Source organism: Vipera ursinii (genome assembly GCF_947247035.1).
Source record: "Vipera ursinii genome assembly, chromosome: 4".
Lineage (NCBI taxonomy): Eukaryota > Metazoa > Chordata > Lepidosauria > Squamata > Viperidae > Vipera > Vipera ursinii.
In genome coordinates this window covers 45,223,651-45,295,739 of record NC_139514.1, presented here as the reverse complement: position 1 = coordinate 45,295,739, position 72,089 = coordinate 45,223,651, and the positions used below count along the sequence as shown (strand labels likewise).

Sequence of the window (72,089 nt, the reverse complement as noted above, 5' to 3'; positions counted from 1 at the left end):
AATGACTTGCCTCCAGAAATGGTAGCTTTTAAGAAGAGGTTTTGTCTGAAATGTTATAGGGTTTCCTGCTTGAGCAGGGGGTCGTAGCAGAAGACCTCCAGGGTCCCATCCAACTCTGTTATTCAGAAGCAAATAATGTCTGCTGAAGATCTTTTCTTGCCATGTGTTATTTATTTACTTCATACACAAGATACTGAGTAGCTAAAAACAAAAACAAAATAAAAGCAGTTAAAAACACAACCAGTAATTAAAAACATAAATAACATAACACAGAATCAAATAGCAGCTAAGAACAAATGCAACACTTCACAGTACAACCAAAAAGCAGACTTTCTCACATTATGAGGGCCCCATACTTAAGAGTAAAGGCAGGTTTTTTACTGTCTTGAGAAAAGGTAGCAGGGTTGGGACAAGTCTCATCTGGTGTGCGTGTATGTATGTGTTTGTGTGTGTGTGAGAGAGAGAGAGGAAGCGAGAGAGAGAGAGAGAGAGAGGAGGAGGAGGAGGATGACGATGATGATGAGTGACAGGGCAGAAAAACAACCTTCCTTATGGGTCCTGATACTCTCTCACCAGAAACAATGGAACAGTTAAAAACCATTGGGAAGTGACATTCTCATAAGTAACCCAATCTCAAGCCATGATGGTCTTTGAAGGCAACGGGTAGCACCTTGAATTGTACCTGGAACTGTACTAGCAGCTACACAGATTATAGTGCAGAGATGTCACATGTGCCAAACAACCAGCAACCATAACTTACCATGCTACTACATTTTGCACCAGCTGAAGCTTCTGAATACTCTTCAAAGGCAGCCCCCAAAAGCACATTGCAGTAATCCAATTAGGAAGTGATTAAGGCAGGATTGACTATGAGCAGGGCTTCCTGGTTCAGGAATGGGTGCAATTTGCATACAACATGAAGCTTGCTCAAAGACCCTTCTCATTGAGCAGGAGTTATGAGTGCAGCTGAGGCCCCAAACTGAGCATAGGATCTTCCTGAGACAATGCAACCCCATCCAGAACAAGAGATGGAAGGTCCTAAAGACTAAAGAGAGTCCTAAAACTCAAAGCCACTTTGTCTTACTAGGGTTTAGTTGAAGCATGTTGTTTCCATATAGAAATGTATAGACTCAAGAGATCGAAGCTGGACCTCTATGGCTTCACTCAGACAGCCTGACATGGAGATGTGTAACTGGATATCATCTGCATCAACTCATCCCAAATGGGCAGATGATCTTACTCAGTGGCTTCATATTGATATTAAACAGGAGAAGAGAAAGCACCGAGCCCTCTGACATCCAAATAGCAGGGGCTGCAGGCTTGAGCTCTCATCTCCTATTAACTCCCACTGGCCCTGGAGGAAGGAAGAGAAGCAGCACAGTAAGTTCCACCCCGAACCCCCAAAGCCAGTCCAGAAGCATGCCATGATCAAAGGTATAAAAAATGGCTGAGAAGTAGAACAAGGACAAATGCAGCACTCAATTCCCATTTCACCAGAGATCATTAGTATCTACTAGTACCTTACTCGGACACCTGGACCTGAATCATTAGAGTCCAGATAATTTAGAATCCTTTGAAACTATTGCACAACCATTTTCTCCATAATCTTTCTCCAAAAAAGAAAAGTTGGAAACTGGACAAAAATTATCCAGTACCTTTTGGTCCCAAGATGACCTCCTAAGGAGGGGATGGATTACAGATTACCATCATCAAGACTCGACCACATGTCACCTCTGGGAAGCCTTAGTCAACCAGGAACAACATGGATATAACACCAAGGTAGTTGAGCTACATCTGTCAAAACCCTGTCTGTTTCAACACATTCAGTAGCAACAAACTCTGCCCAGATAACTAAGCCAGATAACTAACCCTTCCACAGGACCTACTACCAAGCCAGAGTCCAATATAATGTGATTCTGATGGACTTTATTAGGGATTCCTTGCAAATTCTTTACCTCAATCCTATAGGTGAAACACGAAACCATTCCCACCCAGGGTGGGGGGGGGCTGAGTTACCCTAAACTAGACTGCCAGGCAGAAAAATATTGACATTCAGTACCATTACCAGCATCACATAGGCCTTAATAGCCATCATGGTATGATGGAGGGAGATTGGTAGTAGTCATCTTGTTTCACACAACTTGTCCGTAAGGTTAGGGCAACTGTTTTCTCATGGTTTTTTTTAAAGGTGAATGAAGACTGGTTAGTTTGGAAGGCCTTTGGAAGTTGAATATGCCCCATGCTCAGTACCATAATGATTAGCTGTATTATTTAAATATTACTAACACTGGTCCTAGATGATGATCGTGATGGTGATCATGACATAATGATTCTCCCTTTTGTTATGTTTACATCCTGTACATTGCTTGGAAGGGGGCACAATGGCTCAGCAGTAAAAGACACTGAGCTTGTCAGCTGGAAGGCTGACAGCCCAGGTTCAAGACCTGAGTGCCACGTGACAGGGTGAGCTCCCATTACTTGCCAACCTACCTAGCAGCTTGAAAGCATGCAAATGCAAGCAGATAAATAGGTACCACTTCAGTGGGAAGGTAACAGCATTCCATGTGCCTTGATGTATAGTCATGCTGGCCACATGTCCATAGAAGTGTCTTCGGACAACACTGGCTTCTTTGGCTAAGAAATCGAGATCAGCACTGTCCCCTACAGTCCGACACGACTGGACAAGGGAAACCTTTACATGGACACCTTTTAAGATAAAGCAATTAAATACCTAAATAACTGTCCATATATTTTTACTTCCTAGCCCAAACAATAAGCATTATTTTTGCACTTCTGGTGCAATTTCTGGAATTCTCCATGAAGGATGTTTAAATTATGATGTTCAAAAACATTTTGTTTTTTGACAGCTTGCTTTTACAAACTGATAATTTTCTATTCCTTCCAAGCCATGTGGCTGAATTGTTCATAAATTTTAAAATACAGGTTCTGCTGAACACAGATATATTACCCATAGCAATCCATCATGAAAAGCCTATTGAACGCTGGATTTTGCAGTTCAGCAGGATTTGCATTCTTTCAGATTCTCCTAAATAGCTGACAGTGAGTGGATAGCATTCACTTTAAATGTCCTTTCTAATAGTATAGTTGTAAATTTTTCTGCACAAAATTGGCACATTTCATGACACAGTATTGTGTAAAAACTATAAAGTTATCATATCATACAACATTTGGTTCCTTTGTGCTGCAGCTAATTAGTCTGCTGGATAAACAGCAGCTTCCTTTATTTGCTAGGGAAGTATTTCATGGATAACAGAGTTCTGGAACTGCCCTAGCATAACCTAATTATGGGGAAGAACTCTCTAAAAAGCTACTGGGTCATGCTGAGCTATCATTCTGCATTCGCTACCAAGTTTTGCTCTATAAGAAATGATTTGCAAATTTGCAGAATTATTCATAACTAAGCTGCATCTGAATGCCATCAAACTGTTGTGAAGTTTCGGTTCTCAAAAGGCAAGTGTATATTAACATAATAGTAAAGGAACAGGTTACACTCAGTTAATTTGCTTCTGGGGAGAGTGTAGAGTTGTGCATATTAGTGTAATATCTTATAGTTTGGGTTTTAATTACCCATTTTATTGTGTGGGAGAAATAAATGCTCATATTGCATGACATCTATATACAGTATTTATTGCCCAAAAAAACCCATTTGATGAAAAAAGAAGTCACGAATGTGACCAAACATGAGTATGAATGTAGATTAAAGTCTAAATAATGGCTGTAAAGGTAGTAAAATGGTAATAATCTTCTGCACTCTTTGGATTTGCGGTATACTATCAAGTGGTGTTTTTTAAAATTACTTACTTAGTTTCTCTATTTTCCTTGCCCCCTTTTCCAAAATTCAGCTGATACAAGAATTAATGCTTGATATCATTGGACACTAGAATCTGATCATTAAAATCTAATAAACTCTAGTCTAGTTTATTCATAATAGAAGTAAAATAGTTGTCATAACAGTTCCCTTATCTGTGATTATATAGCTGATAGAGAAGTCTGACCTGCCAAGCACTCCAAAAGAACTCTGAAGGAAGCAGATTATGTGGGCTTCAGGGTTGCTTATAATGATGAGATGGTTTTAATTACATTTGTAGGTGACCTCTTGTGGGATCATTTCATTCTGGCATTCTTTGATCTCTCAAAGACTACCAATTATGGTATCAGTAAGGTATTTATTCTTCTGAGGACAGTTCTGCTTGGCATTGATAATGGGAGAAAGGTCCAGTCCTAAGCTTCTGCTTTTGAGAGGATGGAGGGCTCAACTCTTTCCCTGCCCTATTTAACTTCTACATGAAATCACTAGCCAGGATCATTTGTCAGCAGAAAGTCACCTATCATGTGATATCTGACGATCATACAAATGATGTTCCTAAGGTGCTATCTCAGTGTCAGGAAGCTGTGCAGATCTGAATGGATAGGAAGAAGTTTCAACTCAACCCTAATAAGACTGAGTGTGAGTTTTATGGTCATTTGAATCTAGTAAATTTCTATCGTTAATTCTGAGTTTGGTAACACTCCCCAACAGAATTGGTACACCATCCGGAAATCCTTCTGCACTTAAAGCTCCTAAAAAGGTAAAGGTAAAGGTTCCCCTGCACATGCGTGCTAGTCGTTTCCGACTCTAGGGGCCAGTGCTCATCTCCATTTCAAAGCCGAAGAGCCAGCACTTGTCTGAGGATGTCTCCGTGGTCATGTGACCGGCATGACTGGACGCCAAAGGCACACGGAATGCTGTTACCTTCCCACCGTAGTGGTCTCTATTTTTCTACTTGCATTTTTACATGCTTTCGAACTGCTAGGTTGGCAGAAGCTGGGACGAGTAACAGGCGCTCACTCTGTTATGCAGTACTCAGGATTCGACCCACCAAACTGCCAACCTTCTGATTGACAAGCTCAGCATCCTAACCCACTGAGCCACCGCGTCCCTTTAAAGCTCCTAGTTGAGAGAAAGTGGCAGCTATGGCTAGAAAAGTCTTCGCGCAAATATATCTTGTGCACCAATTGTGTCTGTTCCTAAATCAGGAGTCACTGTCATTATCATTCATACCCTAGTCACCTCTGATAGAGCTATTGCAAAACAGAACATTCAAAGCCGTTCAAGCCTCAATTGATCCCCGCTGCCTTACATACGGACTAGAACAACTTCACCCAATGTACATACTTGGAGGGGGAGAGCAAAAACAACTGACTGGCAAAACAACTGACTGTGTAGCCTTGCCTCCCCCCTCCGGAGCTCGGCGGCAACGGCAACAATGGCAGCAATTGACCGGGTCTAATACCTATTACCTAATCAATACCTAATTTTAATTAATATTGAGTCCCTTATTACTTTAACATCTTACTAACATCTTCCCCATTTGTAAATAATGGCTTACACGGACATGTCTATTAGCTACAAAGTCACTCTTTAATCAATGACTCGTCTCAAGTACTCCATCACTGCCTTATTCGCCCTTAGGGGTTCCCCCTCCTCCTGGATGTGACCCGCCTCACTTACCAATCTACCTCTTGATGAAGGGCCCAATTGTTGGGACCCAGAGAGATGGCTGGGCAGGGATAGGGGCCTCGGTTACAAACCTAATAAGAGGTCCCTGGTTAATTTTCTAGCTAAATTTTTTATGGGGTTAGGGAGAGGGGAGGGTTTAGAGTTTCGGTCAGATACCGGGAGGTGTCCACCAACCGCTACTCAGGCCAGGCCTGAGATTGATCACGCTGAGAGGGAGCTTAGACTAGCTACCCTCGGGGTCCCAAAGCGGAGTTTGGGATTACCTATTCCAACGACGGTAGGGAATGGCAGTAGGTGTCCGAACAGAGGACAGCATCAACATCCGGGAGTGCGTCCCCGCTATCTTCAAGCGGTAATGCACTCCGACCCTCTGGTTTCGGCCCGTGGTACCGGGAGCGAAGATAATCAACCACCTGAGCTCAGGCTTGTATATCTTAATGCCAGATCCATAGTCAATAAATCTCCTCTCATCTGAGATTTGGTTGAGAGTGAACATGCGGATCTGGCCTGCATTACGGAAACCTGGCTTAGGACCTGAGGGTGGTGTCCCTTTGGTAGATCTTTGCCCACCAGGATTCCGGGTGCTACACAGGCCTCGGGCTCAGAGAAGAGGCGGGGGAGTGGCAGTAGCGGTGAGGGAGAACCTGTATCCGCGAGAGGCCACTGTTGTCCAAATAGCCGGGTGTGAGTCTCTCCTCCTTAGATGTGGCCCTAAGGCTCAGTTGGGCTTGCTGCTAGTGTACCTTTCACCTAGTCGCGTAGCAGCAGCCCTGCCCGAGCTTCTTGTCATCCTCTCGGGACTGGTGGTTGAGTTCCCCAAAATTATGATCTTGGGTGACTTCAACTTACCATCCCTGGGGAGATCATCTGAGTTGGCTCGGGAGTTCATGGCTTCCATGACGGCCATGGACCTGACGCAGATAATCCAGGGCCCAACTCATGTAGGAGGACACATGCTCGATTTGATTTTCCTATCTGGACAGTGGTTAGATGATCTGGGGGGGGCTCTCCAATTGTTACGCCCCTGTCATGGACAGATCATCATCTCCTGCGGCTGACCTTCCGCTTTGCCACTCCCCATTGTGGGGTTACTGAACCAATGAAATGGTACCGCCCTAGGTGGCTTATGGACCCTGGGCGGTTCCAAACAGCGCTTGGCCCCCCACCTGCCTCCTTTGCTCATAGCTCGGCCAGTGCCATGGTGGAAGCCTGGGAAAAGGCAGCCACAGAAGCACTCGACCGAGTTGTACCCATGCGGCCCCTGACCCGTTGCAGATCCCAGTGGGCTCCATGGTTTTCTACGGAGCTCCGGGAGATGAAATGGCAGAGATGGGGCCTAGAGAGCTGTTGGAGATCCAGCCGATCCGAATCCGACCGATCGCGACTAAGGTCTTTTACGAGGTCTTATCTCGCGGCGCTAAGGAGGGCAAGGTCTAATTACTTTGCTGCCCTTATCGCATCCGCAGATAATCGCCCAACCACCCTGTTTAAGGTGACTGCTCCGTCCTTAATCTAGAGGTGAAGGAGGATCCCTTGCAGGGTCGTGCTAAGGAATTTAGCCAACATCTGCTGGACAAAATCGCTCGGATCCGGACCAGTCTGGATTCCAACTGGGCAGAGTCTGACGATGAGAACATGGACAGTCTTGTTGATGTTATCTGGGAAGAGTTCGATCCTGTGACTCTGGACAAGGTAGAAAGGATCATGAGGAAGCTAAGCTCCACTATATCCTTATTGGACCCGTGCCCTTCCTGGCTGGTTTATTCGGCTCGGGATGGGACACGAGGCTGGATCCATGCAGTGGTAACTGCTTCATTGAAAGAGGGCAGTTTCCCCGCAGCCTTGAAAGAAGCGGTGGTGAGACCCCTCCTCAAAAAGCCTTCCCTGGACCCAGCTGTTTTAAACAACTTTCGCCCGGTCTCCAACCTTCGCTTTCTTGCGAAGGTTGTTGAGAGCGTAGTGGCGCATCAGCTTCCTCTGTTCCTAGAAGATACTGATTATCTAGACCCATACCAATCGGGTTTCAGGCCCGGACACAGCACGGAGACGGCATTGGTCGCTCTGATGAATGATCTCTGGCGGGCTCGGGACAGGGGTCATTCCTCTGTCCTGGTCCTATTAGACCTCTCTGCGGCTTTTGATACCATCGACCATGGTATCTTACTTCGGCGTCTCAGGAGATTGGGAGTGGGAGGCACTGTTCTTCAGTGGTTCTCCTCCTACCTTCTGGAACGTTCACAGTGGGTGTTGGCGGGTGACCAGAGATCGACCCCGAGGCCTCTCATTTATGGAGTTCCTCAGGGGTCAGTCCTCTCACCTCTCCTGTTTAACATCTATATGAAGCCGCTAGGTGAGATCGTCCGTGGTTTTGGAGTGGGTTATCATCAGTATGCTGATGACACCCAGCTTTTCATCTCGACCCCAAACCACATCAGTGATGCCCTTGACGTGATGTCCCGTTGCCTGGAAGCGGTCCGGGAATGGATGGGGAGGAACAGGCTTCAACTCAACCCGGACAAGACTGAATGGCTGTACATACCGGCATGTGAGGATATTCAGAGTATTCCATCCCTTAATATTGGGGGCGAGTTACTGCCCCCCGTAGATAGGGCTCGCAACCTGGGTGTCCTCCTAGATTCACAGCTCTCCTTAGAAGATCACATAGGAGCTGTGACTAGGGGGGCTTTCACTCAGGTTCGTCTGGTGCGCCAGCTACGACCCTATCTGGACCTGGATGCCTTACGTACAGTCACCCATGCACTTGTGACCTCTCGTCTTGACTACTGCAACGCTCTTTACATGGGGCTGCCCTTGAGAATCACTCGGAAGCTTCAGCTGGTACAGAGTGCAGCTGCATGGACGCTTTTGGGGGCTCCCATATTACACCTCTGCTTCGTGAGCTGCACTGGCTTCCAGTTGCCTTCCGGGTGAAATTCAAGGTGCTAGTGATGACATACAAAGCCCTACATGGCATGGGTCCGGAATACCTACGGGAGCACCTACTGCCAGCATCAACACCCCTCCGTCCTGTGTGCTCCCACAGAGAGGGCCTCCTCAGGGTGCCACCGGTCAGAAAATGCCGGCTGGTGACCCCCAGGGGGAGAGCATTCTCGGTGGGTGCGCCAATCCTCTGGAACCGCTTACCAGCCGAAATCCGGATGGCCCCCGACCTTCGCACCTTTCGGCAAGATTTAAAAACCTATCTATTCCATCAAGCCGGCCTGGCCTGATAGATTTGGGGTTTTATTTGTAGATCTGGGGTTTTATTTGTTTTATTGTTGGTTTATTGTATACTTACTTTGCTCTGTACACCGCCCTGAGTCCTCCGGGAGAAGGGCGGTATATAAAATGAATAAATAAATAAATAAATAAATAAATAAATAAATAAATAAATAAAAACTTCAGCTGATCCAGAATGCAGTGGCATATGGAATATTGTGTAGCCCACAGTACGTTGATGTAAACACCACTGTTATGTGAGCTGCAGTGGTGCAATTCAAAGTGAGATTGATGAGATAGATGTAACAACACACCTGATATTTTTTGCTAATAAGCAAAATTGTTTAGGACAGGGTTGACAATTGAGGGTTATGGGTGCAGTTCTGCCTTCTAGTCTTCTGGATGGCTTCAGGAGACTGTGACAATGTCACAAAAGGGGAGGATTTCTCACAAGTTGGGAGATTTCAAGAGTTGAAAGAGGAATGTGAGGTGTCCACGAGGCAAAATACTTTCATTCCCATTCCTCAAATATAAAGAATAATCCAAATCATGATACTGATTTTCTGTCCAGAATAATATGTATGATAGCATGAAATGGCAATGGAAGCAGTTTGCCTCCTAGTGGCTAGGTCTCAATCTTCCTGTTCCATCCTTAATTCTGAAATAATAAATAGGTTTAAAACTGGATGTGTTGTCATGAAACTTCAATACACAGAATTTTGAGGCTGCACACCAATGCTGGTGGCCCCATTGAGGCCATGGATTGAGCAGCTTTTGCAGGATTTAAATCAGCCAATTCTATCAGTGCTTAGTAAAGGCATTATTTTAAGAAAAAAAAATCTGGATTATTTAAATCCCAACAGAATCAAGAACTTGCTTTAAAACATTATTAAAATCACACAGATGACAATCTCCAGAAATAGACTGAAGTATTTCTCATATTAAAAGTGTATTATACTCAAGGAACGTACACTACTGAGTGAAAGTAAAGGCAGAGGATAAAAGGAAATAAAGTTAAATATAGTATAGCATTTACTACACTTTTGTATTTCTTTTTATTTCATTTCATTCATTAATGTATGATTGTTGTATTTACTCCCCTCACATTCCAAGTCACAATTTTCCCTATGTTGTGCTCATGACTTTATTTTATTTATTTATTTATTTATTTTATTACATTTGTATACCGCCCTTTCCCTGAGGACTCAGGGCGGTTTACAGGGAATTAAAAATCAAAACATACAAAAGTTAAAAACCAGTTAAAAAAATATTAAATTCACCCTGTACACTTAAAACCCCAGTTAAAATTTTCTCCTCAGCTTGGGCCCGAGAGCTCAAAGAGCCAGGTTTTCAGGCCCAATTGACTTTAGTCAATTGACACTTTAATATGTTTTTAGTAAGACAGAGAAGGTGCAGATTAACCTACCAGCTCATAGCAACAGAACCTGCATCAATCCTTACTATGCTAAAGCACAGTTCCAGTCAGTTTGGATGCATTTTGGCCTGTAAAGTCAAGTTTAACCAAAGCATTTGGCTATTCTATGCAGTTTTCAAATCTAAAACTACCTTACACGTCAACATTCTATTGCCTCATCTCACCCACATAGCAGGTATGGGCAATTGATACCCTTAGAATATATTATCATCACAGTATTTTAAGTGTTGACAGCACATCACAAAAAAAATAAGCTATACTTGCAAAAATAGATTATATGAACGTAATGATTAAAGACGAAGCAGGAAATCAGACTAAAGCCGCTTAATAAAATCTTCTCCGTTACATCTTTTGTCTATTGTTTCAGTTTTTCTTTATTAAAAGTTTTATAAAAATGAATATTTAAATAGAAAAATGTAAAATATTTAATAGATAAGAATACATTTCTCACAATAACCTTTTTTTAATTTTCATCCCTCCTGGACAGAAAAACAGGAAGATTTTCTTATAGAAGAAAAGTCTTACCTACAACAAGAATCAAGGAAAGAAGAAACAGCATGCCATGTAAGTCCTTTGTCTCAATTAAGTTATATCAAATTAAGATATATATATTTTTTCTATCTTTGAGAAAATTGGAATACAGTTAATTTTCTGCAATTTGAAACAATATTGTATTCAATAAGGGGATTACTCTGACTGATGTGCAGTCAAGATTTGGATGTGAAATGAAACCCACAAATTTATGGCCTTTTTAAAATTACCCGTTCCAATTTTAAAAGAATATTTTCCCTCTTTGCTGGATATATGTCTTGCGGTATCTACAGCACCTCATCGGCAGAGGTGGTGATGATGCAGTCAGGATGTTGGGTCTGCCTGTCTCCTATTAGTTGCTTTAAACTGCTGCAGTCATGCCCCTGTTTTTGCAGTTCCTCGATATTGTTTCCTAGGGCCATTCTCTTTTTGGCAGTAGAATTATATGGTTCCTCCAAATAAGTTATTCCCTAGTGTACTTCATTAAAGCAGCCCAACTTTTTTTTCCAGATTTTTTTGTAAGCCTGAAAAAATGTCATTGCTTTAAGGAATGCATTTGCATAAAGTAAGGTTTTATGGGCTACCATGATGAACGGAAGGCTGCTGTGCAAACATGATTTCTGAAGCACCTTTTCTGAATTATTTTGAAAAGCTCCAGACTGCTAGCCATAAATCAAGATTATGGCAGATTTTCCTGATTACATTGAGTGCATATGTTGGTTTTTTAGTAAGATTTTGAAAATAAACTTAGAAACGAGTTTTTGGACAAAGCAGTCATCAATTTGCAGGCAGTAAGAAGTAAGGAGGCAGGACAACAAACAAGCCAGGAGGCATTAGAATCAACCTTCTTAATCACATTTGGCTACAGTGCTGCTTGCTTTCCTAATTGGAATCACAGGCTGCAAGGCAACATGCCAAGTGCAATTTGGAAGGTGATCAGACTGGAAATGGACTTCAGAATGAGGCGGGAAAGCAAATGGATCAGGTTAGGACAGCATTGGCTTGTGGATGGTGATTGCCAATATGTGGCAAGCCTTATTAAACTTATTTAGTGAGATCCTTTATTTTATATGGATTTCAGTTTTTTCAGCCTTTTAAAAATATGTAAATTGGGGTGCCATTAAATCAATATGTTGGATTTTCAGTCTGGCAAGCTCTGCGTTGGTGTATGTGTCCAAAATGTTTCTCAACACTTATAAACATATGCTGTGTCTCTAGGCACTCTACACTAATTAATCCACTAGCAGGAGAAATTAAAGAACCCTGACACTAGGTTCTCTGTGTAATAATATAGAAGTAATTAATGATTCATCAGTTTCAGAACATTAAGGAAAAAGGTGGCAAAGAATAAACAGGTACTGTTACTGATGACACTATTATTAATAATCCAGAAATACATGGAGGTAGCAAGGGACGCAGTGGCTCAGTGGGTTAGGATGCTGAGCTTGTCAATCAGAAGGTTGGCAGTTTGGCGGGTCGAATCCCGAGTGCCGTGTAACAGAGTGAGCACCTGTTACTCGTCCCAGCTTCTGCCAACCTAGCAGTTCGAAAGCATGTAAAAATGCAAGTAGAAAAATAGGGACCACTACGGTGGGAAGGTAACAGCGTTCCGTGCGCCTTTGGCGTCTAGTCATGCTGGCCACATGACCACGGAGGCATCCTCGGACAAGCGCTGGCTCTTCGGCTTTGAAACGGAGATGAGCACTAGCCCCTGGAGTTGGAAACGACTAGCACGCATGTGCGGGGAAACCTTTACCTTTATTTACATGGAGGTATGAGAAGAAGGTATTGGGGGATCATGTCTTTACCATTTTTTTCCTAACCCATTTGGTGAATTATTATATAGATGTTTACAATTACAGAAGTAACAATAATATATCTAGAGAAATCTAACACTGCCTGCTGTAGATTTGGAAGGCTTCTGATAATATCTTCAGTAACTTCCAATCTGGTAGAAGCCTACTGTAACTTTATATTATTACCATCATTCATTTTATTTATTTATTTTATTTTAATTCCATTTATATTCCGCCCCTCTCCGAAGACTCAGGGCGGCTTACAAGCTTAGCAGTAATTGATGGAAAAAGTTAAATATAAGTAAAACTAATTAATAAAAAATTGCTTCAGCAACAATTGTACATCTGTTCACATGATTTCTGCAAAATTATACAACCATGAAACCTATAATAGCTTTATATTATGATGATTATGACACAGCAAAATGTTTAATGGTTGGCTTAATTCATAATAACAGCCTTTTCCAATTATGGTTTCCTGGAACTGAAATAATTCCTTGTTTCCCAGTGTGGAAAAAATAGCAGAACATATCACAAATATCTTAACAGACCAGGAAGAAAATATTTCCAGAGAAATGGGAAATTACCACACATATCTTAAAAAACATTAATTTATCATTCTGAAAGTGCTGTTTACAGCAACATCTAAATGGTACGTAAGCTATTCACTTTCCAATTAAATGTGGCATATAAACTAGAACTGTAATATACTGTAAATATTACACTTTGGATATTACAGGACTAAGTACGTGGGTAAATAAGTAAGTAAATAAGTGGATAGCAAGATGGATGGCATATAAATTTAATAAATAAATACAAATGTTACACCTCTTTCTAAATTTAATAACTAAACAAACAAAATTATTAAATAATATCTACGGGGACTTCAGGTTTAAACTCCATGAGTGCCAGACTTATTTTATGTAATTGTGTTTTGAATTCCCATAATTCTTGCCTTGATTCTGGATGGCTGAACAAATTTTCCTTTGTTTTCTTTTCCTTTGCCTCCATTTTTGCATAACAGCTGTTTCTAAAAGGAATATTCTTCATCCATTAATATAATTATGAGTTAAAATGCAAGCCCAGACTTCTGGACTGCAAAATTACAGATGACCATTAGTTGGCAGCAAAATATATAGGATATTCTTGCTTGTAGTCTAATTGTCATCTCTACTTTTTCAAATGGATCTTTGTTTCTATTTTATTTTTCATTTTATATAGCAGCCCATTTACATAGTGACTTTGGGAAGTGTACAGTATAAAGCAAAATACATGCAAGCAAAATACATAGCAAGCCAATAAAACCACAATTTAAAATAAAAACAAAGACAAAGTAAAACATAAAACAGCTCCTCTGTTTTTTATGTGCAACAGCTTTAGCATTTAAGGAACAGAGGTTAGTTAATTGCTCTTCTATTAATACATAATCTTTAAAAGGGCTGTCCTGTAGGGACGCTGCCATGGTCTAATTCAGACTGGAAATATAGAAAAGGAAAATATTTTTCCCCACTCTGCTTTGTCCTGTTTTCCCCACTGGAAATGGCTGTTTGCAACACACAAGGAGGGGATACTTTCCTAAGAGTCCACAATTCAGGAATACCAATGTTAACTTGGATTGCCAACAAAGTCCTGTCTGTGACAAAAGAGAACACAAAATTGCTTTCTCCTTTCAGCCCAAGTCTCTATGGATCTAGGATTGAAGTAGAAGTGTGTGAATTGGGGTATCTCCAACCAAATTGCCTCTCCTTCCTTCCTTTTTCTTTCCCTCCTTCACTGTCTCCTTCCTTCCTTCCTTCCTTCCTTCCTTCCTTCCTTCCTTCCTTCCTTCCTTCCTTCCTTCCTTCCTTCCTTCCTCCCCTACTTCTCATTCCCATCTCTTTCCTTCCTCCACACTCAGGAAGGAACAACAGGAGGGGGAGAGATTGCCAGCGCTGCTGGTGGCCATGCTGCCACCAACCGTCGCTATCCCACATGGCCGGGGCCGGTCCCGGTGAAAAGGAAGCCTCATGGCTGCGAGGCTAGGTCAGCAAGCGGACCATGGAGGTGCTGGTTGGAGGGGGTGGCGGCACTGATCTACAACCTAGTTGCGTCCATCAAAGCCAGAATGCGCTCAACCTTAGATCCATGGGGCAGCCCTGGAGCCAGTGAGGCGCTGCCCTGATGCCTCTGCCCCACTCTCTATTAAGGTGGAACAATAGTTGCAAGCATTTTTGCTCAGTCTCATGCTATGTGCGCACAGGAGGTAGCGAGCGCTGGTGTCCTGGGTGAAGTCAGCCTCTGGGGCAAGACAGCCAGCAGGGGGACCAGACTCCACCTGCTCACTGCCTCCTGCACATGTGGCCAGAGGTTCGCTGGTTCCAGGGCTGCCCCGTGGATCCAAGGCTGAGCGCCTTCTGGCTTTGATGGCTGGCACCAGGTTGTAGATCAGTGCCTGGTTGGCCTGGGCCAGGCTGAGGTGCTGTGGGCTGGTCCTTCATTGTTTCCAGAGCAGCCCCGCAGGCCAAATGCAACCATATGGGAGCCTTGACATGTCTGACTTAAGGTTTCCAGATACTTTTCATGTAATCCCAAGTAGCCTGCATTACAGTAGTCAATCCGGAAGTGATAGGACATGAGTGACCAGAAGTAGAATTACCAATCTGTAAATGCTTTTAGTGGTCATTTCACAGCAGAACTTGCTCTGACATTTGGAAAATTAGAAAATTCATGGGACTCCATATTTTTTTACAAAGGTGTTTTTTGGATTGCCCTTTTACAGTTAGTTTCAGGCAATCCTGGGCTTCGTGCATAGTGAGTAAGCTGAATTAATTATATGTAGTGGCACCAATAACATCTGAATTAATTCAGAATCTATAAAGAAATTTTATATCTTTCCTTCTTAAAATCTTGAAAGAAAAAAATACTTGGAGCCATGGTGGCGCAGTGGTTAGAATGCAGTATTGCAGGCTAACTCACTGTTCACTCCAGGAGTTCAATTCTGAATGGCTCAAGGTTGACTCAGCCTTCCCTCCTTCCAAGGTCAGTAAAATGAGGACCCAGATTGTTTAGGGTAATGTGCTGACTCTGTAAACCGCTTAGAGAGGGCTGTAAAGCACTACGAAATGGTATATAAGTTTAAGTGCTACTGCTATTGCTAATCCTACTTAAATATGCATTTCTTACTTTAGGTTACAGATTCGGATGAAAATCAAGCTGAAACAATGGGAACCTTGAAACGGTTGCAGAAGTTAGTTCGAAATAAGAAAGACAGTATACATAGTTTGGATGACATCAAGCATATATTATCATCCAGTAAGTAAAATGATTTCATTTCAATCTATATGAAATTAAATGTATTCATAAAATCCATTTCAATATTCAACACAAATTTAGAATATAGAGAGCAACCCATGGACCCAGCTCAAATAAAATGTTAAGCAACCAATAAGATTTTTGCACTTTTGTTAAAAACAGAAAAATAAAGAAAATGCATCCAGAAGTCTTTCTCTCTGCAAATAGACATTTTTTTTAAAAAAAAAACTACCATCAACAACATGCAAGCATTCCCCATCCCAGATTTACAAACTAGGTATACTATGCAAATAAATTACAGCTGAGGAATAAATATATTATTTATTTTACAGGATTCATAGGTTGGTCCAGTCAAAACTGATTCTGAGCTGTATACCATTCCTTCTCCATAACCCTGATTAAAATACTGAATTTAATCAGAAAATCAAAACCATAGCATCACAACAAAAGATTCTGGAAGTAATCAACCACCAAACCTCAATTAAAACTTTAAAACACTATGTTGAGTAGCTACAAGTAAACTCAAAGTATCATGCATGCAGACAACAAGTTTTTCAACAGAACAATGTGTGACATTTATTGTAGAAAATACCTGCATTGATATTTTCAATTTATTTGGGGGGAACTGACATATCTTTTCACTTTCATGACTCTCAGTTATCCATGTAAAGATTTTTTATGTAAGCTAGATATGCTAGCTGAAATCATTTAGTTATTCTTCTGATTGAACCCTTTCAACTTGTCTGTTTGTATCTCTAATAGTTAATTATATTGATTTTTTTAAAAAAAATGTATAACTCATATTTATGTTTTTAATCTAACTTGTTACACATCATCTTGGTAACATTTGAGAATAGGCAAGATATAACTATTATCAATTAGTTTAGATGTGCTCTAGATTTTTATTATTTTATTCTTTGTGTGGGTTTTTTAGTTTATTACTTTTAAAATATACCTGTTCTTGCAGAAGATAAATATATTAAATAAATATGTAAAAATAAATAAATAAACCAAGCATTATTATTTTTTTAATGCATTCTTTTCAAGATATATCACCACAAGATCCTGGGTGCTCTGAAGCTGAAGATGAAGCTCCAGTTTCATGTATGAAATTAACAAAATACCAGGACAAAAAGATATTGAAAGAGAGTACAAGATTAAAGGCAGAAATTGAGCCTAGAACAGATCTTATCTCAGCATTGCTGGATACAACTTACCTTTCTGGAATTAACAGCCTAGGAAATAATGACACCTGTTCTGAAATGGAATTTCAGCTCTGGAGCGACTGGAAAATTTTCCCAGATGCTCAGCTGGGTCCCTGTGATTTCTTCACCACAAGGATGGAAGAGTGGGGGAAATGTACCTGTTGTTCACATCAGCCACAACTTACAAGCTCTGTCACAGAGGTGGATCTCCCAAGTCCATGGGTAAGTTTTCTTACAGAAAAGTAGATAGTTTTATGGTATTAATATTAACATTATCAGTTGTATTAATATTATATGTAATGATGCAATATTAATACAACTGATAATGTTAAAATTAATAATGTTAAGGATTACAGTTAAAATCTTCAGTCTTAGAAAATTGCTTGCTAGGATTCCCACACAACAATAGCAACATTCTCCCAATTACCTGCACTTTATGCTATTTGTTATATAAAACCTGTTTAGGACATGACTTAAATAGAGCGCTCAAAATAAGCACCTTCTCCTCCTTCAAATATTTTTCTTCCTCAAGCAATATTTGTCAGATATACCAAGACAGAGAGCATATTTTTGAATAGAAATAGATACCAAGAACTATCATGATCACATCGAAGGAATACCTATGGCTGGCTTTAGCGAGATAGAAGAAACAATTAAGAGAAGCAATAATAATAAATTGGGAGAGGGTATATAATATCAAAATTATCTCTCATTCTCCAGTTTCACTGAATTTTTTCCCTTGTTTACTTACTGTATATCATGCATATTGTAGACCAAGTAAAAAATGGCATGTTCCCTCTATTTCCATTAAGCAAAGCCATTACATATCTGGGGGATAATTTCTGCAGTATGAAAAGAGATGTTGTATTAAGCCAGTAAAGGAATAAACTGGTCACAAACAGAGAACTCATAATCACATTTTATATTATAGAACATAAAACTATTAAATAAGCAGGCAAATTAAATGTTTATTTATGAAAAAAATGACTGCAAAGATTTCCATAATTTATTCCCAGCCTTAAAAATAATTCAATGTTGAGGTGTCCTGAGGTTGGTTGTTTTGTTTTGTTTTTTGCTTTTAGTTCTAGCAACAGAATATCAACAATATTAAAATAACTTCAAATTCAAACCATTTTTAGACAATTACATCTGTTTTTGCTATGCATTTTGGCTTAATATTCACAGTATGAATATTTTTGTATTTCATACATTTGCCCTGTTCATCGCCCTGAGTCCTTCGGGAGAAGGGCGGTATATAATAATAATAATAATAATAATAATAATAATAATAATAATAATAATAATAATAATAATTATTATTATTATTATTATTATTATTATTATTATTATTATTATTATTATTATTATTATTATTATGTCAGAAATTAATTGAACTGATCCATCAGGAGTTAAATAAACAGTAAGCATTGTCAATGAACTGGTATCTAAAGGTACCTATAGTGTTGGTATTTTCCTATCACCATTAGTGAGATAGAAGGCATCGAAATTTAACACATAAATAAAAGTAATAAATATTTCCATGATTAAAATAGCCTTATGAAAGTAATTCAAACCTTTGAATTATTTATGTATTTATTTATATTAAATTTGCATGCTGTCCAATTCTCAATAACTTGAAGAAATAGCAATAAAACCAATAAGAAAGATGGGAAAAAAATGAGAAAACATAGTAAGAATGACAGACTGCGTATAAATAAACCATGGTGTTTCACTCAACATCACCAAAGCCTGGGTGGTGAGTCAGATCTTCATGGCCCTTCTAAGCAACAGTAGAGTAGAGGCCATCTGGATTTTGGAGAAGTCTAATTCCAAAGGACATTTGTTAATTTCATTTAGTTGTGAACAATACTTTGATGTCCCAAGGCCACCCATCATGCTATTTTTGGTGTACATAGGACAGATTTGGTAAACAGGGCCAGGATTTTATTGGGAGCTAGTTATGAGAGATATTCCTTTGTCTGATGTTAAAATGTGTTGTCTACTTTAGGGTACTACTTCATGATAAACTTGTTTCTGGCAACACTGGATTTCTTGTGGCTCTGAAGCATTAGTTACAGAGCATTTGGGATAGCTGTTGAGGAAGGCAGAAGGAAGAACAAACAAAGTTGTTTTATTAACACTAAAATGTAATATTCTCATATGTAATGTCTATATGAGACATTGTGAGAGAGATTTCAACTGAAACTCAGTTTATCACAAAGACGTATTAATGTTATAACAATTGAACACTATAATACTCTGATATTTTTAAAAAACTAATTCAATTTGAACTGTTTACTATAGAACAGGGGTGTTAAACTGCTAGCCCACAGGCCAGATGTGTCACATGGAAGCCGCTCCCACCCCATTGCCGCCAATGGCAAAACCGTCCCGATACATTGCATGACATCACGTGATGTTGCGAGTTTGACATGTCTGATATAAAAAGTGGTTCTGGGGAAAAAAGGAGATTGCTAACAACAGATTCAGTTTCTCTATTAATTAGAATATGTGTTTGTCTCAATTCTAGACTGAGATGGGTAATGTCACATTCATGCCTCTAATTCTTGACTATCAAACACTTTCTCAATTCAACAAAATTTATCATGTCTTACCCTATGAGTGCTTTACATAGTTCATTTATAATGTTGGAAGGACTCCATTTTCTTGGCTACTCTATGGAAAACTTCTGTTTTCAACCTTATGAGGTTTTTTTCATTATCTTATGTATAATTATAAGTCATGTAAATCATTCAATGTATGAATGTTGGTATAGTAACAACAACTTGCACCTGAACATCGGCAAGACAAAATAGATGGTGCTACACTTCCGGAGAAAAAAGGAGGAACCTGCCCCACTTTACATTGGGGAGGACTGTGTGGAGAGAGTTTTCTCCTTTAAATTTCTGGGAGTTTACCTCTGTGAAGATCTGACCTGGAAAGTTAATACAACCCAGGTGGCTAGAAAGGTCCAACAGAGGCTTCACTTTCTCAGGGTCTTGTGGAAGAACAGGGTAGAACAACGGCTAATGACCCTCTTTTACCGCTCTACTATAGAGAGCGTCCTCTTGTATGGTATTGTGGTTTGGTATGCTGGTCTGACAGCCGCGGATAGGAAAGTATTACAGAGATGGTGAGTACAGCACAAGACATTGTGGGCTGTCCCCTGACACCACTGGATGACATCGCAAGGGCTCGTTGCCTTGGAAGAGTGAGGAAAATTCTCAGGGATGACTCACAGCCTGGACGGTATCTCTTTACTCTCCTACCATTGGGTAGGAGATATAGGAGTTTAGCCAGCCGAACCAATAGGCTGAAAAACAGCTTTTATCCGTGCGCTGTTAGGCTTTTGAATGAGAAATAACTTTCGTGAATTTTATGCAGAATTGACTTGGGAGGCCGGTGTGTGGTATAGTTGGTTCACATGGTGTAGTAAGATGGAGGGTTTGTTGTCACTGTTTGTTGGGGGGGTGGGAGCACAAAGGGAGGCTCAGCTAATCTCAATGTACACATAGTTGTACTTTGACAATAAAGGTTCACTTCATTAAAAGTCAGTACTAGACAAAAATCAGATTGTTTATAAAATGATAAATTCATACTAGATGTACATATATTTTGCTAAGACTTATTATACGGCAGTGCTTTGATTTCCAAATGTACCATCAAATTTCAAATTGTGGGCAAGGTCTTCTCCAATACCTAAGAAGGACAGGCACCTCCTTCAGGACAAAACAGTCCTGGAAAAAAAATGCTCAACCAGCATCTTTAGTCCAATATTGTAAAAATCGGTAAGAAGCACAACAGTTCCTGACACTGCTATTATCTTCTTTACTTCCAGTATATCTGGGCTGACATCTGTTTTGGTCTGGGGCCCAGCAACAGGGAAGGTAAAGCACATTAAGTTGGTGAGAATAGCGTGCTGACTCAACAAGCATTTTATTTTACAAACGTGTTTAACAGTAAAGCTGAAAAATCATGAGAATTGAGTCCTTAAGTTGCTGAGTAATAGAAAACACATTTGTGTAATGTTCCAGGAGGTCTAGTGTGTATTTAATTTAGCTTTCTGTTTCTTTTCCTGAAAGTATTTAGCAAAGATCCTTTCTTGAAAGAGGGATAAACGTGAACTGTGGACCTGCTTATTTAGCTCCATACAGTTTTCATCAGTCACTGACCATGCTGAGGCTCAGTTTTGTTGCTGTGAAACAAATCAGCCATTTACTGCCAAATGTCACCAGCTAAACACTTATCATTCCCCCAAAAAACTGTGCCAATTGCCAGGGTATGCTGCAAATAATTCTGGCATGTGGATAATTGTAAGCAATCCTGGCAACCAAAACAGATTAAAAATTTGACTTGTCATGGGCTCATAGGTGATAAGGAATCAATTCTAGAGAAGCAGGAGAAGGAGGAGAAACATGAAAGGGCAAGGACTGATGTTGGGATACCTTTTCGGGAAGCTAAAGATTACACTTGTTTGATTTTTATCCCTGAAATTTTCACCATTACTACTGTTTTAAGCCAGTAGCAGAAACATTAGTTATTTACGACTGCTGGTAAGCAATTCTAGTTTGTTTATTTATAGTAGCTATAGATATTTAAAAGCTGCTGATATCACATCTGGAGGTAGCCTATAATGGTCTATGATATGTTTGTCACCCACAGTATGAATAGCCAAAAACCTTTAGTGGCAATTATCTTTTAATCTAACTTTCAGTGTTATCTACTTTGGTGCACTACAGAAAGTAGAAGGAAGTTGTGTTAATTTGAGTAGTCATACTGAACTAAAAAATTAACTTTTCTAACTTCAGTCACTGTATTTACCATTTGAATGTGATGGTATTGGAGGGGAATTTGCATATAGCCTTATTAGAGGTGTTAATGCTATTTGCATTACAGAAATGTAAGTTTTTTTAAAAAAAACAAAAACTATTAAAGCAGACAATTTTATACAAATACTGTGTGTATAAGAATAGGAAAAAGAATAAAAAAACTAATCTGTGTATATTACATTAACTTTCAACTCTCCTGCTCAACATTTCAATCAATATTTTGCATTCCATTCTTCTTTTTAAAAACCATTTTAAAATTAAAAATATAGTTTCAGAACTATCAGAAGTAAATTATTTTCTGAACTGTTACAATTCATCAAAATTCCTGTTTAAGCAAATTGTTGTACTTGTGATATTACCAGTTGCATTTTCTACAACTAGTGCAGAGGTCAATCTTTCAAGGACAAAGAGGGAATCAGCTCAGCCTTCAAACTGCTGTAATTTTTCTGATGCATGAAGAAATAGAATAGATATGGATGGGTACTATATCTCCTGAAATGGCCTCTTTCTTCCTATTTAACAATAAATAATCTGGTGAAAGGAGCTCATGTATAAGTCTACATATGAATGTCATTTTTGTTAATCATACAGATATTAATGGTGCACAGAAAAAAAAGTAATCTTTGAATGATCAGAGATTCTTTCCTGGTTACACTTTCCTGTTTAAATACTGGAACATGGAATGTACATTTAGATTTGGAGTTCTTAAAGTCTGTAAAACTCGGAATGTGCATTTTCAAATTGTACAATAAATGTGTACAAGTTGGATAGTCTTCTCTTTGCATTTATTCTGATTATTTTGTTGTCAGGTCTCTCCTTTCAGCTGACCTGTTCCTATGTAAGAGAATGAGTTATTTTGTCTTTTCTAAGAATTTCATTTGTGACTCATTTCAAAAATAGATTACCTTTAACTTAAATAAAAGTGAAACCATTTAAAACCTCAGGAAAAGTTTAGTAAAGCCTTTGATTGTGTGGATCACAACAAACTGTGGCAAGTTCTTAAAGAGATGGGAGTACCAGACCATCTTATCTGTCTCTTGAGAAACCTATATGCGGGTCAAGAAGCAATAGTGAGATCTGGACACGGAACCACTGATTGATTCAAAATTGGGAAAGGAGTCCGGCAAGGCTGTATATTCTCACCCTGCCTATTTAACTTATATGCAGAGCACATCATGAGAAAGGCAGGGCTAGATGAATCAAAAGTTGGAATTAAGATTGCCGGGAGAAATATCAACAACCTAAGATATGCAGATGACACCACTCTAATGGCAGAAAGTGAAGAAGAACTAAAGAGCCTCTTGTTGCGGGTGAAGAAGGAGAGTGAAAAAGTGGGCTTGAAACTTAACATTAAGAAAACCAAGATCATGGCATCCAGCCCTCTCAATTCCTGGCAAATAGATGGGGAAGAAATGGAGGTAGTGACAGATTTTATTTCCCTGGGCTCCAAGAGCAGATGGAGATGGGACTGCAGCCAAGAAATTAAAATATGCTTGCTCCTGGGGAGGAAAGCCATGGCAAATCTAGACAGCACACTAAAAAGCAGAGACGTCACCCTGTCAACAAAAGTGCATATAATCAAGGCTATGGTCTTCCCAGTTGCTGTGAAAGTTGGACCATAAGAAAGGCTGAGCGCCAAAGAATTGAGGCCTTTGAACTATGGTGCTGGAGAAGACTCCTGCGAGTCCCTTGGACTGCAAGGTGATCAAACCGGTCAGTCCTAGAGGAGATCAACCCTGACTGCTCTTTAGAAGGCCAGATCTTGAAGTTGAAACTCAAATACTTTGGCCACCTAATGAGAAGGAAGGACTCACTGGAGAAGAGCCTAATGCTGGGAAAGGTTGAGGGCAAAAGAAGAAGGGGACGACAGAGAATGAGGTGGCTGAATGGAGTCACTGAAGCAGTAGGCATGAGCTTAAATGGACTCCAGAAGCTGGTAGAGGACAGGAAGTCCTGGAGGAACGTTGTCCATGGGGTCGCGATGGGTGGGACATGACTTTGCAACTAACAACATCATTGATTTACAAATTTTAGCTTATAATTTCTGACTAGTTGTACATATAAGCTGTTTTAAAATGATGCAGAAGATGTTAATTAATAATTATGTGACAGATGTTTTGTTTAGATTTTCAGATATGTATAGGAAGAAAATGAAGTGGGAAAGAAATAAGGCAATTCTACAGCTATCCGAATAGAACTTAAACATTGTAGTTCAACTATGCAATTTTTTAAAAAAATTCCAAAGTCAGTATTAGCCTGAAAATATATATTGTAAATAAAGGTACCAATGAATTTTGTGTATTTAATGGGTGGAGACAAATTAGTGCAGGACACTATAAACAAATAATAGTAAAAATTGACTGAAATATAGAATGAGATATTCCAAAAAAAGTTTAACATTTTCTCATTGTTCTTCATGGTATTAAAATATTTGCTTATGAGTAATCTCCATTCAGAGAAAAATGAATAATTTTAAGTTTTTACATGGCCTATGAATACATTTGCAGATAGACACATTTCTGTGCAGGGCTTCAGCATGAAGATTTAAATAAATGTGGGGGTAAAAGCTAGATTCTGAATTCTCCATCATCCTATCTTCCACTGTGGCAAATTAAGGAAGTCAACCATGAAGCAAACATTCTCTTTTGTTCCTTCTTAATAACCGAGACTAAAATATAAATAAAAATGGAATTTAAATAGATTAGTTATAATCCTGAAAATAAAACTTGCTGATTGTAGATTGCTGCTCTACATGAATGATAAAGTTGTTAAAATGGACTTCTGATTCCTTAACTAATCTCATTTCCATTAAATGCTGCCTGTGCAGCTGCAGTCAACTATTGTTAAAGTTATCCTAAAACAAATGTTGCAGTGGAAATATTGAAGTTGAAAGGTTAGTGTTGATCAGTGTACCCTAAGCATCTATTTCTTCACCCATTTCTTTTTTTACTTCTCTTTTTATCTTCCTTCCTGTCTTAAATATATCAACTGAAGATCTGACAGAGCTGAGCCACATCCTAAATAGAATAAGGAAGCTTTACTTAGCTGATTGAGCTATGTGTATATCATTTAGTAGTGTTTTGGGTCTGAGAAAAAACAAGCAACACTTTCCTTGTAATATTTGAATAAACCTGAATTTTAAGATGTTGAAGAGAAAACCTTCCAATGTTTCAGATAAGGAGAAATCACAAAAAACAAAGGTAAGAAATGTTCACATTTGAAGGCTGAATTTCTGATTGGAAATCAGTCCTAAGATATTTGGATAGTGTAACCTATATAGTTTTACGATTACAGGCTTCAAAAGCTTTGCCCATTGTATTCATTCATTAAGACTGTAGATAGGTTCATTGTGTTGATTTTCATGGACAGCTGCTCAGATTAAATTGGGTGGCAAACATTGTGTGTTGATTTTAATGTCCTAAAATATGTTACTTCATTCTCAAATACCAAGAAAACAAAAAATGCTAGAATATTTTTTAACTTTTCTTGCTAAAATATCTATAAAGTCCAGAATATGTACCATTGTTTTAATTCAGAGAGATGTGTGTCTTTTGTTTACAAGTACTAATCTATCATTCAAATGAATATCTTTTTCAAAATCAGGTTTGTAAAGTTGAGAGTATGGTTTTCCTATAGTCTCTGGAATTACAAAATATTCATTCTCAGTTCAGTACAAAGATTAAAAAACAATCTTTACCAAAATCCATTCTTAGTTCAGAATTCATTTGATTTAAAACTATTACACATGAAATAAATACAGACCAAATGTACCATTGTTTTAATTCAGAGAGATGTGTGTCTTTTGTTTACAAGTACTAATCTATCATTCAAATGAATATCTTTTTCAAAATCAGGTTTGTAAAGTTGAGAGTATGGTTTTCCTATAGTCTCTGGAATTACAAAATATTCATTCTCAGTTCAGTACAAAGATTAAAAAACAATCTTTACCAAAATCCATTCTTAGTTCAGAATTCATTTGATTTAAAACTATTACACATGAAATAAATACAGACCAAAGCTCTCAATGTATTGCATATTATAAGCTGATTAATGTAAGAATCTTTGAGTCATACCAAGAACTTTTTGTTGTTAGCCATAATTTATACTGTAGGTCCATATTTTATAGATAATAACTTGTACCTCCCCTTACTCTCACCCATGGTCTATACACTTTTATAACCTAACCTTCTGTGATGCAAATTATTTTACGCAGCAATTTAAGAGCATCAGATTTTTTTGGTTTTTTTCCTATTTTTTAACTCTTACATAGTAGCTCTTTTTTGTTATTAAACATTATATTACAAAATAAAGAATAATTAAGTGTGAATTTCCAGCCCTATTACTGAAAAGTTTACTTTTTATATTATTTTCTATTATTATGCATTCCACTCCATTACTTCATTGAAAAACATAAATTTCCAGTCTTGTGTTCTATTCCCAGGAAGTAAATCGTACTTCACAGGGTGAATTAGAGGGACATTCTCTCTCTCTCTCTCTCTCTCTCTCTCTCTCTCTCTCTCTCTCTCTCTCTCTCTGAGTGTGTGTGTGTGTGTGTGTGATGTAGCTGTATAGAGATGATATATAGATTTATAAGGTTGGCAACTATTCAGAAATTATTGTGTTAGAAGATATGCAAATTATTAGTGGCATAAATAGGAACCCTACCATGAGCCCATAACTAAACCTGTGTTAGCTAATTTATGCAAACCAATAAATTTTGTTTGCTTTATTTAGTTTAATGTTGCTTAACGATAGAGAAGTAGAACTGTTAAATTCAGCAAATGAACAGTTATATGATGCTAAAATGATTTTGTTTTAAAATTTAAAATGTGTGGATAATAAGTTTTTAATTTACCACTACAGTGATAGTTAATTTTCTGGAACACTTCTAGCAGCCTGACTCTGCCTTAAAGAAATATCATTATTTTAATCATCATGAAATAAATTAAGAGAATTTAAGTTTGTTGATCTGAACAGTAGAATTATATATATCCTTAAAATTAGTACATTGTAATGTGATTATGGTATACTTGTGTTCCCAACTTTGAGCACTACTTAGGGAAGACAGAGAGCTTATGCTATTATATTATTTCTGATTCATCTATTCCACTGTTATGTCCCTTTTCCCCATTATTAAAAGAATAACTTTCTGTATTACGGAAATCTGCTTAATCTAATTTCTATAAACAATTTTCTTCCTTTTTTTAACAACCTCTGTTATAACATTACTACATTATATGTTTAAATTATATGTTTAAATATATATGTAATAAACTCCAAATTTTATTTATATTATTTCTTAATATTATAGATAATCTTATCTGTTCTGATACTGTCACTAAGTCCACTAGCAAAAGTATGAAATTAGGTGTTGTTGGAAATAATTAATTTAATGGCACAAGAAAGTTGAGACCTCAGATACTTTGCACTCACAAAACTCATAATGGATCTAGACTACTTGAGGTTTCAGTACATCTATTATATTTTTATGAGAAAATGTGTCCCATATCTCCAATACTACTGGATTATAATGTGTTCCATTTGCCATCGTCTTCTTCTTTTTCCTTTTTCCTTTGTCTGAGTTGTAGCTTTTTCTGGAAAGCTGGGTCTTTGCATAATCCTAAGTAGGATAATGATATATTGTTTTTTTCCCTTGACTCTCCACAATATTCTTGAGAGTCCAATACTAATATTTAAAGTTGTCAATATTCTTCCTATCCTGCTTCTCTAAATGTAAATGTTCATTTCCACAGAGTGTTACATTACTTGCACAATCTTTGACGTCTCTGTGTGTACTCTTTGTACAGATACAGCATAACATTTGCATATCTTTTCCAAGGCCTTCATCCTCCATTGAGGGCTAGTTTATTATATATTTCTTGCTTTTTTCTTTTACTACTGATGGCTAATCCTAAAAGGCAAAAGCTGCTGTATATTTGTTATGAAATATAGCAGATATACAGAAAATACAAATCTTAAATTGTATATAACATCTAACTTAGTTTCCTTAATCTATGTAAAAAGGTTTTAATCATATATGAATAATAATGAACACGTTCAAGTTCTAGGCTGTGTAGAATTCAAAAGGTTACTTCTTGACATATGGGGATGCAAATAAAAGACTTTTCTTTGAGTTAATAAAGAAGTAACCTTTGGAACTGTTGTGTGATTATTTTAATGATTAAAAAACTTCTACATCTGTGCTAGTAAATGCTATGAAGCAAGCCTTTCAAATTCTTTCATCATCGTCATTAGGTCCTCTGTAGAGCACATTGGGCAGCAGGTTTTCCAATGCTTTTGATCCTTTGCAGCATCTTCGGCGTTGTCCCAAGGAACATCAATGACCTTAAGTTTTTCCTTCAGTGTTTGGCGCCAAGTGTTCAGAGGCCACCCTTTTTTCCTCTTTCCTCCAGGAGGTATCCAATAGAGTGCAATTTTTGGATTCTGGTCTTTAGGAATATATAAGATACGGCCAACAAGCCATTTTTCAAACCCTTTGCATAGCCCTAATGAGGAATGATCACTATGTACAATGAAAATAAGTCAACAAATGTTTTCCTCTCCTTCAGCTCTGACTTTATTTTTGTTTTTACCCCCCTCAAATCTGATATCTTTTTTTTAAGTTATGGTATTCTAAAACACTACTCAAACATTTTATCTGTGCAGAGTATTTTGTTGTTGTTGTTGTTGGAAGAAGTTAAAATCTGTGGTAGAAGTCCATTCACCATAAGCACATGACCAGATTTTGAATTAACAAAGCCACCACAAGATAAATATTACTTTAGTAAACACAAGGCTGGCATTTCTCTTCCCCATTTTCTCTGCAAAATGTTACAGCTTAACATTCAAATAAATAGAAAGAGGATTTTATATACCCAGTATATATTTATTGCTTGTGTTATATTAAATATTTTTTAAAAAAAATCAAACAAAATTAATTTTTATAAAGTGGCCTTCATCATATTATTTGTTTCAGATCATTTTGTGCTGATTTTGCTCACTGTATATAAAATATTCCAGTAAATGGAGTACTGAACGTTTGAGTGGAAAATTCCTCTATTTGTCAAATTGGATTTTGCAATTTTTCTTCTCCTAGCAAACCATATAATTGGGAAATATTTAAGTACATGTCAATAGTCATAAAAAGAGTGGGAGAATTGTACAACTTCCTTCCTTCTGAAGCTTCCCAGTTAGTCAGGCTTTTGCACTGTAAACGTTTTGGTGCAACCAGCATTATGAAAAATGATTGTCTTTTTAAATATTGAAATATATAGTTACAATAACTGTTTACTTTTATTGTCCTTCTCTTAGTTCTCCCCAATGACTATTTATTTTTAACTTGCTTTTCTACCTAATCCTTTGAACGTTTTCTCAAAAAAAGCCCCTCTTCGTTCAGTGAAGATGTACTTCTCGTTAACTATGCATAGCGTGAGCCCTTAATGCTTTACTTTTGTATGTTAATTTAATGCACACAAAACAACAGAGCTTTAGATCAGAAAGTCAGTTCATAGGCTGACATTTTATACTACAACATGAATAAATATAATACATAAGCATATGCACATTAGAGTAAGCAAGCATGGGGAGAGTTGTGAAACAGTTGTATGAAACATTCAGTATTTATGCAAAGGGAAACACGGAATTTTGTACTATTTAATGACATTTAAAAGACTATTTTTCTTAGTATCAGTTGAAAAGAGAGGCACTTTTTTGTTCTGCATATACCAGGAGTACATATGATATATGATATGATATGATATGATATGATATGATATGATATGATATGATATGATATAATAAATATACTAGAGAAGCATTTATTAGAGACTAGTCTTTAATTAAAGAGAACCAAGGAGAAACTTCCTAACAATTAGAACAATTAACCAGTTAATTATCAATTAACCAATTAAACAGCTTGCTTTCAAAAGCTGTAGGTCAGTGGTGTCAAACTCAATTTCATTGAGGGCCACATCAGCATTGTGGTTGCCCTCAGGGGGTCAGGTGGGTATGGCCAGGGTGGGTGTGGCCTGCTGGGTGGGTGTGGCTAGAGTGTGTATGGTCTACTGGGTGGGCATGGCCAGCTCTACATCGTTCGCATCAAGGGTGCCTATGGGGGCCTGGGCAGAAGTGGGACAGACCTGAGGGTCTCTAGCAGGAGGAGGATCTCTGGGCCAGGGCCAAGGCAGCGGGGGCCGTTCTCTCACTGTTTCCAGGATGGCTTCATGGGCCGCATGAAACCACTTCGCGGGCTGGATCTGGCCCCCGGGCCTTGTGTTTGACGTGTCTGCTGTAGATGTTTCATCAGTGGAGGTTTTTAAGAAAAGACTGGACAGCCACCTGTCTGAAATGGCATAGGGTCTCTTGCTTGAGCGGGGAATTGGACTAGGATCTCCAAATTTCCTTCCAGCTCTATTCTGATTGATTGATTAATCTAGAGAACTCTACTGAGTTCAAGCTAGTCCCATCTTCAGCCACTAGGTAAATTTCTTCTTCATACATTTAGTTCTTGACCTATAATATCTCAGCATTGGCTTTTGATCTAACCTTTGCTTCTTGTGTATTATTGCACAACTCAACATTGCTTTTAGCTCTCTTCTGTATATGAATGCATGGCAGAGGTGTATTTTATTATTTATTTTAGTGTGTATGGATTCTAGGCTACAAGTTGAAAAGAGAATGAGATATAGTAATAATTAAACAAAATAAACAAAATAATTACAATGATCATTGTTTTTAAAAATATTATATAAAATGGTAGGTTTATAAGAGCAGTAGCATTATTAATTTCTATGCAGGTAGTCCTTCTCTTATGATCATAATGGAGCCAGCCCATTGCTGTTGCATATCGTGATGGCCATTAAGTTGAAGCATCTCACTTAATAACCCCTCCATCCCTGATCTCCTCAATGCAATCATTAAATGAATGTGCAAATTGTTAAGTGAAGCACGAGTGCCTCAGGGTGGATGAACCCTTGGAGTCTAGCCCAGGCCCAGGCCACCTACCCTGGGACTCCCATCCGCCCCAACCCTGAGGCTCCTGGTGGTCCACTTCCTGTCTCTCAAGATGCCCCCAGGCCTTCAACCATTCAACCACACAAGCGAACGTAGGCCAAGACCTACTTCCCATCAAGCCACCAGAGACTCTCAAGACTTGGCTTGCCCCTCACCCAGCCCCAGGGCCCAGCAGGATTCAACTTATCTTTTTGTTTTTTTGCAGAGGAGCCTGCCCATGTGATGTAATGCAAAGCTCGGTTTTTACGCATAGGTTGCCAGCCTCATGGAAACATTGTACTATTCTACTCGCAAACAGTACTTCTCACAAGACTGTAGGGGGCTCTGTTTTTAAGGACAAATTCCACAAATGGATCTTCCTAAAAAGCCTTGTAAATCATTCAGAATAGGAATATATGGTCACCTCTGCTTTTGAGCAATAGGTTAGCAATTATAACCCCAAAAGTAGTTCAAGATCTTTAAAATGTGTTTCATATGTGTGGCGTGTTAATTATGGTGCTGTTTAATTACAATTTTTCCCAATAGATGTAATTTTGCAGTAGAATTAATAAAGGATAGAATTAATTGAAAAGGATTGATTCCCCTGCTGGAAATCTTAAAATTCTCCCCATTTCAGATATAAAATCCAGTTTTTTAATTTGTATATTTAGCTCCTTTCACCTCATTTTTTTTAAAGGCAATCACTCTTTTCCCAGTATAGGTCCCTTTGCAATAAGCTCTAGAAAAATGCAAACTATGAAAGCAATAATAGGTATTAAAAAGTGAAGGAACAAGCAGCAGAAGAAAGAAAAGTGTATTTAAAGAAAAATACAGGAAATTCAGTACCCTGGTATATTTCTGTATATGAACACTTTTAGAACACAAGAAAGTATATTTCTTTGGTTTGCAGGTTGTCTTACAATCAGTTTGGAACGCCATAGTTGTTTCAGTATAGATAGTGCTGTCCCATTCAGCACACTGGAAGATTGAAGCACGTTTAACATTGCATGCAAGGTATTTTATACCAGTTGACTTAAGTCATTTTTTACTCTTAGCAATAGCACAGACAGATTTTCTCCATGATGATCTATCCCTAATCTGGTCTTTCAAGTGTTTCAATAGTGCACTCATCACCACTGTAACAAAGTCCATCCATCTGGCATAAGCTGTAAGGCTAAACTTAAATTGACTAAAGTGTATGAACTGGACAAATGTCCAGTTATGTGAACTGACTCAGTTTTTTTTAAGGCTACATTTTGTATTTAACATAAAAATGCAGTTCATCAACACTCCATTTTGTGGTTAAGGTAAAGGTAAAGGTTCCCCCGCACATGCGTGCTAGTCGTTTCTGACTCTAGGGGCCGGTGCTCATCCCCGTTTCAAAGCCGAAGAGCCAGCGCTTGTCCAAGGACGTCTCCGTGGTCATGTGGCCGGCATGACTAGACGCCAAAGGCGCATGGAACGCTGTTACCTTCCCACCATAGTGGTCCCTATTTTTCTACTTGCATTTTTATGTGCTTTCAAACTGCTAGGTTGGCAGAAGCTGGGACGAGTAACAGGCGCTCACTCTGTTATGCGGTACTCAGGATTTGACTCGCCAAACTGCCGACCTTCTGATCAACAAGCTCAGCGTCCTAACCCACTGAGCCACCGCGTCCCATTTTGTGGTTATGATACAATAAATATGTGCTTGTGATGAAGTACACTAAAAACTAGTAGTTCATGGCAAAAAAAGAAGATACAATGATTTGAATGAAGTTATTGGATCAATCAGATTTATTCTAATTTCCCCTAAATCCTTCCCTCGTATTATGCCAGATAATATAAAATAAATATTGCCACCATAAGAACCATATCAACTGCTTTATAGGTGGTTATAGGTTACAGATAAAGAAATGTCCTAAGGTTAAGTTTTCTAACCTTGCAAAAATACATCAGAAACTTAATTTTAACAAGAGGGGGAAAAAAGTAAAATCAGTCAGTTCTTGTTTGTTTTTATATTTTTAAGCAGTAATTATGTTTTTCTCACTTGCATTTTAATCTAATTATAATGAATAGTGAAATGTTGACGATAAACTACTGTAGGTTTTTCCAGGTGTGAACTATGTATATTCATGTTTGGTGGTAAAGACAGCAAGAATGTGTGTCATGAACGATCTTTAATAAAATCTTCCAAAAGCATTGCAACTTCTGCACAGCAACCTAAATCAGATAATATCTTACTGTGTAGGCTTGTATGAGAAATATTTATAACCTGTGGAAACAAGCCTTCAGATGCATGGCTATAAAAAGCCTGTTTCCTGTACAACCAAAAGGAGAGCAGGCACTAAAAAAGAAGGGGAAAAAGGGAGAAATCTCCCAAATATAAACAACATTTCATTTTTGCTTCAATCCAACATGTTATACAACCTAATACAGGACCCTGGATATAGGATTTTATCTGAAATGCATCGAAATACAGGAAATAAAAAATTGTGGGCATTTTTTCTTGGCATCTGGGATTTTTTTTCTTCTTCAATTTTTTTAATGTTTCTTATATACCATGTAAATTAAACTGGTGAGGACTAATCTTGTCTACAATCTATTATCCAAAGACACTGAAGGCATAAACCTTCCTCTAGTTTCATATCTTGGGCATAAATATTTAGGTACAACCACCTAGGAAGCACTGTATCCTCTCATTTATTTCAGTGAGTCTAGGAGCACAAAAGTTTACACTGGGTACTAAGGCTTTTCTGTTTTACTGATGAAAACATATTGATCCTTTTAATATTTATATTTTTCTCATAAGATTGCATGTTTCTCAGGCATTTAAATGTGTTCATTTATTATACTGGTGGTCCCTGGGTTATGACCACTCATTCAGTGACTGTTTCAAGTTTGTGACAGTGCTTAATCAAGAGGAGTGAATTAATAGCTATATCCAATGATTTGAAGGCATATCAGTTTTATCCATATTATGTAATTATTTTCATTGTGTTGTCTTCCAACATATAACCTCAAATAATTAAATTATGAATAGCAAGGTGGAGGGCTAATGCTAGAGCCTATATATATTGTTGTTGTTAGCTGCGAAGTCGTGTCCGACCCATCGTGACCTCATGGACAATGTTCTTCCAGGCTTTCCTGTCCTCTACCATCTTCTGGAGTCCATTTAAGCTCACACCTACTGCTTCAGTGACTCCATCCAGCCACCACATTCTCTGTCATCCTCTTCTTCTCTTGCCCTCAACCTTTCCCAACATTAGGTTCTTCTCCAGTGAGTCCTTCCTTCTCATTAGGTGGCCAAAGTATTTGAGTTTCAACTTCAAGATCTGTCCTTCTAAAGAGCAGTCAGGGTTGATCTCCTCTAGGACTGACCGGTTTGATTGCCTTGCAGTCCAAGGGACTCGCAGGAGTCTTCTCCAGCACCATAGTTCAAAGGCCTCAATTCTTTGAGCTCAGCCTTTCTTATGGTCCAACTTTCACTGCCATACATTGCAACTGGGAAGACCATAGCCTTGACTATACGCACTTTTGTTGACAGGGTGATGTCTCTACTTTTTAGTGTGCTGTCTAGATTTGCCATAGCTTTCCTTCCCAGGAGCAAGCGTCTTAATTTCTTGGCTACAGTCCCCATCTGTGGTGATCTTGGAGCCCAGGAAAATAAAATCTGTCACTACCTCCATTTCTTCCCCATCTATTTGCCAGGAATTGAGAGGGCTGGATGCCATGATCTTGGTTTTCTTAATGTTAAGTTTCAAGCCCACTTTTTCACTCTCCTTCTTCACCCGCAACAAGAGGCTCTTTAGTTCTTCTTCACTTTCTGCCATTAGAGTGGTATCATCTGCATATCTTAGGTTGTTGATATTTCTCCCGGCAATCTTAATTCCAACTTTTGATTCATCTAGCCCTGCCTTTCTCGTGATGTGCTCTGCATATAAGTTAAATAGGCAGGGCGACAGTATACAGCCTTGTTGGACTCCTTTCCCAATTTTGAACCAATCGGTGGTTCCGTGTCCAGTTCTCACTGTTGCTTCTTGACTCACATATAGGTTTCTCAATAAACAAATAAAGATGGTCTGGTATTCCCATCTCTTTAAGAACTTGCCACAATTTGTTGTGATCCACACAATCAAAGGCTTTAGCATAGTCAATGAAGCAGAAGTAGATGTTTTTCTGGAACTCCCTAGCTTTCTCCATGATCCAGCGTATGTTGGCAATTTGATCTCCATGATCCAGCGTATGTTGGCAGTTTGATTTCCTCTTCGAAATACTGCCTGGACTTCGGGTAGTTCTTGATCCACATACTGCTGGAGTCTAGCTTGTAGGATTTTAAGCATAACTTTACTAGCATGAGAAATGAGTGCAATGGTGTGATAGTTTGAACATTCTTTGGCACTGCCTTTCTTTGGAATTGGAATGTAAACTGATCTTTTCCAATCCTGTGGCCACTGTTGAGTTTTCCAAATTTGCTGGCAAATTGAGTGTAGCACTTTTACTGCATCATCTTTTAAGATTTTGAATAGCTCAGCTGGAATACTGTCACCTCCGCTAGCTTTGTTGTTGTTCAGTTTTTCTAAGGCCCACTTCACTTCACATTCTAGGATGTCTGCCTCGAGGTCAGTGACCACCTCATTGTGATTATCAGGGATGTTAAGCTCATTCTTGTATAGTTCTTCTGTGCAATTTTGCCACCTCTTCTTAATCTCTTCTGCCTCTGTTAGGTCCCTGCCATTTTGGTCCTTTATCATGCCCATTTTTGCATTAAACGTTCCCTTCATCTCTCCAATTTTCTTGAAAAGATCTCTGATCCTCCCTATTCTATTGTTTCCTTCTATTTCTTTGCACTGTACATTTAAGAAGGCATTCTTATCTCTTCTATCTATTCTCTGGAATTCTGCATTCAATTGGGCGTATCTTTCTTTTTCTCCCTTGCCTTTTGCTTCCCTCCTTTCCTCAGCTATTTGCAAAGCTTCCTCAGACAGCCATTTTGCTTTCTTGCATTTCTTTTTCTTTGGGATGGTTTTGGTTGCTACCTGTTGTACAATGTTGCGAACCTCTGTCCATAGTTCTTCAGGCACTCTGTCTATCAGATCTAATTCCTTAAATCTATTTGTCACCTCTACTGTATATTCAACAGGGATATAATTTAATTCATACCTGAGTGGCCTAGTGCTTTTCCCTACTTTCTTCAGTTTAAGCCTAAACTTTGCAATGAGAAGCTCATGGTCTGAGCCACAGTCAGCTCCTGGTCTTGTTTTTACTGACTGTATAGAGCTTCTCCATCTTTGGCTGCAGAGCACAAAGTCTGGTGACGTCCATGTGTAGAGCCGTCTCTTGGGTTGTTGGAAAAGAGTGTTTGCTATCACCATCATATTCTCTTGACAAAATTCTATCAGCCTGTGCCCTGCTTCATTTTGTACTCCAAGGTCAAACTTGCCGGTTATTCCAGTTATCTTTTGGCTTTCTACTTTAGCATTCCAATCCCCCATGATGATAAGAACATCATTTTTTGGTGTTAGTTCTATAAGGTGCTGTAGGGCTTTGTAGAACCGGTCAATTTCATCCTCTTCAGCACCGGTGGTTGGGGCATAGACTTGAACTACTGTGATATTGAATGGTTTGCCTTGGATTCGAACTGAGATCATTCTGTCATTTTGAGGATTGTATCGCAGTATTGCTTTTCCTGCTCTTTTATTGACTATGAAAGCTACTCCATTTCTTCTGAGGGATTCTTGCCCGCAGTAGTATACCTGATGGTCATCTGAATTAAATTCACCCATTCCTGTCCATTTTAGTTCGCTGATACTTAAGATGTCGATGTTCAGTCTTGTCATCTCTCGTTTGACCACATCCAGCTTTTCTTGATTCATGGATCTTACATTCCAGGTGCCTATGGAGAGAAAATCTTTACAGCATCGGACTTTCCTTTCACCACCAGACACATCCACGGCTGAGCATCCTTTCGGCTTTGGCCCAGTCGCTTCATTCTTTCTGGCGCTACTAGTACTAGCCCTCTGCTCTTCCCCAGTAGCATATTGGACGCCTTCTGACCTGAGGGGCTCATCTTCCAGCATCATATCATTTTGCCTTTTGGTACTGTCCATAGGGTTTTCATGGCAAAGGTAGTGGAGTGGGTTGCCATTTCCTTCTCCAGTGGATCACGTTTTGTCAGAACTCTCTGCTATGACCTTTCCATCTTGGGTGGCCCTGCATGGCATAGCTCATAGCTTCATTGAATTATGCAAGCCCCTTCACCATGAGAAGGCAGTAATCCATGAAGGGGAACTTGGTATATAGTAAGTTCTTAATTTAAGGCAGGGGTCTTCAAACTTGGCCCTTTTATGACTTGTGGACTTCAACTCCCAGAATTCCTCAGCCAGGCATGCTGGCTAAGGAATTCTGGGAGTGGAAGTGCACAAGTCATAAAAGGGCCAAGTTTGAAGACCCCTGATTTAAGGTATCAACAGCTCCTTTTTACATGGTAATTTAATAGTCTTATATTATTTTTTATCAACATTGATCTTCAGGAAATTAAAACATACCTATAACTACAATTTTTAAATCAGATATCCAGTCAATCAGCTAACTTTTTTTGTAATTCATATTTAACAAGGTATCATGTATACCTCTTCCTATGTTGGTGGCATGACCTTTGTTTCTTTAATTTCATTCATTGTGTTTATTAATGGTTCTAATAGTTCTTCCCCAAGTTCTCTATAATATTTAACTATTAGCCTATCTGCACCTGATGCTTTTCCATATTTAATTAGTTTTATTGCCTTTGCCATTCCTTGAACAGATGGGTGTGCTTAACGTTTTTCCATATTGCTTATTCACTAATAATTAACTGTTAGTTATATTTATTTATAACAGAAATAATTCATATCAATAAAATAGGCTACATTCTAAAGGGAGCATTAAGGATAAATAGTAGTTTATAATCACTATAACAGAACACATCAACAAAAAAGGTAAATGCTGCTCTAACTTTTTTGAATACAAAAAAGTCTTTGACAATTAGCAGATCTACTAATAAAATGAATCCTGGAGAAAAGCTTGGGTTAAAATAGCGAAGACTGTGGCCAATGGAACATTCTCAGTAGATTTTCAAATAAGTAGAGGCATATTGCAGTTTAAGGAGATACATACTTTTTTAAAAAAATCCCATTTATATCCCGCCCTTCTCCGAAGACTCAGGGCGGCTTGCACTCTAAGCACAAATCAATGTCTGCAAGATTAAAATTTGGCCAACATTGGAAAAGAGATATATTACCAATGATATCAGAATGGGAACTTAAATTTCAGAAATATGTAATTATTGTAAAATCCACAATAGAAGTTTACCAATTTAAACAAGAATGGTTTTCATTACTTTCATTACAAGAATGTTCATTACTTTAAAAATTATATTTAACATTCATCTAAACTTTTCCCTCAAATTTGAAATTTAATTTATATAAACTATCTGAGTATTAATCATTTCTATTGTATAAATACCACTGTATCCAGTTATTACCTATATTCTATAATGTATTATTTGTATTTTATAATGCAATAAAACAATTAACTGGGGGAAAAATCATATTTTCTGGTTTCTCAATAAAACTAAGTAGGCCTTTGGAACTAGAAAATTAAGTCACTTGGGTTTTAAATGTCATTATTTATAATGTAATATATTAGAGTAGAAGTATGTAAGAACAAGACTGTGGAAATAAAACATTAATAAAACAGAATGATTGTGCTTAGCTCAGAAAAGCTAGGATAAAGTCTTAGCTAAATTGAGAAATCTGTGTTTTTAGACCATTAAATCACTTTAGAAAAAAAGTGTAAGTTTTAAAAAGGAAATATTACCACTAGTTACATACTATATACCCGAGGTTGCTTCCTCTATATATTGGGATATTCATATTGTAAAGGTTCCCCTGCACATGTGTGCTAGTCGTTTCCGACTCTAGGGGCCGGTGCTCATCTCCATTTTAAAGCCGAAGAGCCAGTGCTTGTCCGAAGACGTCTCTGTGGTCATGTGGCCGGCATGACTAGATGCCAAAGGCGCACGGAACGCTGTTACCTTCCCACCGTAGTGGTCCCTATTTTTCTACTTGCATTTTTACGTGCTTTCAAACTGCTAGGTTGGCAGAAGCTGGGACGAGTAACAGACGCTCACTCTGTTACACGGCACTCGGGATTCAACCCGCCAAACTGCCGACCTTCTGATCGACAAGCTCAGCGTCCCAACCCACTGAGCCACCGCGTCCCTTTTTATTCATATTGTAGGTTATACCATACACCATGTGGCTTTTTCAAAGATGTTTTTACATTTCACTTCTACACTGCATTCTAATTTTACAGGTTAAGACTATGGAACCAAGATCACTCTACCTAGAAAGTTATGGACAACAGCATAAGCAATCGATAAGCAATTGTCTGCAGATCTTATAAATCTCAGTACAGTGTGTCTTTGCAACACCTTGATCAATGAAGTAACAAAAAGAGATAAAATACTTTTAACAATCTCGGAATGATTTCCTATGCAAAGGAATTAAGATCATGGTTGATCCAGTATTTGAAAAACAAATCTCAATTTGCACTTAACAGTGCACTTAGCTTATACTCTCTGGAATTATTCACACACTAAGTTCCCCTTTGTTCCTAGTAGTCTCCTACTCTACTTGCAACAACCTGATTTTACTCGTTAGTTTATCTTCCAAATATCCTAATTAAAAATGTCTTTATTCCTTTACTCATTGTTTGCTTATTGAAGATTATGTATATCACATCTTCACATAAAACCATAATGACTTTAAGGACAACAGAAAGTCTAGATTCCACCAGGATGGGGGCTGTGGGCTGCAGCTGTTATAAGCCCTGCTATATTCATGGCAGCACTCAACCTCAGGTGATATAAAGCATGCAAAAGAGATCTTTCTGTCAGTTTTATTATTTCTAAAAAGGTTCCCCTTGAAGGAGAAGAGTGACCTTGTTCTGCTGAGCTGACATGTGCCACTGAATTAATGGCTAAGCTTTGCTTTAGGGAAGCTTGCAGAAACATTACAATGCTTGCGGCTGAGTTTACTGTGCACATTAATCAGGTAAACCAAAATGATGCATCAAACATTCATTTAAAAGTAGTAAAATTCCTCTCCCCTATTCACATACCTTAAAAAAAATCTTCCTAAGAATTAGTGAATTGTTGGCCATCACTTACAGCCAAGGGCATTGTTGCATGGATGCGGTAAAACAAAAGTCAGAGTTGAACTTTTCTTATTTCAAGGTATTAAAAATGTGAAGAAAGTTATTGAAGGGGCAGGTTGGATTTTTTATCTAATGTAAACAATATCTTCTAGAACTTATGTCTTTACATTTCATGAACATAAAATTAACTGGCATTATGATTCATACTAATACCATATTAACATGGAAGAAGTTCCATCAGTTTAATGGAGACCATACAATGGATTTAAATTAGATTATCAGTTTGTTCTGTTAACAATATTTCTTTACCTACAGGTTTTTTTTATAAATTGGGCTACATAAACTTTAGACATGCATAATATCTGATAATATTTTTCCTGCCAGATCATTTTATGGCTCTCATTATCAAAACATGACATTCCTTAGATATGCCATTTATACTTTCAGTTCTCCATTCCCTGTAGTAGTCTTTTTCATAAAACAATTGAAAGTAGAATCTATACATACCATGCTATAACTCAGGCAGAATGGAGGAAAAAGCTTTAAATATGTTATTATCTATACACTATACTATCCTGAATTAACTGGAAATTGACTTATTCTAGAAAGAAAATTAGAATAGAATAGAATAGAATAGAATAGAATAGAATAGAATAGAATAGAATAGAATAGAATAGAATAGAATAATAACTTTATTGTCACTTTAAATGTACACTAATTGGCAAACATTAAAATGAAATTTCATTGCATTCAGCACTCAAAGTGTTCACCATCTCTGATATACACTACATAAATATTGCAAAAATGATTGAATGAATGAATGAATGAATGAATATAAATAAATAAATAAATAAATAAATAAATAAATAAATAAATAAATAAATAAATAAATAAATACAGAATTATGCATATACCCACATATGACACAGAGAAACAAAGAGTTCCAGTTTGGGTTATGTATACATGTGCAGAGGGGAGCAACACAAATAGACCATAAAGTGGGTGTGTGGGGTCTCTAACAATGCTTTGAGCTCTAAGCACATAACACAAGCAGAATCCTGAATACCAGGAAGCGAGCTTCCTATGATCTTTTCGGCTGTCCTTACCATTCTCTGTATGGACTTTCTATCTGAGGTACTGCTGCCACCCAACCAGACAGTGATGCAGTTGGTTAAAATGCTTTCAATGTGCTCTGTAAAAAGTGGCCAGGACAGAAAGAGAAAGAACTTGATATAATTTCTGATTATATACAAAAGATCATATTCATATACAAATAAAATAATCATTTTCTAAAAATAAACTTATCTCTAAAAGAAACCAGCATCAGAATTACATCAGTAAATTATTAGGAACTTCTGTTATATAAAGTATGAAATATAATAAAAGCAACATAAAATGGAAAGGAAAGGAAATAGAAAGCAAAATTGTGTTTGTAGTTTTCACAGAACAACAAAGAGGCGTGTAGATGTTTTCAATTCAAATTTACTTTGTTGAAAATTTGCAAATTTTGCTCAGAACTCACTTTAGAAAGAAAAAGCTTAAAGCAAAAGGAAAACGTTTCCATCTTTTGTGCAATAATAAACTCAATCTTATCTTATTGCAGAGGACATGCAATAAAGCAGTCAAAACATCCATTGCAATTCCTAACTATTTCATAAAATAATAATATAGGCCTGTCTTTTGGAGAAAAATGTTTATTATGTCTTTCCCCCTTCTCCCACCTCCTGCCGGAAAAGAAAGTATTTGTAAGATAGCTCTTTTGAAAGACTCAAATATGATATAATCAAATACAAGGTATATCTTGTATCCATGTTTTGCCATTTAGTATTCTGTATTCTTAGATGCTATATTGTCATGTGGAAGATTGAGAAGTATTTTGACTTCTTATTCTGATGCCAGGTCTTCAGTCAAACATATACATTCAGCACTGTTTGGTGTCTTAAATACACAAAAGGACGGTTGAGTATTTTGCAATAAAAAATGAATCCAGGCCATATGATTGAAGCCTAAATAAATAAATGTGGAAGGACTAAAGTCTGAGGTTATTATCTTAGTTTCAAAGGAACCGTTATGTTGATAAAAATGACTACAGGTAGTCCCTGCTTACCGACTGCTTGTTCAGAAATTGTTTAATGTTATGATGGCACTGAAAAAGCAAACATCTGCAGTCTTCGAATTTGTGGCTATTATGGCCACGATTGGAATGAGAAAGCTTGGTAACCAGCAGATATTTATGATGGTTGCAGTGTTCCACAGTCATATGATCGCGATGTTCACAACTGATTTCTGAGAAGCAAAGTCAATGAGTAAGTCTGCAGGAAGTGGCAGGTTACATTTAGCGATGTTGTGTGTTGGATATAGTCATGTGATGTTTCACTTTTCAAAACTCTGTCACTTAGCAAGGGTTGCTGGTTGCAATTGCAGTTAGTAAGTGTGGATTACCTGATGGTCATATATATTTGTTTGTGTTGTTAATTTACAATTGATACATATAAAACATTTGAGCACAAACTATCTTTGCCTTTTGCTTTAAGACATAATAAGATCATAGCTCACTCAGCAGCCAATCCTTTCTAAAATAAATACTTATTTACCAAAAGTGCTATCTATTAATTATTTATTCATTCATTCCTTGCCAATTTCAGTAGCACTTATACAAAAGCCGGACTAAACTTATTAAGACTATATCTTTCACAAAATATTATTGCGATACATAGAGAATTAAAATAACATAACTAGGTAAGTTTTAAAGCTGTCCTGAGTCTCATTGTAAGCAGTACAGTTAATTTTGCCCAATGTTGGATGTTGATAACTCCTGGGATATGCAATATAGGAATATAATAAAGAATTATAATATAATACTGGAAAGAGATCTATAAACTCAGTATTCTTCTAAAATAGGATATTTATCTAGGCATTGAATAATACAATAAACATCAGCACAAAAACATCAGTTCATTTTATTTATACATTCAGTATAAATTTTCATTCAATGGAAATTTTGTCCTTAAAAGATTTGAAGAAAATGAAAAGCTAAAAAGGTTTGTGTGTGTGTGTGTGTGTGTGTGTGCATAGAATATATATATGACTGACAATCATATTGATGTTTTTAGAGACCTTCATGCTAAAATATATTGATCCAAAATAAAGAACTGTAGCAAGCTAAGCAATAGTATTTTCCATGTATATTATATGCTGTTTTGATGTAAGTTCAGTCTGAACTCTAGATAGAGGTGGTTAATGTGTTTTATGTCAGATGAAAATGTGATTGTAGGATTTTTTCAACACACCGGTTAGTGAATTACATGCAGTTTTTATAATCCATCCAATCGAATCCCATTGTTTCTACCTGTAGATGCACTCTGAGTCCTACCCATCAAATAATATTTTCTTATGAGAACTAAGATGCATGCCAACTCTGTTGTAATGCCTGCTCTCTGGAATGGTATCTCTCACTATTTTTTCATCAGCTACAAAAAAACTTGGTTGTTTTCGCAAGCTTTGGGATAGGGTGGTGTGGAGCCCATTTTAGTTTTGTTTTTTTTTTACTTTAACTCTGAGGGTTTGTTTTGCTGGTTTGCCAAGTTCTCTTTCTATATGTATTGTTTCTCTTCTATATGTAAGCCACAGAATCATCAAGAGGTGAGAAGGCCTCAAATTGGCTGTAATTAATTACTGTATTAATAATAATCCATACTACAAATTGCATAGCTGCTCTAATTCATTAGTGCTCTCACATGTAACAGCTCATACAGGTACACATGCTTTTTAGGTTAGAAGTTGGGATAGCAAATGTCCATGTATTTATTCACACAAAAGTACAGCTCTTACTTGTACGCACAGAAACACACACTTAATTCTCTTCCTTCCACGCATCCTTCCCAGATATTCACCACTGAAGCCAGTGAGTAGGCTCATCTCAGACATCCAGATAATAAATTGGCTGGGAATAGAAATAGATTGCTTGATTTCCTGGTATTAATAGTAGTAGGAAGCCAGCTTCCAGTCTAATCAGTTGACTGGTAGGAAAAAGTGATTTCTATGCTTTGAATCACAACTTTAAAGGGGAAAATTGCAACTAAAACAAATGACTAACCCTTGCATTTTCCAGTGCATCTTTCAATCAAAAAGATCTGAGAGCTTGGAAAGAACATTTGGGCTTTCTGAGTTTTGCTTTTAATGAGTGCAAACAAGCCCTGTCCCTCTTGTAGCAATTTATGTTTCCAGAAGTTAATTTGCTTAATGTAGCCATTCTGCCAAAAGGAATCACTTCATCTTAGGGGATTCTGAATGCCAGTGTCAAAAGCAATGGGCCATTCTTGTTTCCAAGAGACTGCACTCGCTTTAAAAACGGAGCCAGTACTGGAAAGAAAGAACGCTTGCATGTTGCTATGTTAGCTTCCTGAAGTTGAAATTTGCTGAACCTAATATTGTGGGTTACGGACAGTGTAGAAGCAAACAAAATTCATGTTTCATAGGCGCATATACACAGATGCATACTTTATGGGGCCCCAATTCTTCCATGATTTTTTTTTACTAAAACAGTGGATTAAATGCGTTTAAAAAAACAACAGCTGTATTGATTATTTAATGGGGAGCAAAAAAATTAGGGGTCAGAATGCTGAAGTAAGCCTGCTTAATGCTCTCCTGTGCTACAAACCCATTATCTACAATGGTAAAAAACCATCCTGCAATCCTTATTAATGTTTAATAAGTGCAGTGCAACACTAAGCTGAATTACATTTCAAAATGGCCCAAGGCTTCTGTTTAGAAAGCATGAGACTCTGAAGGGATAACTGATTTCCCCAAGCTCCAGCTGAGTATGAGAACAGCAACAATAAGCTTTATTTCCCATTTGCTCCTTAATGTCCCACTATTACACTGGCATTACCAAAAAACAAACACATGGCAGGCATCCTGACTATACAGAAAGTGCTGTAACATGACATGAACTTGCTTCTTGTCTAGTTAATTAGGATGGTAGGTGATTGCTGATTTCAGACCTTTCTTACTTTCTGTTTTCCCATATCATGGAACATGGTCAGCAGGAATGACAAATTCAGCGAACCATATCAAACCAGCTGGATAAACCTGTATTTCTCGGGCCTGTGTCCGTAGTGCTCTACTGAGCTGTTCTTTATCAGATGTCAAGATGCTGGTCACTAGGCCTGTTGTGTAGCCAATTCTTGGCAGGCAATACGCGAGACGGAAGGTTCTAAACAGTAACATGCTTTATTGAAGTCAAGCAGAACAGAACTGAGACAGTGGCCGCCACACAGCTATTTATACGGTTGGCCACTAGGTGGTGGCCAATAGATTTGAAGGAAGCCATTCCCACCCCAAATCTACCAATAATAGCCCTGGAGACAACAAGTCTGGCTTAGTCAGTAGCCGTTACACATACACACCATTGAGCAACCGTTAATGCAGCATTTAAACAGACACGTGAATCAGTACAAGCAAAAACCCTAATACATTACAAGGCCAATATAGAAACCCTTAAACAAATAAAGTGTTCACTGATTACTCCAAGAGTTTCATCTGTGCTCATTTTCTCAAATACATAAAGAAATAATGTTTAGCCAATCAGTGCTTTGCTGGAATAGAATTTATTTATTTATATACACACACACAGACACATGCACACACACACATCCTGCCTTTATTATTTTTACCATTAAGGATATGGCATTAAATATGTACAAGAAATATATCTTCTTTTTCCCTTTCTTTCAGTAGCAGTAGTGAGGAATTCGTAAGAAGGGAAGGCCTGGGTGCACAGGGAAGGGGAAAGCATCAGTGCAATTTATGAAAATAGAAACAGCTTTTCCAAAGAGATTGCAGGATTAGAGATGGTCATTGAGGCCACAGTCTGGGGGGGGGGAAGGATTCACAACACCAATCACAATCATGCCCTTCATTTAAGATTCCTTATTAAGTACTTGCATGCTCTTAATATCGTTGGGTCAACCTTTATATCAGGACATGGCAGTAAATTGCAGTTCTCCAGACACTTAATCCCTTACTTAGCAACTGGATTACTTGGCCAAGGACTCTCATATACAACAACATGGCTAAGTTAGATTCTACTTCAGGCAAGAATAAAACCACAGAGGGAGAAACTGTTTGTTTTCTGCAATGCAAAGAAGTTAAAGCTTTCTAATAGTATATGCTCCAAACTTTACATTCTGTGCATTTTCCTTCTAACTTTCTGAGTTAACAGACATATGGCTGTTCACTTGGTGGCCTTGAGCTGAACCACTGAGGCATATTTCTGTAAATTTCTCTCCAGCCTAGGAACTGATGGCTGCTACCTCATCAGATTCACGGTTAGCTTGGCTTTCAGTAAACCAGTCAAGTAAGTGTAATTAAGAAGAAAAAATCCTGAATACTAAATATATATCCTTGACGGGAAATCTAACTGAATTTATTTTTACATGAATGTACTTCAAACTGCAGTCTCAGGCTTAATATGAAGCTTTGTCTACACAGGGACATTGTATACTGCATGTTAGGCACATAATTTGTAATTACATTCAGTGGTGGGATTCAGCTGGTTCGCACCACTTCGTCAGCACCGGTAGCTAATTTTTTGTTGCCCAGGCCCAGAATGGACTTCCAGAAGCTGCATCCACACAGAGAACCGGTTGTTCACATTTTTGAATCCCACCATTGATTACATTCAGTGTTCTTCATGTCTGGGACTGCAATTGCAAAGGTGAAGTCCAAGCAATTTAGAGAAATCTGTATTTTAATTGATATTAACTCATCATGAAAAAATTAAGTAGCTTTAGGCAATTTGCTTTTGTAATACCTGAATTAAAATAATGCTCTCTGTACAACTTATTTATGTGTACTGGATATGTTTGTATGTTTCTACTTATCATAAATAATAATTTAAAGTAAGTTTGGCAAATTTAAAGTAAGTTTGCTTTAAAGAAACGTTGCCCTAGTTCAGTTAGATGTAGAAAGATCCCCATTTGCAAAATTATTTTTAGGCTTCTCAAAATTAGAGATTAATGTGGTCTATGAAGTAAAATAAATGCTCACACTAAAGCTGAAACTAGCAAGCAGGGTCTATATATGATTGTGAGCTATATAATTTTGACATTATAATTTTATGCTGCTTACTAATTATTCTGTCAACATTTTTTAGTTTTAAAGAATGTAAAAGAACTTGGACTTAACAAAGATAGTAAATGTGTTATATGAGTAGGCTGAAACACCTTCTAAACTGAAATTTCTGCAAGGCTGCTACTTTGTAAAATGCACAGTAAGCATCAATTATATAACTACCATTCTTCAGATCACTAGTACTGTTTCACAGAGCCTGAAATGCCAAAATCTCTCTAAGCCCCTGGCATAAAACACTTTCAGCATCAACATGGAAGATATGAAAGATGGCAACGAAATGACTGGTAAATAGATTAAAGTATGCTGTGATTTTCATTATATAAGCAATGAAACTATAATTTTTACTTTAAAATCACTATTATTTTAATTACGTTTATTTCCTAAAATTATGACACTGCTTGGCAATAAGGTGAACATATGCTTTGTTATGAAATTTGTATAACCACCCATCTCACCAAAAGTGAATCTGTATGGTGCACAACAATACAGTTGTTATTACTTACCTAATTAATATAGCCTCACAATACTGTATGCTACTTCATTTGGTGAATGTAATTGAAACTACCTGCTCAGCAATTTGCATCCAAAATTAGAGTAGTTGCAATTTTTGTTCCTGCAAAAGTCTGATTGCTTTATCTAAGGTATTTTTTTGCTAGTAATCCCTGAATATATGACAAATAATTTTTCCAGATTATGTTGAATCAGTTTTAAAGATAACAACAGCATCCAGTATCTATAAGTGTTGATTTCCTTTTTATAGAGGTCAAGCAGCTTTGGGAAATTTGACCATCACAGACATCACTCAACATCACAACCAAATGATTCATCTGAGGTTTGTATATTGTGCAGCCTAGTTCATTTATATCACATCCCTTTGACTTTTCAACATATTATGGAAGTCATATTTTGTAAAACAATCAACTTAGCTCCATTTCAGTAAAATGTATGACTTCTAAAAAGAGAAAAAAATATTTTTCTCCCAGTCTTTTGTTGTAGAAAAAAATTGCCCCTTCCCACTCCACTTTATCCATAATCAAAATGCAAATTGTTAAACTAGAGTTTAACATCAAAATGCCTGTGGCATTGTTAATTATACTAGTGCTTGCTGTTTTGGGGATCTTGAAATCCTACGATCATGCATCACCTAAGAATCTTAACAAAAACAACAAATGTTGGTTCATTTTGCTACTCTGCCAAATTTTATTCCTCTTCCAGTGGGAGGAGTCAAGATCTTCTGTTACTAAAATAAGTTCAAAGCCCCTTAAAGAAATGAAGAGGGATAGTTGCAAATCTCTTATACCAAATGCCTTGCATTGTATTTCTTTTGCAGCTTCTGGGATTACTCTGGCATTGTGAATTTATTTATTTATTTATTTGGCACTCTCTTTTACATTCTTCTCTCACTGAAGCAAAAAAAAATCTGTTTTTTTTAGTAGAAAAATTGTTACTGCATTTGTGGATTCTAACTGATGGAACTCTTGCTATGATAGAAGTGGGACTCTATTTCAGGTGATATGTCGCCATGTAGAATCCAGCATATGTTTCTCATTATGACATCACTGAATAAAATAGAAATCTTGAGATTACAGCATGGGTGTCAAACTCACCATGTCACGTGACATGGCACAACTCTTTTTGCATTGCTGGCAATGGGGTGGGCGCGGCTTCGGTATGATGAAACTGGCCCATGGGCTGGCAGTTTGACACCCCTGCATGACAGGATTCTGGTTCATGTGGAAACCTGCATTTAGATAAAATTCCCACTGCAGACAGCTGCAATTATCTATGGATAGTTGGCTGTGTCACAGCATAATTTAGAAAGGGGAAGTATGGTTCAATATAGCCTTAGGCAAATATATTGCCTGAATAAAGCTTACAATTTGCACTCAAAAACAGTAAATAGTCATGTGAATCCTTATGACACATATGAACTGCTTCAATTCACTCTATACAACCAGTTCCATCCATCCATCCATATGTGTCTGTGTATGTATGTATATGTATATACACTGTATGTATGTGTGTGTATATATAGTATGTAAGTGTGGTTTTGTGTATACAATTATTAAAAGCTTTTCTTTCTTGCCCTCTTTTTAAATAGCTAGATGAAATATGTGCCATATGTGATGGCACAGAATTGAAACAAAACAAACCCAATAATGGAGGAAGCATTGGAAAAAAGATGAGAGCCATTTCCATGACTATGAAGAAAAAGATGGGTAAAAAGTACATTAAGGCGTTTCCAGAGGAAATGGTAAACTTTTTTTTAATTTACTGTTTTGCACTCTGAGGCTGAGGCTCCAATTTTTGTTGTTGTTGTTTTTATGCAGGTTCTTGGCAAATTATATATAATTCATAATTTTACCTTTCTATAAAATGGGTATTTGGCCAACTACAGCAACTATGGCTCCAATTATACAATTCACATATATTTACAATTCCACTACATCATCTACTCAAAAAGACTGAAACAAAAATACCCTAAAAAGACAAAGCAAGAAGAGGACAGATACTGTAACATACTTTAGTTTAGCTGAGCCAAACCATTCTTTTGTTATAGCTTGCTTGCATACTTGCAGTTTTCCATATCTAAGTATACGGTATGCTTAATGAATGTAAGGTTTAACATAAGGTGCCTGAATTTTAAGTTCTTTGCTGCTATGTACTGGATATGTCATCAGCTTAGTTTAACTTTTTGATAAATACCTTCCATTGAGCCAAATATTAAAAAGCAAAGTAATTGTGTCATAGAAAAAAAAAAATCCTGCTGTGGATAACCCATTGACTAAATAGTAGGTCCTTCCTTCTCTCGAATCTCACAGGCACCTTTTTTATGGTGTGGAGGTAAAATTGCATTGGAATGTGGGAGGAAAAAGCTGCATGAAGAATAATATGGTGTATATAAGTTATGGATGCTATTCCTTCTTGCACACCTCTTGATTCAAACAATTCCTTTCGTGAAAATAGTTGTAAAAGCAGCCATCTTACTTGTTACATCTGTCCTGTATGAGTCCAGTAAATTTCTGAGAACAACAAAAATGCATATAGAACATATTCAGAGAAAATTTATGTCGATCTACTTATTCCTCCTATGAAGTAGTTGTGAGATTTTATTATATATATATCCAACAACGTGCACATATAGTATGGGCCATAACTTTGTTCAAATTAAAATATAAAAGAGATATTAGGTGTACTGAATACAATCAAATATGTTAGCTTAAAAATGTGTTCAGTGGAATGTTCAACAAATGTTCAAGAAAATGCGTTCAACAAAATTAAAAAAAATGTGGAAATGACTCAGAGAAAGTCTGTAAAATGAAAGGTCAGGATTTGTTGAAAGTACTAAAGAAGGCTGTGAGGAATTTTTTTAAAAATGAGTCTAGCAGAAGGTAGGCAGAATAGAAACTGAATATTCATTAAGGTATGTACCTCAAAATATATAAATATCACCAGTTCTAAAAATATATTGTAAAGGACTGAGGAAAGAAATAACAAAATTTTTGTGCGTAGTTTCTGGAAAGGCCACACTGATGTTCTGATAAAGAAAACAATGCTAGTGATTCTTATTCAAAGGACAGAAAATAATCACCCAGGTTCCCTTTGTAAGTAAAATACATGTTCACAAGTCCTACATGCAGCCTATTGTGGGAAAAATAAAGACTATATTCAATGATTTCCCATAGAAAATCTTACGTATACTAAGATTTTCATGCAGAGAAACCAATTTGTTGTAAGATTTAATGAAAAGGGGAAAAATGGGTCAGCTTTATTTAGGAGTTAGTAATAGAGCTGTTAGTAATAGTAATTGACATTATACAAAGTTCTTGCAAAGCTATTGTTATACAATTATTTATCAAATGGTGCGTAATAACCATGTAAAATCTTGCTGTTATAGTGCATCCTTGTCTGAAAGCCATTAATTAATGAAAATGCCTTGAGTTAAAAAGTGGATATTGTATAATAAAGTGCAACATCTAAAAAAAATTTTTTCTCTCTCTCTCTCTCTTTGGTTCTCAAGAATGAAGTAGGAAAAAGCTTTTCTACTTCAAATAGGGACAGTGACCCTGGAGGAGAATCAACCACAACGTCTCTAAAAGCAAGTGACTCCATGGACAGCCTCTATAGTCTTAATAGCGGCCAAAGTTCTTCAAGTAAGTAAAAAAATAATTGTATAGAAAGTAAATGTGCATGTGTAACTGACTGAAAATATTAACTTTATTCAAATAATTTGCCTGAAAATAACACAGTCCCTAAGGGACGCAGTGGCTCAGTGGGTTAGGACGCTGAGCTTGTCAATCAGAAGGTCGGCAGTTTGGCAGGTCGAATCCCGAGTGCCGCATAGCAGAGTGAGTGCCTGTTACTCATTCCAGCTTCTGCCAACCTAGCAGTTCGAAAGCACGTAAAAATGAAAGTAGAAAAATAGGGACCACTACGGTGGGAAGGTAACAGCGTTCCGTGCGCCTTTGGCGTCTAGTCATGCCAGCCACATGACCACGGAGACGTCCTCGGACAAGCGCTGGCTCTTCGGCTTTGAAACGGAGATGAGCACCAGCCCCTAGAGTCGGAAACGACTAGCACGCATGTGCAGGGGAACCTTTACTTTTACCTTAACACAGTCCCTTTTCAAGTCCAGAAATTGTAAATGATCAGCCTGGTAGGGAATTCTAGAAGTAAATATCCCAGTCTTTTCCATGCAAAAGTTATGTCCTCTAGGCAATCTAATGTTTTCTTTAGTGACTCTATAAATGAGAAAAAGTTCATATGCTCTCTGCATAATAATAATAATAATAATAATAATAATAATAATAATAATAATAATAATAATAATAATAAATGCAGATTTCCTATTTTTGTATGCATATTACAGATTCACAATAAAAAATGGATATGGCAAATGTAGTACTTTGGACATTCTTCAAACTCATTCACTAGTATTTTTTTACAACAGTGTAAAGTATTAATAATATCACCAAAGGTGATTGATTTATTAGACCTACAATTAGCTAGGGGGAGACAATTCCAAAGGTGAGAAAATGTATAATCTCTAAGTTTTGTCTGAACAATGAAAAATGAAGCACTGTGTTCTTACAAAGCATATGTAGGATATAAAAGACATCAAAAGAAACTGTACAGTATTAATCAATTTACAGCCAAACCTGTGATCAGAATTTCCATTGCTAAGCGAGGCAGTTAGGTAAGTCACGCCCAATTTTACAACCATATTTGCTATGATTATTAAGTGAATCATTGCAGCTGTTAAGTGAATCAGGCAGTCATTAAGTGAATCCAGTGTCCACCACTGAGTTTGCTTCTCGAAAGCTCGCTGGGATGGTAATCATATGACTCCCCCATGATGCTGCAACCATCATAAATGCATGCTGATTGCCAAGCACCCAAATTTTGATCATGTGACCATAGGAATGCTGCAGCAATCATAAATGTGAGCATTGGTCATACTGTAAGTCACTTTTTCAGTCTTCTTCAAACAGCTGCTAAATGAATAGCTATACTGTAAATTGAGGATTACTTGTAAAAGGTTTCCAGGTTGCTATTTCAACAGCGAGTAACACTGCTAAGAAATGAAGGTTATATAAAATTTGGCAAGATTCAGGAGACCAAGAAAAAAAATCTGTGCAAAAATGGCCAAAACGGCAATTCAGAACGCACAGATCTGCAAAAGAGCTCCTCAAAATTTTAGCTGACCCTGGAGTCATTGTCCAATCATCTGCAATACAACATAGCTTACACAGCAATATTCTGCATGTAGGAGTTGTCAGACTATAATCTTTACTCAATTGCATTACAAAAGTCATTGTCTAAAGTATGTTTGAATTAGTTTGAAATGTTGGGGAAGAAGTGCTTTTGATTGATGAAACCCAAATTTTTGGCCACAATACAAGACACATTTGGTGAAGATAAATTGAAGCATTTGAAGAACAGAATACCTTGCTGATTCTTCCTGGTTTCTTGGCCACGAAATATTATGTGGGTGGTAAAATAAATTCAGCACAATCCTTATAAATGTTATTGGAAGTGATCCTTACTACTCTGGGGGTGAGCTTTAGTCATGAGCATGGTATCTAAAATTCTTTTTCTTGGATTATATCAATAAGAAGTACATGTTAGCCCCTGTTCTATCTGATTGTCAATACACATAAAAATTATGGATGAGCTATTGTCAGGTGGGACTCAATAGTCAAGTAGCAAAAACTGGTAGAGATTTTACTAAGATATATTTTACTGAGAAATTCTTACATAACCTTTTATGCTGTCATTCTGTCTCACAGACTTGATTAATGACACCAAAGCATCCCATTTTATGTTTGCTTGTTGTTGTTGTTGTTTAAAAAAAACCAAAAAACTAAATAATTCTTTATTCTAAAGCAGAATGGTTCACTGACATACCAACTCAATTTTCATGCCCTAGGTCTAGGCCAATCATATTTTCAAATAAACATGGTTTCTGCCAGTTCAAATGCTCAAATACAGGATAATATTTTACAGGTGTTTATATCTGAGGGATATCTGAGGGAACACCTGCTGCCAGCATCAAGTTCCCTTCGTCCAGTGTGCTCCCACAGGGAGGGTCTTCTCAGGGTGCCGGCGGTAAAAGATTGCCGGCGGATAACACCCAGGGGGAGGGCCTTCTCAGTGGGTGCGCCTGCCCTCTGGAACCAGCTGCCCATGGAGCTTATGACTGCCCCCGACCTTCGTTCATTTCGCCGGGACCTGAAGACCTGGCTCTTTGAGCTCTCCGGCCCGGGCTGAGAATTTTAATTTTAATTGGGGTTTTTATTTTTATTTTTTTCAGGGTTTGATTTAATCTTTTTAAATTGTTTTTAACTTTTGTATTGATCTTTGTTTTAAATACCCTGTAAACCGCCCTGAGTCCTTTGGGAAAGGGCGGTATATAAATCCAATAAAATAAAAAATAAAATAAAAATAAATCTTTCTAACAATTTTAACAGGCAGCTCTGCAGGTTTGCATGAAACAGAAAATGTATTTTATTTCATATGGGGGGAAAAAATGCCCTTTCTGTTTTGGAATTCTGTTGCACTATAAAGGTTGGTCTACAGTTTGGCAGACCTGAAATCCAGACCGTTCAGTTTCTTTTGAATTGTGGATGAAATAAAATGTGTGATAAGTTGGGCAAGACAGATTCAATCTTATTTCTCCCTCTCTTCTTCTGTGCCAGCAATACCTTTCCCTATATTAATTTGGACAGCTGCTGATACCTTAGCTAAGTGATGGCGAACCTTTTAGAGACCGAGTGCCCAAACCGCAACCCAAAACCCACTTATTTATCACAAAGTGCCAGGGCCACATCAGCATTGTGGTGCCCTCGGGGGAGGCAGAGAGGCACCTCCAAGTGCTGCCTCTGGCACGCAAAACCTGGGGGATGCAAAAATGGGCCACCGTGCTGCAAGGTGCAAAAACGGCCACCGCTGCGCCGCGGGGTGCAGATACAAGGCATCATGCCACGCAAGAATGGGGCAGGGCTAGTGAGTATCACACAGGCACACAGGAAGGTGGAACAAAGAGATCCTGTTGTCACAACAGAAGGCACGGGTTTATTTTATTGTTGCCCTACTTCTGAATTTAATTCCTGTTACCTAACTTCATTTCCTTTTGTTTTCAGAAATATCATGGTCTAGCAAGTCTATTTAATCTTCTCCCAGATACATTTAAACAAATGCATCAGGTGTAATTATTTCCTTGTTATGTATGCTGTTTTCAAGAAAATACATTCACAGTATCACTGCTATCAAAAGAGCATTTGAGTGGAATACTACAATGTTTAGTTAAATGTGCTGAACCAAGATTGTTCAGTTCTGACCAAAAATAGAACCATTGAAACTAAAACTTTCATTGTGCCGCATATCCAAGTCCTTGTGTCTAAAAGTATACTCAGTAACATGTACAGTAAAAACTCATTCCCATATGCCTGAATTTAGAAGAAATATTCAACAGTTGATTGCTTAAATAATATATTTAAAATATATGTCATTGGTTTTCAGCCTTGAGGAAGATATACACTCTAGTCCTCACATCACTTTTTGCCAATTCAGGCTTTGATCATTTTAATGACGTTTGTGTTTCTGATTTGTGGACTTTGAGGATGACATCTGTTAACACATCCTCAGAATTAATTAGTCTCTGGTATGCATGAATAATTATGGGAAATGATCTTGCTAAACTTAAGTAGTACTAAGTCTCATAAATTCAATAAAACTATTCCAGTGCTATATATAGTAAATTATACTCACTTTCTTGAAGCATTCAAATTACAGTATCTGAGTTGAAGAAAAACTCAGGACCTCCTGTTCATTGTAAAAAAAAAAAGCTTATTGGTTTGACAGATGAATATTAACACTGCTGATATCATAGTAAATACATGGCATATGGAGGCAGGAATAGGACTTGCACACTATCTCACCTTACCCCACAAAAAAATAGGCTGACGCTATTTGTAGTAGAGATTTTTATTTTTATGTCAAAATCTTGACAGGTTTTACACGGTACCCACCTTAGACATTATGCAAAAAAATAACCATTTTTATTGCTTCCAGGTGGTGTAACTTGTTGTTCAGATGGCACAAGCAACCGAGACAGCCTAAAGTTTGATGAAGAAATCAGTTATGTGGGACCATTCTGTGGCAGAGCCAGAGTACACACAGACTTCACTCCCAGTCCTTACGATTCAGACTCCTTAAAAATCAAGGCAAGATTTCTTTATTCTACAGATGTATTAATGACTTTGTGCTTTAAGCTTTTGTAGATCTATTTACTAATCCTGCTGCAGTTTCTTTGCTAGTCTCTGTTCACAGATGATTCCAAAGACAGTGCTATATAATATTACTTCACCGACAGCTGTGGAAGCAATAGGGGGGTCTTTCACTTTTCCATACAATACAAGATGATGCTTGTGTTTGTGTCACCAGAGAGGGAAGGTGTGATTCAGAGTTTCACTCCTGACTAGGAATAAAAAAGTAATAATTTTAACCTGGGGAAAAGAGACTTCTGCCTAAATTACTTTTTCCCCCCTGAGCTTATCAGTGATGTGAAACTAGCTGAAGGGAACATTCACAGGCATTCCCAAAGTGTAATAATTTAATGCAAGTGTTTTCAAGTATGGGATAATCTACATGTCTTGGATCAAGTCAAAACCAATATAATGTGCTAACTCAAATACTTTGGACTGCATTCAAAACCATTTTTCCTTGTAAATGGAGATGGTAATTCTCTTTTTCTGCTTTGTCCTCCACCAATCTCTTTTCTCACCCAACTAGGGTCGTGCATATTATTTTGACTTTGAAGCAGCCACTCAGTTGTTCCCACCTTGAATCAAGATGTGTATTTCTAAAGTTTTGTTTCTAAGTTGAGCCAAATTTTTATAAATCAGCAGTTTTTCCAGTGTTTCAGCTGCACTTGAACTACTGTTTTGTGACTTGTGACTAGATTCTTCCCCCCCCCCAAACTTTACCTAATCCAGCCCCTATAACAGCATTATAATTGTATTTCTATTGGCTTGATCTGAATGGGATGATGTAGGAGTGAAATATTGATAGCAAAGGGGGTGGGAGAAAACAAGACTAGTATTCATTCCTGAATGCCTGCCTGTGTGGTAAGTTACTGCTTGGATTGTTGTTGTTTTTTCCTTTAATTCTTTTCTACTGGGAAAGTTAAAGTTGATATAGGTGAGAAGGATGTATATTATGCACTTTATTTTGCAGGCAGTTACTTCAAATATGTGCACTACTATGAGTTGTACATTGTGTTACTAATGTTTACTATGGAAAATGCAAAGCTTTTAAAACATTGGTTTTTTTTATTTAGCTGTGGTCTTTTTGCCGCATGAAAATTATAGTATCCTGTAGAGGTTAAGCTTCCTGGTGCTTTTAAAATGCAGGATCTATGTTCTTTTAAATTAATTTCTTAATTTCTATTGTTATAAATTTTGTATTGGTCCATGCTTTTGTTCAGTCTGTCTGTCTGTCTGTCTGTCTATCATCTATCTATCTATCTATCTATCTATCTATCTATCTATCTATCTATCTATCTATCTATCTATCTATCTATCCATCTATCATCTATCATCTATCTATCTATCTATCTATCTATCTATCTATCTATCTATCTATCTATCTATCTCTATCTATCTATCTATCTCTATCTATCTATCTATCTATCTATCTATCTATCTATCTATCTATCTATCTATCTATCTATCTATCTATCTATCTATCTATCTATCACCTATCTATCCTATTTCTTAACTGCCCATCTTCCTGTTGATTTGGTTAATTTGTTGGCAGATCTACTTAAAAATAGAAAATATACATTAAGTATCGAGTTGCCTGTTCACTTTCCTTTACTCTTCTTTCAATAGAAAAAACCCAGCAGTATTAATCAGCAATCATCTGTTATTTCATTACATTCTTTGTTTTATATTCTATTTTACTCATGGTCTTCTTATAGAAAGGAGATATAATTGACATTATCTGCAAAACGCCAATGGGCATGTGGACTGGACTGCTAAACAACAAGGTTGGAAACTTCAAATTTATTTACGTGGATCTGATTACAGAAGAGGAATCTGCACCAAGAAAGATAAAACCACACAAGAAAAGTAAAAGCGTCAAGCCTAATTCTCTTCAGGAATTCTTGGAGCAAATCCATCTCCAGGTTAGCTAAAACTGGAAATGTGTGCACTTCAACTGTTCTTCACTTTTAGTTTTGTTTTTCAGCTCTAAATTGCTTCTTATGCCCATGGCTTGCTTTAGACTAATATAGCATTTTCCTCCCCTTTGGGGGATTACTTTGTTTCAAATTAAATTGGAATTCATGGATTTTACTCAGTTTGATTGTTATATAAATAACAAGGTAGCATTCACTATGGTTTCTTTGTTTCTTTTCTACATGTCATTTTCCCCCCAAAATTCTTGATTCTATCAAATAAGTATCTATCCCTTATTTATATCAGCTAATCATCTTTGCATCCTTCACTGATTCTCAATCTTTTATCATAATTAATCAAATTAATCATGTTTTAAGTCATTAATTTTCCATATGCACACATAGTTTTAAACTTAAATACATGAAACTTCTGGGTGAGATCATCCATTACCATGGATTGGGGTATCTGTAGTACGCCAACAGTATCCAACTCTTTATTTCCACTCCTGGTGAGCCAATTGATGCCATTGCTACCCTGTTGCGGTGCCTGGAGGCTGTGGGGGCCTGGATGAGGGACAACAGACTCTGACTGAACACTGACAAGACTGAATGGCTTTGGGTGTATGGGGCTCCGAGATCTGGGACTTTGTCTTTGGATGGGTGGCACTACTCCAGATAGATCCAGTCTGCAACTTGGGTGTTCTGCTGGATTCACATCTCCAGCATAAAGAGCAGGTGGCAATTGTGGCTATGAGAGCTTTTGCAAAATTTCAGGTTGTGCATCAGTTTCAACCTTTCCTGGATCAGGAGTCCCTGTGCTCAGTCATTCAGGCCCTAGTTATCTCACAGTTGAATTATTGTAATGCACTCTACATGAGGCTACCCTTGAACAGCATTCAGAAGCTACAGCTGGTGCAGTGTGTGATGGCACAGACAGCTCTACAGGCCCAAAGAAATTGCTCATGTAAAACCATTGTTCTGCAAGCTGCATTGATTATCAGTCTACTTCCAGATGCAATTCAAGGTGTTGGTAATCATCTTTAAAGCCCTTCATAGCATGGGTCCAGGCTACTTGAGAGACCATCTCATCCTACTGGGATTAGCCCATTCTACCCTTCCTGGCAGAGAAGACATGCTGAGGGACCTGTCAGCCCGATTATTCTGGCTAGTGGGGTCCAGGAGAAGGGCCTTCTCTGCCACTGCACCTGCCCTTTGGAACATTTTGCCCCCAGTGTGAGGTTGGTCCCAACCCTCCTGACCTTTCATGAGGGCCTAAAGACCTGGCTCTGCCAGTTAGCTTGAGGCTCCAATGAGGAAGCATCACAGTAGAAGTGGTTGCTCAAATAACATATTCCCCCCTTCTCCCACCCTGTCCATCTGCAATTGGATCATAGTGTTTGTGGGTATTATAATGTGTGTGTGTGTATATGTATGTGTGTGTATGTATGTATGTATGTATATGTGTGTGTGTGTATATATGTGTGTGTGTGTGTGTGTGTGTGTGTGAATTTTTTTTAGATTGCTAACAAAGAATTAAAGGGAGACTGATATGCATTTCAAACTTATTTCTTTTCATCAGTAAAAACAACTGCCTAATGTGCAATCAGCCCAGGTTCGAATCTCAGAAGGGTATGGCTGACTGATGAAAACAAATAAGTGGTCTCTTTTAGGGACCATTTGTTCAGTGATTGAAATTATGAGTCACAGAACTAATGGTAGTTATGACCAGTCCTCAAAATTATGGGCATTGCAGTACCCTTGTGATCACATTACCAAAATTCATGTACTTGGCAACAGCCCACCTGCTTTTACAATTGCAACATGTTTTTCAACTCCCCCACACACACCTGTCTCCCTCACTCCTCTCTGCCCTTTTGGCCATCCTGCAATCCATGAAAGTAAATGTCAATCTTTATTACAATTGAAATTTTAAATGTTTCCCTCTAGGACTATTTATCAACCCTTTTGCTAAATGGCTATCAGACATTAGAAGATTTGAAAGATCTACATGAAAAACACTTAATTGAACTTAACATCAAAGATCCAGAAGACAGGACAAGACTACTTTTAGCTATTGAGAATCTTCAGGACTCTGAAAGTATGTGCTACATTTCTGTAAAAAAAATAATGGTGAAAGTTGGATATATACTACATAGTTGTGGATGTGCCTCACAAGACTTTAATATATTGCACAATCTGTTTACCATTTTTGAAGAGTGAAAGAAACCACAAAAATATTTTTAAAATATATAAATGACAGTGTAAATCACTTAACTATTGTAAAGAATTTATAAATATAACTGTAAAGATCAAGTCCATTTGTCACTGGCATCAATGACAAATTTCTTATTTTAAATGAACTATTCTGTGACTTGCTAAAGTTATCTTAAGGATGAAAGAATAGCTTTCCATTATTTACTGGAAATAGTGAAGGAATATGTATTTCTCAATAATACTATGAATTATAATATTGCGAATTACTCTTCCAGAGTTACCCTGATTGCCCATCACAGGCATGGGATGCACTGCTGAAGGAAATGGTACATTTGTTCCAATATTTTTATTAAGAAAACCATACAGATATACATAAACAGAAAATGTCAGTATGCTATTTTAGACGAGTCACTTAAGATATCCAATGAGCTGCTGGGGAAGTACAGAAGGCAAGTATGAGTAACACGGGTGTTTGTAAAAAGGCTGAATTAAAGCTGAAAGGACATCCAATGGCTGATTACCCAAAGACAATAGGAAAATTTGATGCTATAAAATATGTCCATAATCATTTATAGTGTCAGCTAAGGCAACCTTAATTTTATCTGCACAGAAATGTCAAGATGAATATTTAAACCCTGAGAATCAACAAACTGAAATGGGCTGGAATATGTCACTTAACAGCAGAGACCCCATCAAATTCTCTACTTTGTAAAGAAAATCCTAGAAGGGAATAGCCACTGTTATTAACAGAATTGGGTCAGAGGTAGTGTTCATATCCAACACCAAAAATATTTATATGATCTTAGGCTGTGGATGGGAATTTTTTCCAAATAAAAAAATGCATTTTTTCATGCAAAAATGGCAATAGAATGCTTAATTTTTTTCAAATAAAACCTTTAGATTTTATGTAGATTTCTGCCAGACATGGAGTGAAAGCTGCCATTCTTAGGGCCTGAAGAATGGCCCATGTGACACCCTTGCTCCACAAGCTGCATTGGCTTGCAGTCTGTTTCAGGGTGCAATTCAAGATGGTGGTAATTACTTTTAAACAGGGTCTTCAAACTTGGCCCTTTTATGACTTGTGGACTTCAACTCCCAGAATCTGGGAGTTGAAGTCCACAAGTCATAAAAGGGCCAAGTTTGAAGACCCCTGCTTTTAAAGCTCTTCATGGCATGGGTCCAGGCTACTTGAGGGAGCGTCTCATCCCACTGGGATTGTCCTGTCCCACCTATGCTGGCAGTGGAGGCATGCTGCAGGCCCTGTCAGCCCAATTATTCTGGGCATATAATGCTTCCATTTTTGCAAATAAAACTTTAAGATTTTATATAGATTTCAGCCATACATGGAATGAGAGCTGCCAGGTATACACTGTAGTCATAACCAATTCACCTTCCTAGGCTCCAAAATGTACAGAGATAATGTTTATGAATGAGGGACGCGGTGGCTCAGTGGGTTAGGACGCTGAGCTTGTCGATCGGAAGGTCGGCAGTTTGGCGGGTCGAATCCCGAGTGCCGCGTAACAGAGTGAGCGCCTGTTACTCGTCCCAGCTTCTGCCAACCTAGCAGTTCGAAAGCACGTAAAAATGCAAGTAGAAAAATAGGGACCACTCCGGTGGGAAGGTAACAGCGTTCCGTGCGCCTTTGGCGTCTAGTCATGCCGGCCACATGACCACGGAGATGTCCTCGGACAAGCGCTGGCTCTTCGGCTTTGAAACGGAGATGAGCACCGGCCCCTAGAGTCGGAAACGACTAGCACGCATGTGCGGGGGAACCTTTACCTTTACTAATGTTTATGACCATGAAATAAAGAGATGAGTGCTGCTTGAGAGAAGGACATTAGTTTGGTATAATTCTCTGTGAACTTCTAGATTGAAAAGTCAGGGATTTTTGGTTGGTGTTTATTTCTAAACTTCCTGGAGCTGGAATTCTGATGGCTATTATTTCTTCAGAAGATCATAGTCTTAAAACCCCTGGGCAAAATCTTGCATCAGATATATGTATGTTTTATGTTCTTTTACATGTAGCAGGAGACATGTATTCAGATTTTTAAAAATGAAGTCCTCAGTGGCAAAGTGGCTTCCCAATTGCTAAAGAATAATAGTTCTTTAACTTTATAGATTAGTAATGGAGACTACCATACACTAAATAAATAAAGAAGGCAATGGAGATGTCTAGAAAAGAAAAGTATAGGTTGTTTACTGAATTAATTGTAATGAAAGGCAAGCCAATGTATGTTTGGGGTTAACATTTAGCAGAATAACTAATTCTGCATGACCTTTGCAAAATTGCAGCACTGAAATCAAACCAAGTGAAAAATTGGGTTGAAAAAACTGGACAACTTTGGTGTAACTAAATATTGCATTTGAAATAAACTTCCAAAGGTCAATATTTATAATTCTGCCTTCTAAAAATGATTGTTCTAATTAAAATTGATTATGTGTACTGCTTAGGAATCAGAAGCATAATTTTATAAGATGGCTAGTTATCGGCTATAAAAAATATACGAAAATAAAATCAAGCTTAGCCTTTCCTTCAATATATAAATGATCATTTGTATAAAATTGGATCGGACAGTGTTCTCAAAAATTTGGAGGCTTATGTTTGTTTTCCTTGAAAAAGAATTTGCAATACTTGATTGACATATGGTCTAATTATGACATGGATTTTCTCTGTGTCTAAAAGTTTAGATTCTTGGATTTAATTAATTTCACTGCAGAGATAATAAATTCATATAACCAATCATTTTAATACTGATTATATTCAAAATAAATACCAAAAACTAATAGAAATAAGCATTTGTGTTATTAAAAATACAGGTTCTTCCATAGGAAGTAATATCATATTCATAAAGCTTTTAAAACTAATACATTAACATAAAATGTGGTTCTAAATTAATACATTAGCATAAATGTGTCTCCAGGCTTCAACTGGAATTCATTCAAAGGTCTAACAGTGAATCTTACCGGGGAAGCATATTTTTGCAAATTCTTCTGATTCAGTCAAGCAGAGTTCCTGATATCCATGATAATGTTCTCTGCACATGTCCTAGTGAAATTCATGACATTTCACTAATAAAATTTATTAACTAACTCTATGGCAAAACCTTTCACTTTGTGCAGGAAAAAAATGGTTTATCTAGGACATTTATGCATGCATCATGAAATGCATCCTGTCATTGTTTTTATATTGTCCATAATTGTAAGTTTGCATACTAAACAGTGCTAAAACAAGTGAATCACCTTATGGTATATCGCATATACATCACATCTGCAATCACAACAAGGCTATGTCATAGACCTATTTAGATATGTTGTAAATGAGCCTGAATTTCTAGAGCTTCGTTGAAGTCAGGAAAAGCTGCAACAATTATACTTACAATATCACGTAAGCCAGGAAATCACACATTAAGGGGAAAAATAAGTTTCAAGGGTAAAAAATGCATATAATGAATATTTATAATAAAGGTCCTGTTAGAATGTATGTATCAGCTTTATAATTCTTCAGTCCCCATTCTAATCCTACAGACTAAAGTAGTATAGAATATACATGTCAAAATGATGCATATCGTAGACTCTGCAAGTGCTATCTTCTATAACTCTGACCAAACGCCATTTATCTTTTATGAAACTGTTTTATGAAACTTTTATTTTAGGGAAATTACATGACTTCTACAAGTTGATAAGATAGTACATTCTGCTGATTCAGCAGCAATTAGTAGTGATTTTTTAAAAAAGAAAGGAAGGAAGGAAGGAAGGAAGGAAGGAAGGAAGGAAGGAAGGAAGGAAGGAAGAGAAAGAAAGAAAGAAAGAAAGAAAGAAAGAAAGAAAGAAAGAAAGAAAGAAAGAAAGAAAGAAAGAAAGAAAGAAAGAAAGAAAATCAATTTCTGTATCCTGAGCCTTTAACTAATATTTTACAGATTAAAACTGACACTGGCCATTTGTGGTAAAATGCTTTAAATCAAAATACACATAGCCATATGAAAATATTAATGTGTCACATCTTTGAGAAATTCAGTCTTGTAGTAGAAAGGTTCAGACTGTAGCCTGAGAGCACAATTGATTCACTGAGAATAGAATCATATTGGCCAACTGGTTGTTGCCTTCTTTTTGACGGTGATTTCCAGTGACAGTCACTTCTCTCACCCCAATTCACCATCAGGCTCTGTGACAACCAGGCTAAAAAATAGAATTCTTTGTCACACTATGCATTGTTAGCTTTCTTATAAGAATAACAGGAAGCAACCATGCAGGACAATCCTTGGGAACAGTAATAGAACTATTATATTTTGCTTTGAATAGTATTGCTTATTCCAACCTTTCTTTTTCTGGGGGGGGAGGGTCCTCTATTTAGTAGAGGAATTCCTTTCAAAAGTGGTAAAGATATCTTTGGAGTAACTATTTAGGGTTTAATGTTGAGACTCTAGAAAAAGTACAGAGAAGAGCAACAAAGATGAATAGGGGACTGGAGGCTAAAACATATAAGGAAGGGTTGCAGGAATTGGGTATATCTAGTTTAATGAAGAGAAGGGTGAGGGGTGACATGATAGCAGTGTTCCAATATCTAAGGGGCTGCCAAAAACAAGAGGGAGTCAAGCTATTCTCCAAAGCACCTGAAGGCAGGACAAGAAGCAACAGATGGAAACTAGTCAAGGAGAGAAGCAACCTAGAACTAAGGAGAAACTTCCTGACTGTTAGAACAATTAGCCAGTGGAACAACCTGCCTCCAGAAGTGGTGAATGCTCCAACACTGGAAGTTTTTAAGAAGAGACTGAACTGCCATTTGTCTGAAATGGTATAGGGTTTCCTGCCTGAGCAGGGGGTTGGACTAGATGACCTCCAAGGTCCTTTCCAACATTATTATTATTATTATTATTATTATTATTATTATTATTATTATTATTATTATTATTATTATTATTTATCATCATCATCATCATCATCTTGGATTGCATGATATAGTAGCTTTATACTACTTTTTAAACATTTGGCTAAGGTAAACTTTAAGTTAGTGGTGAGCTTCACTTTCTAGGATTCTTGATCAGAGGTTCTCCCTGCAATGTTTTAAAATATCATAGGTGCATCTGAGACATCAATCTTCAAATCAGTCTAAGTCTTGCTCCTAGGCTTTACAGCAAGAGGGTTCTTCCAAAAGGGTATATGCTAGCCTCCTACCTCTTCGCCATCATTATTCAGATACCTTGTTGTGTCTTCACTCTGGTTGCCCTCTGCTGTTCTACTACAAAATGTGGGGGCAGCCTGCAGAGGCCTTGAACGATATGTTCCTTTAATCAATCAATCAATCAATCAATCAATCAATCAATCAATCAATCACTATCCTGCCTTCATTGTTTTTACAAATAACTCAAGGCAGAGAACATATCCAACACATCTTTCTCCTCCCATTTTCTCCACAACAACCCTTTGAGGTGAGTTGAGCTGAGAAAGAGTGACTCCCCCAAGGTCACTCAGCTGGCTTTCATGGCTAAGACGGGACTTAAACTCACAGTCTCCCAATTTCTAGCCTGATGCTTTAACTACCGGACCAAATGACCTCTCTATAGAGAATCCCATAGGACTTGATCCATCCTATCCTAGACAAATTCCCTGTGATTCAATAAGAAACATTTATTTCACTAATGGAAGAACTTTGTATGCTATTTTATGCTTTTTCTCAGGTCTTGTTGAAGTAGCTTTAATCTCTAGCTGACTGGGTGTTTGTTTGTTTTTTAAATTTTTTAGATGAACAAGACCAGGAAACAGAACCAATGCCACAGATGTTAAACCCTAACCTCAGCCTTAACAAACTACATTTAAATGAAAGAGATTCTGGTTGCTATATCTCACCAGAAATGTCAGACAATAGTAAAGAAGACCTTGATGCAGAAAATCTGCCTGATGTCATCCAGAAAATTTCCATCACTGAATCAGACTGAAACTTGTTTACATTTTCAGCAAATTGTTAATACTTATTTGGGAGTTTCAAGAAATGCACTGAATTGATTTGTTTGTACAAAAATACAATAATAATAGAGTACATTATTAATTTTGAGACTGTATTTCATTTAATCTTTTATCAAATTTTACAAACAAATAATATAAATGTCCTATATTATTATTTGCAATTTTCCTAAAATATACTAATTGGATTTTATACAGAATTCATATGAGAAATTATATTTCTACAATATGAAAATAACATTATTTTACAATTTTACCTAAAATTTAAATATTTAAATTTAAATATTGTAAAAATGTATATAATTACTATCTAATTCAGAAAAAAACCTATATAGCTATCCTTTTAATCTAATGCTATATTTCTATACAGTACTTTTTCCTAATACAATTAAAGTGTAAGAAGTTATTTTTTCATATAAATATTGCTATGCCTATTTTAATTGATCCACAGTGAAGAATGATGTATAATCAGTTAAAACAGTTTCTTTTGCTATAAATCAGTGTGTGTGTGTGTGTGTGTGTGTGTGTGTGTGTGTGTATGACATTCAATTCTGGATCTTGAATACTTTGTCCATATGTTTATTTTTTCCCATATATTTCATTATTTTCTTCACAGTGTAGAAGATTAATTATTAGCAGCAAGTCTTTTTCAATATGTATGATATACAAATAGATATTTAGTATATCTTTATTGCCAAGCATTTTTTAAAAAAGTTCATATTGTCTATTTCTCAGTACTATCACATCAGCTTTATTTTGTAATGGTATACAGTATAAAAATTCTCTTGCAAAATAAGTCAAGTATGTGCTGGGAAGTCAGTGTCAACACTTTAGTGACTACACAGATAGACTTGTCTAGAATGATCTGTCTGGATCCAGCTGCTCAGCATTTCCCAACATGCTGCTGCGGTAGCTATGTCCACCCATACATATATCTGATACTGGACATCCTCTTTCCTTTCACCTTTCCAGCGATATTGATTTCTGGACCATTGGATAATGTGGCTAAACTATGACAAAGTGAGCCTGTTTGTACTTTAACTGAGAACAGAATATTGCTTTGTTCTTTGATCCATATATTTTTTCTTGATACTCTATGGTATTTTCAAGAGTTTCCCTAACACCAAAGTTCAGCATAAAATAATGTCCCTGAATTGTTGTAATGGAAATATTTTTTTCCTAGAGAGGCTATAAAATAGCCAGACTTTTCACTGGAAGTCTGTTTAAGTTCTGTAATCACACAACTTTGAACAAGTCAGGTGAATTAATTTTGCTAACTAATTTGTATAAAGTTCCTTGAGTCTAATTTGTCTAAATTTTTCCAACATCAAAACTGAACTATAGTAACACTCACAGCTAGAAGGTGTACATTAGTAGAGTCAAACAAACATAAATTACAAGTAGCTCTGCAAATAATACATTGTGATATTTGTCCAGAAGAAAGAATATTAGAGGATAAAGCATAGAAATAAGGATCTAGCAACTTTGGAAAGTGGATTTCAAATTGGTTTTGAAATGAACAATAAAGCATATTTCCAATGCTTACAAGAGCAAATCAGGTGGGGAAGAAAGTTCGTTGTTGTGGTCCATTCACTTTCTGACCTTACTTGTTGAGTTAGGTTTGTCTAAAAGCATGTTCTGTTTAGCTTCAGTTCTGTTAAAAATTCATTTAGGAGTAGGGTCACCTCATGATTCCACTATCTTGTGTTTTTATTTTAGTTTGCATAAATTCCTGCAGTGTTTTGAAGAAACGGGAAAGTCCATAAAGCTCCTGTTTAAAAGTTTAGGGAATGTGATTGGAAATACCATTTCTGCCTGAGAATTGTTACCAACCAACTTAAAAATATTGAGATGATAGACACTGTGTGACTTATTGTTCTTAAAAGCAGAATAAAAGGAAGGTGTTCTTGTTTTCATAAGAAATCTCTTGTTAAGTGTATGTTTTCACTATAAACCACCCAGACTTATCTTAGGTAAAATGGGCCATCAAGAAATTAATTTACTTATAATTTACTCTTATTATTGCACTAATTAGTTAACCAAAACTGTAAAACTGTAACAAAAAAGTTCATTGACGACTAAGTCAGACAAATAGCAGTCTAATCAGGACTTATGTTCAACTTCTATAGTAGTTCAGTCATATCTCTTACCTATATAGAATTAGTCGTGACACTGCAGTTTTTACTTATTTTTACTAGAGAATAAAATAATACAAACTAAATAAGTCAAATGTTTTCAATAGTTAAAATGTTTAATATGGGTTCTGCATTTATTTTATCTGAGGCATGTCAAAGACTACAAAAAATAATTGGAAGGGGACAATAAACTAGCCAGAACTGGAAGAAAAACAAAAAGTGGTTTTATTTTAATTAAACTGAGCTAGGGTTATATTTGGTTAATACATAGTATTATATAGTATGACTATTCCCCATGTATTTAATAATCCCATTCATCTCATTTTTGTCCCATTCAAATTATAATTCAATGGCAATTGTTAGAGAAGCTGTGGGGTATATATTAAACTTCCAGTAGGGTCTAATCGCAAGAGCTCAGTTTGGTCAGATCTCTGATATACAAATGTTTATTGTAATTATCATAAGCAATTTAATAAATAAATGGCAGCAGCATCTGCAGCATGTGTTTTATTTGGGAAGGAGTAAAATGATTTAGAAATAAGGCCCAGGCAGTCATTCTCATGCAAGTATCTCAAATCTGTACATTGCATGCAACCTTCTGACTCATCTTCTTTTTGTAAGCGACAACAGAATCAGGGAGACTCAGAGAGAAAATATTTTGTCATAGAATGTGATTGCATCCTTCTTCCATTAACCTTGGTTGATCCCATTCCAAAAGCACTAGTTATTTTTATGAAAGAACAGGCAAAAAGATTTGTGGCTATCACTCCGTGCAAAAGATCCTCTTTAGGAATGGGATATGTATGGGAAGAAAAAAAGAAAATCTGTTGGAAACAAAACATACCCTTCCCTAAATAGCTGATAAAAATGTATGAAAAATCAAAGTGGAAGTACAGAAAAGCAAAAGAATATTAATTTGTGTATCCCTTAATTTCCTAACTTTTTTAATTTCATGTTTTGATTTACTGTTGAATATTTGAGACAAAGGAAAATGAATAGTGAAATCCATACTGAGTTCAGCTATAGAGTTCATACAGGGAATCAGGACCAGAGGGGTTTCTTATTGTTATTTTATTTGTTTAATGCGTAATGTTGTATTCTTCATTTTCTTGACTTTTGACTCACTTGGACTTTTGTATAAATATTTGAAAAACCTTTGATATTGCATGGATTAATTAATAGTCCTTATGTAGCCTTCATGATTATTTGAGTTTGAAGCCTCTATGTTCAAGTGTTAAGAGGGAGGCATTAACCATTTAGCTGAAAGGATTAGCTTCAAATTGTACAAATGAAAGTCCAGGTAGAAATCGTCTAATTAAAAACTATTCAACTGAAAATCTTATTTATCAGAAATGAATGTTTGTCCTATCAATACCATCAACAAACTATTCACATGAGCAGCTAGCAATAAGCAACAGAGAGCTTCACATGAATGTCAATTAATTTAATTTGCTTTTCAAATAAACTGGCTCTCCATGTGTGCGGTTTAAGTACTGTTCTGTGTATCCATCATATAAAGGTCAATTAACCTCAATTTCAGTTATTGGGCTTGAATAAAATAACCCCAACTGAGAAGCTATTGTTTTAATATCTGCTATTGGGACAGAAATGCAAAAATCTGGGGAGAGGCGGCTTTTTCCCCAAAATGTTTCATTTGGAGGGATATGGACTAAGCATTCAATCAATCAATCAATCAAATTGTTTTATATTTCCATTGTGCATTCTCTTCCATTTTAAAAGATGTCATTGTTTAGTACATACCATATCAGAAGAAAGTTATATAGAGTCTTTTGTGCAAGAAAAGAAGAGTTTGAGATACAGTACTTCATATTTACACTAACTTCTCTCGATGGAAATATTGTTAAAGATAACATGGATAATTCTAATTCTGTAAAATGCTTTAACCTTTAGCCTTGGATTATCAGCATTTGTAGCTGATATAAAAGCATTTGCAATGCAAGAGAAGCTTTGAAAGCTCTTGTATGGAATCATGCAAGCAGCACTAATTGAAGGCCCATCAGTGGTTTAGAAATAATTGAACCAAAAGTAATTGGCTGAAGCCAGGATTACTGGTTTGGGAATGCACCAATTTCAGTCTGTTTCTAATATTGTAGACAGGTACTTAGAAAGCACACTTGACTGGAAGGTTAGTTCATCATTATCACCTGTGCTGACTTTGCTTCTGTACATCAGCAATTCCTTTGCTAAAACATAGCCATGCGGTTATTGTTCAGTGATCACATAATATTATGTAACTTCTTTCAGCAACTAGCATATTACCCAATTTAAGTAATGGCTGCCTGGTGGCTCACTTGACTGCTGCATTCAAAAAGTCCAGGACACAGCTGAGTTAGTATACTTCTGTTCATTAAATCAGTCTTCTATATTCTCCCCTCTAATTACCATCTTCCAAACCTCCCCGGTACAGGATGTCGTCCAAGTACACCAAGACCCCCGGTACAGGAACTCATGCAGGACCTGGTTGATCAATTGCATGAACACAGCTGGGGCTCCCTGCAAGCCGAACGGCATCACTCGGAACTGGAAACTGCCAAGGGGACAATTAAACGCAGTCTTCCACTCGTCCCCGGCCCTGACCCTCACCCAGTAGTAGGCCTCCCTCAGGTCCAACTTGGTGAATACCCGGCCCGTCGCCAAATGGGCCAACAGGTCCTTCATCAAAGGAAGGGGATAGAGGTGCTCCACGCACACCGCGTTAACCCCTCGGTAGCCCACACACAACCGCAGGCCCCCATTATTCTTCTCGCGGAAGAGCACCGTAGGCTGGTGGGACGGTAACGAGTCGCATTCCCGTTCATCGAAAACGTCCATTAGGTCAGAGTAAACTCGGGGTACATGCACCTTCGGGTCCTCCACAACCCCGCAAGCCTTCTCCCGCTTCCCCGTTTCATCCGGGCCCAGAAAGGTATGGTGGAGAGGGGGCTCGGGGCCCAGGCCCAAGCAAAGATGACGGCAACCCCCCTCCCACCAAATCGTGGGGCCCCATTCGTCAAGCCAGGTAAGGCCCAGGATAACAGCTTCAGTCATAGAGGGCACCACGACAAAGCGCAAAGTCTCCCAGTGGGCTGATTGTGCTGTGGGATCAATGCTGACTTACTTTCAGCCCCCCGTCCGACGAATCACCAAAGAGAATGAGTCCGGAACGGGAGCTGGTTCTCCTGAGCCACGTTTATTATCTTCATAAACAGTCGCTCGAAGACAGACGAAGTCAGCGTTGATCCCAAAGTACAATCAACGCTGTTAAATAGCCGGCAAAGCCGACACCCACCACCACACCCTTAATTGCTTCACCACGCCCTCACCCTACTTAACTACCGCCCCCCTTGGTTCCCACGCTTTGGCACCCGCCCCCAGGTACGTATCCTCCCTGGCCCCGTCCCACCACCATTGCAGCCGGTAAGCCACCCCCCAGCCCAAACCACCCTCCTTTCCCCCAGAGCTCCGTACATCTTCGCCTCCCCCCTCAGGTCCCCAGACCGCCGTGAGTTGCGCCGCTCGGACCATCCGCCGCTGGTGCCTGTCACGGGCAAGGAGGCCGGCAGAGTGTTGGGACGTGGCTTCTGCGGGAATAGGGGATGCAATGTTGGTGCGTGTCCTGAGCCCTTCCCCGTCCCGCCGGTAGACTCTGCCACCTCCTGGTCCACCCTGGCGCCCATCCTTGTTCTGCCGCTCGGGCACTGGACAACTGCCGGCTGCGCCACCGTACGGCCGCTCCCCGGCCTTCCGGACGGCCCCGGAGGCTGCTGGGCCATGTCAGCGGCCGCGCCCTTCCCTGGCTTGTTCCCGGGGCCCGGCGGGACACCCTGTGGCCTCTCCAGGTGCCGGGCGGGTGGCCGCTGAGCCGACTCGGCGGCCGCACTCCTCCCCGGCTCGTCGGCTGCTTCCAAGGGCCGGTGGGTTGCTCCGCGGCCTCCCCAGCTGATGGGCGGGTGGCTGCTGTGCCGTCTCGTC

The 72,089-nt window shown here is 37.7% G+C and overlaps 1 protein-coding gene across 1 annotated transcript; it reads left to right on the top strand.

Annotated features, from left to right (window-relative positions):
• The first annotated feature begins 24,896 nt into the window (after positions 1-24,896).
• On the top strand, positions 24,897-66,212 carry SAMSN1 (SAM domain, SH3 domain and nuclear localization signals 1). The gene is made up of 8 exons (XM_083361616.1): positions 24,897-25,027; positions 47,890-47,961; positions 49,231-49,383; positions 51,151-51,283; positions 55,704-55,855; positions 57,613-57,819; positions 59,758-59,908; positions 65,764-66,212. Exons 1-8 carry the CDS (start codon positions 24,971-24,973, stop codon positions 65,955-65,957), a joined length of 1,119 nt encoding a protein of 372 aa, XP_083217742.1. The 5' UTR covers positions 24,897-24,970; the 3' UTR covers positions 65,958-66,212.
• The last annotated feature ends 5,877 nt before the right edge of the window (positions 66,213-72,089 follow it).

Bases quoted from the DNA above. Each gene is read 5' to 3' on its own strand.
- SAMSN1 (XM_083361616.1), top strand. From the start codon at position 24,971: ATGTTGAAGAGAAAACCTTCCAATGTTTCAGATAAGGAGAAATCACAA. The intron at 47,962-49,230 runs GTTTGTATATTG...CTTTTTAAATAG, and splicing joins AACCAAATGATTCATCTGAG to CTAGATGAAATATGTGCCAT. The intron at 59,909-65,763 runs GTATGTGCTACA...TAAATTTTTTAG, and splicing joins GAATCTTCAGGACTCTGAAA to ATGAACAAGACCAGGAAACA.